Source organism: Scleropages formosus, chromosome 15, assembly GCF_900964775.1.
Source record: "Scleropages formosus chromosome 15, fSclFor1.1, whole genome shotgun sequence".
Taxonomy (NCBI): domain Eukaryota; kingdom Metazoa; phylum Chordata; class Actinopteri; order Osteoglossiformes; family Osteoglossidae; genus Scleropages; species Scleropages formosus.
In genome coordinates, this window is record NC_041820.1 from 14,960,187 (window position 1) to 15,031,891 (window position 71,705).

At 41.2% G+C, this 71,705-nt stretch overlaps 2 protein-coding genes across 5 annotated transcripts in view; both read left to right on the forward strand.

The window, feature by feature from the left end:
• ddhd1a (DDHD domain containing 1a) overlaps positions 1 to 8,351 on the forward strand; it is an 18,537-nt gene extending 10,186 nt beyond the window's left edge. The window contains exons 4-13 of the mRNA XM_029258738.1: positions 1 to 17; positions 1,426 to 1,535; positions 1,876 to 1,982; positions 2,285 to 2,544; positions 4,057 to 4,132; positions 4,451 to 4,600; positions 4,713 to 4,777; positions 5,061 to 5,233; positions 6,852 to 7,037; positions 7,425 to 8,351. The exon at positions 1 to 17 is cut by the window's left edge and continues 131 nt beyond it. Coding sequence (XP_029114571.1) covers positions 1 to 17; positions 1,426 to 1,535; positions 1,876 to 1,982; positions 2,285 to 2,544; positions 4,057 to 4,132; positions 4,451 to 4,600; positions 4,713 to 4,777; positions 5,061 to 5,233; positions 6,852 to 7,037; positions 7,425 to 7,609 — 1,329 coding nt within the window. The 3' untranslated portion in view covers positions 7,610 to 8,351. The remainder of the gene's footprint in view (positions 18 to 1,425; positions 1,536 to 1,875; positions 1,983 to 2,284; positions 2,545 to 4,056; positions 4,133 to 4,450; positions 4,601 to 4,712; positions 4,778 to 5,060; positions 5,234 to 6,851; positions 7,038 to 7,424) is intronic.
• Positions 8,352 to 13,562: 5,211 nt separating this feature from the next.
• On the forward strand, positions 13,563 to 47,542 carry fermt2 (FERM domain containing kindlin 2). Of its 4 annotated transcripts, XM_018727623.2 has the most exons (17): positions 13,563 to 14,158; positions 15,201 to 15,361; positions 27,519 to 27,752; positions 31,523 to 31,651; positions 33,112 to 33,144; positions 34,401 to 34,626; positions 34,759 to 34,861; positions 35,144 to 35,251; positions 36,280 to 36,414; positions 36,676 to 36,725; positions 37,337 to 37,461; positions 37,592 to 37,698; positions 39,635 to 39,856; positions 43,492 to 43,512; positions 44,340 to 44,464; positions 45,213 to 45,354; positions 45,565 to 47,542. In XM_018727623.2, the coding sequence occupies exons 2-17, from the start codon at positions 15,205 to 15,207 to the stop codon at positions 45,736 to 45,738; spliced, it is 2,091 nt and encodes a 696-aa protein (XP_018583139.1). In that variant the 5' UTR covers positions 13,563 to 14,158; positions 15,201 to 15,204; the 3' UTR covers positions 45,739 to 47,542. The 4 variants fall into 4 exon arrangements, with proteins under 4 accessions (XP_018583139.1, XP_018583141.1, XP_018583142.1 ...); XM_018727625.2 differs by lacking the exon at positions 43,492 to 43,512 and having other exon boundaries at positions 13,564 to 14,158; XM_018727626.2 differs by lacking the exon at positions 33,112 to 33,144 and having other exon boundaries at positions 13,564 to 14,158.
• Positions 47,543 to 71,705: the final 24,163 nt, after the last annotated feature.

The window sequence follows — 71,705 nt, forward strand, 5'->3', positions numbered from 1 at the left end:
ATTAAGAACACTGGCATGTGGGTGCTTTATTCCTTGATGTTTTTTGTTTAATAGTTCAATTTTAGCAAATCTCTGGTCTGAATCGTTTTTAGTTTTTGCGTACAACTATGAATTCATATGTCCATGTTATCTCATTATCTGGTTTTCTTTCTGATGATATGATATACATTGTTTACTACCAAGATAGAGTAGGGTAACTGCCGTTGAGTCAAATTTGAGTCTCGGTGACCATGGTAGTCATGGATTTTCATGCTAAGGGTCGCTACAGAAGTTACTGTCGCCGCCTTCTGAACGTGTATTTGGATTATGAACACTGCTATGTACTTCTTTCTTACTGCTCCTATTTGACTGGAAAGCACAGCTTTTTTTTTGGGGGGGGCATTTGTTTTAATTTGAATTTATACAAGTATGTCATGTGAGAAATTGTTCTTAAATTTCATGACCGCAAATAGCTTATGGAAAGTAATTTTGCGTTTGTATTTTCTTATTTTAGAGGAATTCTGTCCCTCTTTTAGTGTTTAATTTTCAGGTTCACATGAACAGCAGTTTGACATCCTTTGGTCTCTCTTCTCTAAAAGGAACTTCTTCCCATACCTATCAAGTCCAGCTGGAGCTGTTTTTGACCCTCAGCATTTTTTCAGCGTTATCATTGTTTTTAAGAATTTACGGTTTGCTTACATATTTCAAAATGAAACTTGCTGTGCTAGATTTGTCTGTTTTGGTGTAACAGGCAACACAAAAATCAATGTAGCGTAAAGTGGTCTTAAGAGTGCATCTGCTGTTACTGTAGACGTTTCAGTCATCAGGAGCAGAGTAAAACTGACCCCCTGGCTGAAGAGGACAGCAGTCTGCCTCTCTCTCTTTTCCCTGGATCTTAACATGTTAATAAGGTGACGTGAGCTTATGCAGCCTGGCAGAAAACCCCATGTTTCAGAGAGCAGAGATTAATGTCTCTTCTCCCTTTCTTTCCACCAGGAACAAGAATTAAATTCCCTCGCTCCGTTCCTTTGTTACCTCACCTTTCCCCTCCCTCTTTTTCTTTTCCCTCCCCCCCTCCTCCATGTTCATGAGTTTGAGCCTCTGCTTCCCAGTTAATTCTTTTTGTTTTGCGTACTGTGGTCAATATTTATCTGTAACTCTTCCCCTAAAGGACAGTGACTTCCTCCCCTCAGCCTCTCGTCATGTCAGCAACAGCTACTCTGTTTACTTTGCAAGCTGCTGTGTTGCACTAAAAAAAAAAAAGGCAAGGCCATTGGTCACAGAAACTGCTGCGTGAAAGTAATAAGGATTGTAATAAATAATAGCTTGCTCTTGAGGTGAACTTGATATGTGAATATTAGCAGTGTAGGTCAAGAAAGCAAAATTTTTAAATCTTTTGATCTTGGAGACATGGGTAAATACAAACTTCAATGGTTTTCTTTTCAGGATGAGAGATGCTGCACGAAAAATGGAAGAGAAGCATTTTTCAGACCATGTTGCAGAGCATGTGGAGTTCCTGCCTGTAGAGTGGAGGTCTAAGTTGTCACTAGATGGAGGTGCGCCTCCCAGCACTGGGTACTTGGGTATTACCCATGGTAGCACTGTGGAACTTGTTGGAGGAAAGATTTTTACACATTTGTGAGAATATGTAACTTATATGCTGAGAAAATACAATGTTATGCATGCTCAAAGTTTGGCATTATAATAAAAAATAATACTGATGTAATTCTGCAACTCTACTTTTTTTTCCTCTTCTGAGATCATAGCTGTCAGTAGGATTTTGATGTTTAAAAACATTGGTTACATTTGTATGAATTAGGAATTAGCAGGAGACAGTGTAAGGTCAGCCAAATGAATCTGGTAATGTTTGTGTGTTGTGTGAATCCCCCCCCCCAGACACAGTGGATTCCATCACTCCAGACAAGGTGCGTGGGTTGAGAGACATGCTCAACAGTAGTGCCATGGATATCATGTATTACACCAGCCCTCTGTACAGAGACGAGGTAAATGTAACAACAAGAAGTGATATGTAAACCATTAAATATGACACATTTTTGTTTTCCCTTTACAATATCAGTATGAATATCTGCTCCTTTTAGAATGTAAAACAAGTCAGCATGAACTGAAGGGTTTCACATTTAATGTTGGCTACCCAAATTACATTTATTCATTTAGCAGACACCTTTTCTACAAAGCAATGAAAAATTATACGACTTATGCATGAATAGGCTGTATAACCTGTAATTAGTAATACAGCTTGTGCATATGATTGAGAATGAGCTCAGGTGATGTTTCCTTTCTGAAGATCACCAGAGGCCTGACGCAGGAGCTGAATCGGCTGTACTCGCTCTTCTGTTCCCGGAACCCTGAATTTGAAGAGAAAGGGGGCAAGGTGTCCATCGTGTCCCACTCCCTTGGCTGTGTCATTACTTTCGACATCATGACAGGCTGGGATCCAGTGCGCTTCTGCCAGCAGGAGCAGGCTGATCTGGAGGAGGTGGACCTACAGTGGCTGAGCTATGAAGAGCAGCACCTCATGGAGCAGCTTCATCTTTCTCGAAAACGGTAAGAACACAAACTTAAATCCCGAGGCTTTTAAATACCAGTTGGGGCAGCGTTGCTGAGACTTATTTATTCATTATTCTGTAAGAATGTACACCTGTATAAAGGGGGAAATTTGTAAGAATCTGAGTAAAAGCACTGGCCAGGATAAATACAGGTTTCCTTCCCTTAATGCCTTTAATGCATTCCTTAAAAGCAGGGCATTAGGTAAAAAGTACAAAACGGAAAAAGCATAACACGTAAACCAGCAGACTGCAAATGACAATAGAAATCAGTCAGAATCATGGTGAGCTCTTTGGCTCCATTATTTACGTTCATTCAGTTAGTTGCTTTTCTCCAAAGCAACTTGTGGTATGAACCCAATTACATTTATTTAACCAGTTTTATACGGCTGGAAAATTATTAGAGCAAAAATGTCACTCGTTCAAATGTACTACTACAGGAGGTGGAATTTACATTTATTCACTTAAGACACTTTTCTCCAACGCAACTTACAATGGATATTATGTAGTGTTACCAGCCCACACACCTTATTCACCAAGGTGACTTACACTGGGTCACTCATCCATACATCAGCGGAACACATTCTGTCTGCCACTTGCACTTTATGGGGGAACTGGAACAGCATGTCTTTGGACTGTGGGAGGAAACCAGAGCACCTGGAGGAAACCCATGCAGACACGGGGAGGACATGCTAACTCCACACAGACTGAGCGGGGATTGAACCCAGGTCCTCTCGCACCACCCAGGCACTGTGAGACAGCAGCGCTACTCGCTTTGCCACTGTGCCGCCCGATTCGGATTTGAACCCTGGTCCTTTAACTGCTTATAGAAATAAACTATAAAGCGGTAATAATTAGCTCAATCACTGAAGGCATTGTAGTCTTTGGGGGACTAGGGCTGAGGACGGAGTTCAGGTGTATGTGAAACGGTTTTTCTTTTTTCCACCCCCCCCCCCCCCATGTTTTGTTAAGAAATGTGACTGGGGAAAGATGTCCAGTGCCACAATGTTATAAGGAAGAACTGGGAATTGTGTCTCTCTGACAGGGACTTATTGTCTCATTCTCGCTGTTGTGAGCCCTCCTACTGCCGTTCAAGGTTGAAACAAAACGGAGATCTCCCTGCCACTGTGCTGCCTCGGTTGTGCACATGAGCACACGTGCTGCAATGAACTGCTTTAATAACATTAATAACCTTCTACTAGTGTTGATAAAGCCTTCATCTTGCTGTCAGATGAAGATCATCTAGCGTTGAACTGTTTGTAGCTCTACAGAGCACCACTGACAGCATTGTCAGCCTGCTTTATAGAGTTAAGTGAGGCGGGGGTTTATAGCAGTTACAGTAATTCTCAACAAGAAGTTAAATTTGCAAAAATTCTTATTTTACAAGTCTGAAGCCATTAAATCACTCCATTTTGCTATTGTTTTCAATGTTACTTTGTGTATTGTGTGTGTGTGTGTGTGTTTTTTTTGGCTTTTTTTAGTTTTTTGTCTGATCTTTCTGGTATCTTTACAGGTTGAGAGACTTGGAGGATCAGATTCAGAGTCTGGAAGCCTCCAGAAATTTAGTATCTCCAGCCCTAAAATTTAAGGTACTGTAAAAACAACAAACTTCATTAATCTGTGGGGAGATGTAGGCATAGTCTATCTCTGGGGGCAGCAGGTAGCATAATGGTTAGATTTGGGCCCTTTAGACTCACATTTTGCAGCTTGAATCCCACCTCATGCTGGCAAGGGTACTTGCCCTGATTTGATGAAGAAAAAATTAACCCTGCTATATAAATGGGTAACTCAGTGTAAGTACCTTGACGTTGTAAGTTGCTTTGGAGAAAAGTGTCAGCTAAAGGAAGAAATATAAATATCGATGGCGGTCTGTAGGTGTAGTTCAGGGCTACATCTGTGTGTTCCAGGTTGAGAACTTTTTCTGCATGGGTTCGCCGCTTGCTGTGTTCCTGGCTTTGCGAGGGATCCGACCAGGGAACACAGGATATCAGGACCACATCTTGCCTAAATCCATCTGCCAGCGACTTTTTAACATTTTCCACCCCACTGATCCTGTGGTGAGCCAGCCAGAGCTTTAACGAGTTCATCAGTCATTTAATAAGTCACGGCTGAATAGCTGTGAAAAGACTGAACAATGGTGCCCGAGTCCTTTCTTTTGTGTACCTGCAGGCGTACAGACTAGAGCCGCTTATTCTGAAACACTACAGCAACATTGCACCTGTCCAAATACACTGGTAGGTGGTCACATTGTTCCTGGACCAATATTCAGTGTACTTATTGTATATCTTCTGAGAAAACCAGGAATTTTAATTATACAAGGCACAACTGTATGGCACAAATAATCGTGGAACAGATCACACTGTACAGCATATACTGGTATTTTTAGCTTTTATAAATTGTAGGTAGTAACAAAATGGTTAGATTCATGAAATATCCTTAAGGGAACATGGAGCTTTGAAAAGTGTCATGTTTACCTTCCGTCTTTTACAGTGTGTCAAGTAATTGTCATGATTTTAGGTGCAACACTGTCAACCCAACGCCTTACGATGAGATCCGGCCTACCTTTATTAATCCGGTGAAGGAGACTGCATCTGACACCGAGAGCATCCCTAGTCCAAGTACTTCCCCCGTTCTGGCCCGGAGGCACTACGGAGAGTCCATCACCAACCTGGGAAAGGCCAGCATTCTTGGTGAGTTTGGTAAGGAGGAAAAAAGGTGGAAACAAGAAAAAAGGAAGCAATTCATTGATGTTTTGCAGTCTGGCAGCAGGTGACATAATGGGAAAGAACCCAGATAAAGTAAGATGAAAATAACATTCTGTTTCTGACTGCATTGTAAGTGAAATTGGTAGGGGAATAAAGTGGGTATCCACAGTACCTAATATATTATATCTTGACCCTGATTGTACTTTTAAAAACCCAGTGAATGTTCACACCATTCTTCTTCGAGAGGAAAACTTTTATAATTGGTTAAATTTTACACAATTGCAAATGTATAATACACCATGTAGAAACTCCTACTTTAGCTGTGTTCTATGTGCTGTAAATCTAAAGTCTATGATGCTGGATGTGATGACATCAGAGGGGGGGGAAGAAAAACCTAGCCACATTGTTTGCTCTGTCTACGTAGGGTGAAATTGAAGTGCCACTGGCCTGCTGTTATCATTATGCATTTGCTTAGCTGCCAAGGCAAGGTAAATTTACATGGTGTACAGTACAGCTTCATTGTCCTCCCTCCAGGGTATAACAGCCATGTTCGCTTTAGGAAGTGAACTTGCTGTTTACAAGTTTCGCCCTTAATCACCTCAACACCACTGTCCTGCATTGTCAAGGAAAGTGAAAACCATTGCCTGATCCTCAACTTTAACCCGAAACATGGTCATGAAATTGTGTTCATCGCTGTTGCAATCTCTCCTTCACTGTAATGTGAACATAAGTATATAAACTGTGCTGATAGATCAGTAAATAAGGAGGATTGCATGTAAGGCTCTATTTTTTTGCTTAACATTTTCACTGTCTTTCAAGCATGTGTAATATACTTGTAACTGTAAACTTTGTTACTGACACACAGTTAATGCAATATACACACATCGCTTCCCAGTCTCGTTTTCCATTGGATGTCGGAATCCTTCCATCCGTATTTGCTTGTACGATGCATGGTCTCAGTTGTCTGGAAACTATCCTAATGTAGCGTAGGGGTCTGGTATTTTATGGACAGGATGCCAGTCAGCGGCAGGGCACGCTCACAAACTCATCATGTCTCGTTTGTGCACTGTGGGCAATTCAGAATCGCCAAGTCGCTTGAAAGACGTGTTTGGACTGTAGCAGGGAACACGCCACAAGATATGAGTCCATACAGACTGAGGTATATTTGAAGCCAGGTGTGAACCCACACCTGTGAGGCACCAGTGTACCTGCTGCACTATTGTGGTGCCCTGGACCTCAGTACTAGTGTGTTCAAAATACATGCAATGTTTACTAAATAAAAGACCAAGGCTGGGTTGAGTCATTTTTTACTATATGTTGTATGACTTTCTAAATCCATTTGTACAGTTTCTCTGTCTATAACTGAGATATTAGCTCCACATTAATGTAATTGCGAGAGGGGAACGTGTATGGAAAGAAAATGGCAATTTCTTGGCGAAACATCTTAAAATCCGCAGAATAATTGCACGCTGTCATACGGATTCAAATGGCGCACAGAGTAAATCGTTGTAAGTAACTTAGTATACAGCCCTCATACTGTGAGTTGCTTTGGAGAAAAATGTCCGCTAAATAATTATAATCTTGCTCTTTCTGCGTGGGACAGGTGCGGCCAGCATAGGGAAAGGCATTGGAGGGATTCTATTTTCTCGCTTCTCCCGCTCCAGCAGCCAGACGTCAGCAGCTGAGGGTGGAACCACAGAGGGTGAAGAGAAGAGGCTTATTGAAAGCCAGTCATCGTGCGCGCTCTCCACCATGTCTCAGTCCACCTCAACCATCATTGATACTACATGTCAGTACTTCCATATTATGTTCGTTCATATTTGGTCTTCGCATTTTACATTTCGGGCAGCAGGCAGCATGATGGCTGAAGCTGCTACCTTGCAACTGAAGGGCACATGTTCCAAGCTCCCTTTCTGCTGTAGTACCATTAAGCATGATGCTTGCCCGGAATTGCTCCAGTAAACAGTACTTGACTATAAGTGGGGAAAAGCTAAGTAAATAAACAATCCGTGTGTCTTCGTCTCTTTGGTTAAAGAATACGATTATGGTTAGTAGTGTTTTCCACTCTTCATGGCTGGAGTTCATGGTGTGTTATGTTGTGGGAGGGTTTGCCACTTCAGTATTGAGTTTCTTTTGCTTCGCTCAAGAACAGCACTTTCTTGCTTTTGTTTTTCAGTGGAGCTGGAGCATCGCATTGACTTTGAGCTACGCGAGGGCCTGGTGGAGAGTCGATATTGGTCGGCGGTGACTTCACACACTGCTTACTGGTCATCTCTTGATGTGGCGCTTTTCCTACTGACCTTCATGTATAAGCAGGAGAATTTAACTGAATGCACAGAAGACAATCCTGACCCTGTGTAACATCAATACATTTCACTGGGCACTCATGCCCACTGGACTGCTTTAGTTTATACGTTTTCAGTGTACCTTCTCGCACGTGCTTCGAAAACGCACCGTTTCTCACGTGCACAGATTCCGTTGTTTGTTACATACAGACCTATTGACTCATTTTCTGTCGTTGCATTTACACACAAAATTGTTTGGCATGTCTTGCACATTCCCTTCTCATAGATGTCGTAAAAGCAGGAAGCCCCACTGTTTAAAACAGACTCTCGAAGTGAGGCAGCTTGTGTGCAGCCCTGCTTATTAGCTGATCTTGGGCCAATTGTAATGTAGCTCCGCAGGGTCAGTACTCATTTTTGACCAGTTTGAGGACCTGAAGTGTTTTGCCCCTTATTTCTGCCCTCTCCAACAGTTGAGGTGTCACCCTTGTTAAAGATGCTTTTCCTCTGCAGCCCCTCTTACAGATAACTGCCTTGTCTCCGTTGCATCTCGTGTGTCAAACTGGCTGAAATTACAGCCTTTCCAACAGGTCCTAATGTGTTTTCACCACTACATGTCTTTAATTCAATATCTTTCATTTCTCTTGATAAGGCTTCACTTCTGAGAAAAGGCTAATGGCATGGAACAAGGGCTCTTCTGTAGTCTTGCATCCCAAAAGCTTTTCCGAGCAAATATTCAATGCAAAAAAAAATTACTTTAAGGGACTGCTTCATTGTTTATTTAAATTGTAATGTATTCCCTTGCACAAATGTGGAGGGGAAAAAAAGACATTTATTTATTTTTTAAATTTACATGAAAACTGTAAATGGTTTGTTTATTTTCTTATTTCACATACGGACAATATAATTTTCATAAAGCTTAATCATAAAACTACACTGTTGCATTCAGCATTTTTTTTAAAAATGAGCATTTGACCATAAAAATGAGTAAATCACTGTTTTCTTTCCATAATCATATGCAACACTGTTCAAAAGCTTGCTGTTGTAAAGAAATCATCACTTTAATTGCGGTATACCTGAATCTAACATACCAGTAAAAATATGTTAACCTTAAATTGTATATGAATTCTAGTGAATCTTTGTAAACTCAAAAACGATTGATAAATCTTTAAGTGTGTAATTATTTGGTACATATATTTATCAAATGGTGCTGCTGTTACATGTTAAGGTAAATGTGGTAAATTCTTTCACATCAGGCTAGGGATCCCAGAGCGACTGATTATATTGAACATGAATATGCAGGTCCGGGGGGGCAATTAATACTTTTTTTTTTTTTTTCTTTTTTCCCTCTCTCTCTCTCTCTCCCTCTCCCTCCACCTCTGATATGTCTGCTGGCAGAAAGGGAAGCAAAACTGCTGTTTACAATAATGTGAAACGCAGGCGTTCACTTCTGCTCAGACTACATGTATCAATAGGAGAATTTACATGAAGTGTCTGCCTTTTTAATGTTGCTTTCACTTAAACATGTATGGTTCAGCTACTTACTTTTACTGGAAATGACAAGGGATAAAATCAAGTTTCCCCCCCCTTCTTTTCCCTCCTTTCTTTTGGTCATTTGTCACCGTTAGTTTCCACGTGTCATATCCGTCAAATACACAATACAGTTCTTATACAATGACCTGATAGTACAAATGAACTTCCCAGTCCTTTACTCCCTTTTTATGGATGCAGTGAGGTTGTGTACAAATGATATGATTGTGTGATCCTGCTATGTTTACAACATCAATATTAATACAGTGGAACATTTATATGAAGTTCCTTTTACTGTCTTTACTCATTTACATTAATACCATTATGGCGTATGTAATTCCAGTGGGCGACCAAATTTCCTGTTCTTTTTAATCTGCTGTTTGTGGTTAATGACTGAAGGATGGAGGAATGATTTGACATTGAGGCACGGGCTGGTATCTTTCTCAAGACTTGCTGAGGTGTTAAAATTATCAGATAATTTTAAAACTCCGTCATAATTTATTGAAGATGGCTGTCACTGGAGATCAGTGTTCTTACACCTGTCCTGCATTTAATATTTCTATTCATTCTCCATCCACTAGATGCCACAATGTTCACAGATGTGCATGATGATGAAGATGATTGTTCTGATGCTTTTATGTTTGTTTTTTGAAGAAAGAAAAGGAACTAATCTTAAAAAAAAAAAAAAAACCACCAGTAGCCAAAGATCATCAATAAAAGTCATCCCAGCAGATGAATTTATTCAAAAATCCTGTTATGTTAATATGCTACCAGAACTATTTCTTCACTTACATTCCTAAACTTTGTTCTAAGAGTCAGGATTTTTGAATGATAATTGCATATAACTTTTTGAATTAATTTTAATATAAAATAAACTTGCTTATTTTGATATACTAACCAAGTGTTTGAAAACCATGACAAAAACTTTTTAATTGGTTCTCTCTATTAGTGATTTCAGCCAAGTGTTCACAGTTCAAAAAGTGTCCGTTTGTAATCCAGCATCTGTTATAGCTACTGTTTCCATAATAGGAGTAGAAATGTACATGTTTCTAGTTTTCATTCTCACTTCTAATTCAAGATGTGCTGTGACTGAGCAGCAGATGTTCATTAGCTGGATAAATAATGTTTTTTTTGTGGTGGGATGTGCTAAGGTGGAAAGATAAAGCATGTGAGCCTGATCTGCCAAGAGGTTGGGACTGATGCAAGAAATGCCAGCTTTTACTACTGTTTGATTTATCTTAAGTATAAATGAGAACAGAACTGAAACCAAATGATTTCTCAAATTGTTAATCAGTAGTCATTAACTACAAATGTGGTAAGTTATTTTTTTACAATAGAAAAATAAATGAATACAAAAATATCCTTGCTTTATGAGGTCTGATGTATATCCATAATTAAACTCATTCCAATGCTTCAGAAACAGGTGTTCCTCTAAACACTTAAATATTCACTTCTAATTTTCTGGACATGGCACTTGGTTCCGGTCCTTTGACTATGGGCAATTTCTACCTCAAACGTCCGATAGGAGCTCCCACTGGCATTTTACACGCATTGATGTGGAGGCCTGCCCTTAAGGTTGCTTCCAAAAACAAATTCCTGAATTATATTGCAGAAGTCGAAAGCTCTGCTGTTAAAAACTTTTTGAATTTTTAAAGAATAATTAAAAGTCAAGAATGCATCATTTACATCTGATTCTGTACATGCTGTAGAACTTGAATGAGTGTTGCTCTGACACTGACGAAGTGACGTGTTCTTCACTCCTCAAAAAATGACTTGGAGGTATTTATTTCATGGGGGGCATGGTGGCGTGGCAGGTTTGGTCTGTGCCTGCTCCCTGGGGTTCGAGTCCTGCTTGGGGTGCCTTGCGATGGACTGGCGTCCCGTCCTGGGTGTGACCCCCCCAGCCCTGCACCCTGTGCTGCCGGGTTAGGCTCCGGCTCGCCGCGATCCCGTTCAGGACAAGTGGTTTTGGACAGTGTGTGTGTATTTTTTTCCATATATGTCCCTTTAACGGTTTTAGTTTTTTTTTTTTTTTTTTCCCCCCCATAAGGTTCATGATATTGCAAGGACACTCTTATTGGGAGGAGGAATAAAAGCTTTTTAGGCAGAATGGTTGAAAACTGCAGTTGGATTAGGTAGGAGTAAATGGAAGGCACATGACTCCAACAGTGGGACCTTTGTCAGTCCCAGAAGGCTGTAGCGGGGGGGGTGGGTTTAATCTGTTAAATGCTGTGCCTGAACTTTGGACAATATGTCCCTCTCGCCTGGTGTTTCCTGGGTCAGCGAGCGACCAACCGAAAGTTAACCTCGACCGAAAGGCATGTCCTTGTTTAAACCTTGTTTTGAGCACCAGATGGCAGAACAACACTGGTCCAATTGTTGCTCTCACGAGCTTTGTGTGCTATAAATAACGGTCAGCCCCTCCCAATATACAGCTTTTCTGGAGTCTAGCAGATACCTTGTTTTGCCAGTTCCTTCTTGCCTGCTAGACAAGCTTTTCTCGTTTTAGGATTTCTCCCATTTTTATATGAAGCTAACGACATTCTTTAAAGCTCCTTAACCAAAATGGTGTTGGAGAAAAAATGTAACAAAAGGGATATGATTTTCACACTCTATCTGTTATGGGCCAAGATCAAAGCAATTAAGGATCACAGACAAGTTTATTTGGTGTTAGCTGTGATATAGATTATTTTTGTCCTGATAGCTGCCGAAGCATACGCATTTGCAGTTTTCTTGCAGTCAGCTTAAAAATCCATCCGTGTCACGAGAAAAGGTTTATACCATGTTGTTATACTTTGCAGTAAAATATCTGTGCTGGTATGATTTTATGACCTGAGTGGGATGATTACTATCAGAACTAATGCAAACTGATTCGATAGCCTTCGTCTTTTGAAATTTTACATCCCCGATACCTTGATACATATGGCCAAAATAATTGTAATTGACAATACCCGATACAGTCGCCGTCAGAGAATATTGCGTGATGTTGAACGTTGGTTTTTACACCCAAACAATGTTACCCAATGTTGCTTTAAGTAAATATTGTGAAAGCACCTGAAAAGTGACGTATGTAAAAAGTGTAAATATCCCATTGTGTATTGAAAGCAGAGCTGTAGTAGACTTGTGTACAGTATATTCTGTGTATACCTAACATTTTTTTCCCAGTACCATTTGAATAGCAGGAAAAAAATGTGAACCTTGTTTAAATCAACAGTCCATAGCAACTGCATGAGAAATGATGTAAATTACCAGTGGTCTTGACTCGGCACGTGCTCCTCCGAGCTACAGTTCTCCTCTGTGTTTCGCTCCCGAGTCCATTTCGCTCTTCTGAGCAGTTCTGACCATGTTTACACCCCAATTAAAACAGAGCCTATAAAAGGCAATGGTGCTGTTGCCAGACACCAACTCAGGTCAGCAGCACTGCGGTGAGAAGGGTTATAAATTGCTTTGATGCAGACCAAATGTGCTGCTGAATTCCTTTGCTGGAAGTCGTCTTGTTCTGGAGAGGAGGTGGTGGTGGCGGTGGTGAATCATGCTTCACGGCCTGCCTCAAAAAGGGTTTGTACCGTACTACTCCACGGAAGAGCAGATACCATGGAAAAAGGGTGTGGGATTGAAGGTCCACTAGTCCTAAGGTCCTAATGCGGACAGTGATATCATGCAGCATCAATCATTTGAGCATGAAGCAATCAGTGCACCCTGACTCTGAGAGAGGAATACACTCAGCTTTAGGGGATGTGATAGTGAAATAAACACGTGACTTGGTTTTAGTTAGTGAAGTCACACGGGTAGTCCCTAAACCACTCGAGATGATTAGTTCATTTTGTTTTTCCAATACACCAGCCACAGATTTTAACCGGCAAAAAAAAGACTATTATAATAATGATCAAAAAGGACGTCTGATGTCTAGTAACAGTTACAGTCAAGAAGAGTTTTAGGCATGCACGGGTATTAATAATAAACTATATTTTTTAATGAATGTGAAAGTTTGCTCTCGATTCAAATTTTTCCAGTGATTAAAAAAAAAAGTTGTACTCTTTCTTTTTTCAGGAAAATATTTCAGACAACACGACATGAACAATAGTTTGACAGAAACAACTCCATTGTTTAAAAAGAAAATAAAACCATTAGAAGCATGGTGGTTTAAAAAAAAGCCAATAGGAAAAGTGAAATTATTCCGAAGACCAAGACACCGCACTTGGACGCAGAAAAAAAAAGCTCAGTCTTAAATCATGACTCGATACAGAAAAATTAATTATTCTGGTTGATTTTTTTTTAAATTATGTAATTGTTTTTGGAAGATCCCCTCGGGAAGGGATTAGTGTGGGGAGATACTGATGTTTCGAAGGTCCAGATTAGCGGCGCCCGTTGAGCGTTCGATACACGAGCACTAAGTGAGCCTGAGGATAGAGACCCCGCACGGGGACCCTGGATCGAAGACCCCGGATGCGGCACCGCGCGCGCGCTGCGCTACTTCCATAAAAGGCACGAGAGCCCCTCAATACGTCCTGCAATCATCTACAGATCGGACCGCTCCGTTTTGTTCCTTACAGTTTTTGACAAAAAAAAAAAGAAAAAAAAAAACGCGTAAGTCTCAGACGCGAATATTAAATGTAGGGGTTAACCACTGACTCACTAATTAAAATTACGCAACGACGACGACGAAGTAGAGTTGACTTGAAAAACACAGAAAATACAAATTTGAAACCCCCACACGACGTGTCACGATTAAAGATCAGTTTTGATAATGGAGGTTAAAGTGGAAGACGTTGCGGGTATATGCTGTGCTGTACGTGTAAATTTGCGAGCGCTGGCCGTTGGAGTGGAAAAGTGGGGTTGGAGGAGTGAGTGACGTTATCTGGTAGGAAGAGAGAGAGAGAGAGGGAGGGAGAGAGAGACGCTGGACTCCATTAGGCTAGCCCCGCCAGCGCCGAGGAAGCACTCCGAGTCCGGGCTGCTCCGCTCCTCCCGCGCCCTTGTCTCTCCACCGCGCACAGCTGTTGCATGCGTTGAAGAGGGACTACTTTTTCCAGAACCAGCCAGGCTCAGGGAAGTACAAGTTGTGTTTTGCGGCGCTTGGATTGTCGCGTTCGTGAAGGTGAGTGGACGTTATGAGTGATTTCGGCGTCGGATCCCCGGGGGACCTTGAGGTGGTCTACGCACTGTGATCGCGGCCGTTGAACGGCGCTCCGCTCGGTTCCGCGCACTCTCCAGCGGCTTTAAAGCACTTTTTACACGTCCGCAGCTCAACGCGCAGTGGGGAATATACAGTTTTACTCCCGAGTGTAGTACTAGGACTGGGTTTTTTTTTTTTTTTTTTTTTGTCTTGTGGAGATCGCTGAAAGTAAGTTCTCGGGCAGATGTGTGCGACTGTGCTTACGTAACATAAGGCTCTTTATACTGGCGGAGGCGCGCTGCCCGTTACCCGCGGCAGCAGGTGACTGACTGACTGACTGAGTGGTTGGTTGGCTGCCTGGCTGCCTGCCTGCCTGCCTGCCTGACCGACCGAGGACGCGCGTCCTGTCCTCCCTCCGCGGCCGCTTTCCTCCCCGTCAGGCCTCCCCTTTTGTTCTTTTTTTTCGGACGCCGTAATTTTCCTCCACCGAGCTCTACTAAAAAGTACAGCTGAAAACGGCCGTGCCTTTCAGACGCGCCGCTAGTTGACGCAACTCGGACAGAGAGAGAAAGCCGCTCGCTGGGGGCAACTTTGCCCTTTTAAACATGATTTGCAGGGCGAGGCGAGGCGTGTTTGGCCCAATCTGGAACGTGTGACCTTTCCGTCCCACGGCGGAGGAGCTCCGTCCTTTCTGCTCTGTTAGCTGAGCTCGGTCTGCGCTCCCTCACCCTCTCCCAGCGCGTTCACGCGAAACAAAGCCGTCCCTTGTTTGCCCCAAGTAGCTCCTTCTTATGCCTTATTTTTCAATTCTCATGATTTTGTGAGGGCCTCAAATAAAGCTCCGGGGCTAGCAGTCGCAGCTCTTCCAGGTGTTTTTCATTCCGTCTCGGGGCGCAGCAGATTTGGTCAGTGCTGCTGCTGGGTGTCTTTTAAGGATCGCGCAGGAATTGGCACTTTTTCCTTGGTGTGTCTTGGTGGGGCACAGCGCTCAGTTACCCTCTTTTTCCATCATCGTGTCTTCCAGAAGGATGGCCCTGGACGGTATTCGGATGCCCGACGGCTGCTACGCCGACGGCACGTGGGAGCTGAAGATGCACGTGACCGACCTGCACAGGGACGTGTCGCTTCGGGTCACGGGGGAGATCCACATCGGAGGGGTCATGCTGAAGCTCGTGGAGAAACTTGGTGAGAAGAAGAAGGCGCTTGCATTGTGCTGCTGGTGAACTTTGAAATCTGATTTGGTGCAGAGACACGTGTGTGTGTGTTTTGGGTTATTTGCCCACCAGTTGACCAAGTAGAGGCTAGAGCTTCTTATTTGATGGTGTCTGTGTGTGTTCTTGCCTCTCGTACCCCTGAAAAAGTACTTACCCAAACTACTTCTGCATTTTCTAATTGTTACCCTTCCGTCAGCTCTGATAGAACCCTCAGCTTTGAATATCCCTAGAATATAGCTGGTAGCGTAGTGCGTAGAACTGCCTCCTGCTTTGGACCCAGTTGCGGGTTCGAATCTCGCCTCCGGCTGTAGTACCCTTGAGCAAGCAAGGTACTTGCCCTAAATTGCTCCGGTAAAATTACCCAGCTTATAAATGGGTAAATAGTGGTAGGTAGATTAATGTCGTAAGTCACTTTTTCTCAAAGCATCAGTTAAATGAATATTTCCATGGCTTGTTGTGCACTGGGTGTTTTTGTACAGTTTCTTTCTGCAGGTTTGGGAAACAGGAAATCCAATTTGCTTCTGTTTTTAGAATGGATAGTGATGGATGACTGCTTTTTTTTTTTTTTTTTTTTTTTTTTTTTTTTTTTTTTTCAACTGAACTTTTGGATATTTTACTGTTGGGTTGTTTTAGTGTTAAGATGAGACGTGATATAGCTGTATCCAATGTGAGCTTTACGAGATTATTTTTGTGCTCGAGTTTATATAAGGGTGCGGATATGATGATTGTTAAATTGAGGGATAAATTGGTACCTCTTCAATTTAATAGAAAAGCTACTCTGAATTGTGGAACAAAATTGCTGTATGACATTGTTTCGTTCCATCTATAAGATCAGAATGCATATCTGACATTTCCAAAATGAGTAACAAGTATTCTTATGCGGAATGTAACATTAGGCATTTGAAGTTTGCTGACCCCTTATCTTACTGTTCTGAATCATACACATTGGCTCCAATTTATGCAAATTCAGCATAGTGTTTATTAAGAAAATAGCTCTATACACAAGGCGGGTGCTTTGCAAATAAGATAAATTTCGTAGTACAATTATACTATTCCAGGATAACTTTGTGTATCCGGCTCTTCACTTTTACAGGACCATCATTTATCTTGAAATACTGGCATTTTCTCCTGTTTTTGATATCCTTCTGCTTGCTCACTTGCCTTCTATCATCTCTGAATAGCTTAGTGATGTCTGAGTGCCTGGTAGAGATTTTTTTTTTTTTTAAAGGCATCATGCTACATGTGTTTCGGGGGAAAAAATGGCACTGCTGCACATACATTAAAACAGTCATGTTTGCAACTTTTGAATGGAGATTCAGCATTTGAATGCCATTCTATTGAATTTGGCTCTCGCTGGGGCCACACGCATGGCCATTTTAGTTAATGGTTAATTTTTGAAGTTCATAAGTTTTAAAAAAAAAAAAAAAAAAAACCAAATATAAGCTCTTTTAATCGGTAGAACTTAAACTACAAACTATTAAGGTAAGCAAGGTCATGTGGCAGTTCCTTACTGGCTGGTTGTGAGTTCAAGGCAATATCAAGCACTCTGTGTTCCTCCAGCACTCACTTTCTGCACAGTTGTTTCCCTGTTTTTCTCAGAACCGTTTTAATATTCATATAATTCTCATCTTTGTTCTCTGTGGCGCTCTGTCCAACTTCGCAACCAGGGTCATAGGCAGTGTCGTGTGGGAGAGTATGAGCAGTCCCCCCAGTCACAAAACATACCCTTTATTCCAGGCTTCATAGCAGAGTGATGATAAAAGCGGGTTGGAATTGTTAGATGTTTTTCTGTAACTGCGCCGCTCCGAAAATGGCTTATCTGGAAATTGTAATCAGTCTAACTTTGTCAGTAAGGTGCGAATGTGCTTACTTCTTTTTACTGCCCACTTCTTATATCCCAGTTTCGCAAATTGCTTGTACATTGAGGGTTGAGATGGCCTCCCTCATACCCGATGCTTCTGGGAGAGGATGTTGACTATGTCCTAGGTGAAAGACCAATCAGTTTCAGGGCAGTCATGCACTCTTTCACTCATATGTCCTCACACCACATGTAATCTGTTCATTGCTTCACCTGAAACATGTCTTTAGATTGGGGGGGGGGGGGGGACTAAAGAACCTGAAAGAAACCCACACAAACACAGAGAACATGCAAATTCCACAGAACCTGAACCAGATTCAAACCCATGACCTGTAGTCCAAGTGCTGTGAAGCTTCAGTGCTACCCACTGTGCCAATGTGCTGCCCTTGACATTCTCCTTGTGTTTATTCTGACCATACTGATTGACCTCCCTTTTGTAAGGTAAAGATATTAGGTGTTGTACATGATGTTAAATTGTACAGTGACACCTGGCACAAGTGAAATAATAAAGCTGGAAACTGCCTATTTCAGTCTGCCAGCAGCTAAATTCAGTAGTTCTACAACCACAGGAATACCTTTTTTTCTTTTTTGTATTTTGGGACATTTTTCAGCAGTTACTGAAAGACCATTTGGAAAGACTTGTTCATTGGTTACAGTTGGCCATTTTGGGTCTGGAAGTTTGTCTGGGATTAGCTTAACTTGCTTGAGTTTTTTTTTTTTTTTTTTTTTTTTTTTTATTTTTTTAACAGGTGCAGCAACACTGGGGTATAGCAGCATTAGAGTATTTAAAACAAAATTCTCCAACATTCTCATGCCTAGCTGATAAAAATTAAACAAATAATGCACAATCTAAGTTTCAAATGCATTGACTTGTGTACAGATTCATTTAAGTGCCTTTGAACATTTCAGAGGAAATATACATATTTTAACAATAAATGGTAAAACAAACAAATGTAACCACGGTGACAGTCTCATTAAAACATGAGAGAAAGAATTAATCTGAAATGCTAAACCATAAACGCAAAAACTGAGCCCCTCCACCCTCTCTGAGAACCTGTTCGCCGGTACAATGTCTACGGGTGTGAGGGTGTACCCCGTTAACACCCTCACTAAGCATCTGTGCCTACACCCCCCACCCCTCTGAAGACTTTGATTGATTAAAATCTAAAGACTGAACATTACATCTATTCATTTAGCTGATGGCTTTCTCCAGAGCATCTTACAACATTAAACTGCTTGCAGTTATTCACCCATTTATACAGCTGGGGAATTTGATTGGAGCGATTTAGGGTAAGTACATTACTCAGGGGTACTCCAGCTGAACGTAGGAGTCAAACTGTGACCTTTGGGGCTAAAGGCAGCAGCTCTTACCAGTATGCTACCAGCTGTAAACTCCTAAAATCAGTGGGGGAAAAAAAATGCAATTTAAAACACGAGAAGAAACCCAAAATTGAAAGAGAAACTGTAATACATTCCCTGAGCTTTAAGTGTTCTGGCAAGCTCCTCAAATTGGTGTCTTTCATGTGATTTCAACTGAAGGGTCGGGATAGAGTTGCAGACAGGAGTCTTTAGAGTTCACTTTTGTTTGCTGTTGCTTTCTTAATGTCTTTGTTAGAGGAACACAGAAATTGGCCCAGAATGCTCCTTGGATGGGCATTTGGATTAGGAATGCAGCCAGTGAGTCAGTAGGCAAAATCACTCAATGGAAATTGGCAGGCAGGCAGTCCCACCTAGGAATGTAGTCTGTCCTGCACAAATCAACAGGAATATTCCCTTCAGTGTTCAGGCAGTCTCATAATCTTCAAATTATTGCAACTGATTTTATATTCCATTTCATCTAGCTTGACCTGGTAGAAATCCAGTTATTGCTTCAGGAGATTTCAAAATTATTCACACGGATCATTTAACTTGGTGAGTTTTGTCTCCACAGCTGCAACAGAGAAGGAGTGTCTCTCTTAATTGTGTTGACATTGTCCAGCTTTGCAAAATTAGCTTCCATGTGGCTCATTTGATCAGGCAGGTCTTTCATGGCACGTGGCTCGCTTCACTAGATAACCTTTGACCATTTCATGCTCTCATCTCCCTAATCCAGATCTCCCTCTGAATGCAAACTTGTACAGCTGGCATTGGAATGGACACCAACAGCCCCAATTCCTTCTTTATTGGAGGGTTGAAATAATAGCTCTGGATTGTGTGCCCTGTGTTGGTCTTCTCTCTGCAGGCTCCATTTTAGACCTTTTCGCTTTCTGAAAACATGTTGGGGGGGGGGGCTAATCCTTACCTTAGAATGAGATGCCATTCTATCAAATGTAATAACTTAAAACTGATATGGAGGAGTTGTGTGTCGTCGGAGTGGTGTCACAATTTAGGTGGCCATTTTGGAAAATGTGACATGGCAGCTTGCTTGAGGTTTTTTGGTTGAAAATAGTTTAAAGGTTCCGGTGCTTGAATATACTCTCTGTCCTGTTTGGGGGGGGGGGCTGTTGTGGAATGGGAAGGGAATTGTGTGGGTGGATCTCGCCAGGACTTGGAGCAACCAGCAGCGCCTGGCAAATGAGTCAGTGTAGGCTACATTTAAGACCTATAGTCCAGTAGCAGTCCACAAGGCTTATTCTTAGTATTTTGTAGCTAAGATAACTTGTGTAGTAATAGACTGTGGTTTTGGTTCTTTGCATTATAATTAATTTTAAGGAGCTCTTGTTGAAATGTTTCGCCAGTGGTCAGTTCAGCATTGCACAAGTATCAGTCAAGTTCCTGTCAGATTGGTACCAAGCTAGTAAAATGGCTTCTTCCTGTGCTTTCCATGATGCTGTGGTATCCCCTTTCATTAGGATATTAAAATACCTCTGCTCTTTGCAGAAGTTTTAATTAGCAGTATAAACTCCCTTAAGCTACGTTTTCGTCTCTTCCCCCCCGCGACAAATTATCCCTCATTGGAGACCTGGGGACTCCAGCGTTATGCATTTCTCTTCAACCATAGTTGATCAGCTGTATTTATAACAGTTAGGATCATAGCCTTTTACCTAACAGTAATGCACCTTTTTGAATAATAGTAATACTCATGTGGTCTGCTGATGCCATGTGTTTTTTGTTTTTTGGCCATCCCTTTTTTCCAATAAGCTTCCCCAGCCCTGCTGCTAGTGATGACTGTATGCTGACTTTCCCATCTGAACCTTTTAGTGGTGCAGTTTAATGGATTAAAATGTGAAATGCCAAGGAAGCACTTTATTGATTACGCTTCATTTCCTCTGTAACTACTGGAGAGCTTCAAGATTTCAGCTTAATGATCGAAAACTCCAATTGGTCTTCTCATCCCAGTAATTTATGTTCCTTTTTTCTCTTCCTGGAAGACCGTCTTTGGTATGAGGGCTCAGGCTTTAAAGAACACATACTTCCAAAGTATGTTTGTCTATTTAAAATGTATAGCATGCTATTAACATTTAATACAAAAAAATTTTGGTATTTAATTCATCTAGAAGTTGCTCACAGAATGTCACATGTTTATAAAAAAAATTACCATTCATTTGGGAATTTTTCTCCTGTATTGTTGTGAAACCACTGGAGACTATATTTGGACTATATTGTGTAGATGATAATCCTGGAAAGCTCAGTTTTATTTCCAGTGAAAAAGAAATGATAGACAAACCTGGAAATACATGTGAATTTTGCTGTCAGTCTTAGACTTGTAAACCTAAATGTGACGTGTATAGTTGTACCAATAAGGGCTGTTATAACTATTGCTCTCTACAGGTATCCCCTATTATATAGACATAATTCTCCTGAAAACAGTCTGTATTATAAAGAGTCTGTAAACTGGGAGGTCGTCTTACTTTTTTTTTTAAACTCGGGGGGGGGGGATGGTGTGTTCCTGGACTTCTACCGTTATGTCCAAGTATTTCCACAAACACCCCCCACCCACTTAAAAAGTCTCAGGAAAAAGTGATAAAAAGATTAGGATGATAAAATAATCAAGGAAATTTCTGCCAAAAAATATTTTTCTGAACTACTATACAGTAAATATACGTAAACATATGAAAGACATACAGTATTTACATTTACTCATTTAGTAGATGCTTTTCTCCAAAACAATGTACATGGGGTTGCTACAGTGAAGTGTATCACATCAACAGAGGCAGATATTTGGATGCAGACATGTGATTCTTGAGTACAGTCAATTGGTCACATACCACCACTATACATTTTAGCACTTTTTTTTTTTTCCTTTTTTTAACTCCTTGATTTAAATAAAGGCTCAGATGGTCATTTGGATAACACTGTCAAGTTCATATGTTTGTAACTTTCTTAAACTTGTACTACATTTTGTCCTGAGATGAATGTTGGGACAGAAACGGAAGACAACAAGTTTGAGAAGTTTTAAAAGTTGTGTATTGGTGTATGCTAGTCTTGGGATATGGCATCCATTAGTGAATACATGTTTTGTCTTAATTTAGAGCCGCACATTTTTATCATGGTGCTTTAACACCTGATGGAATAGACAGGGTATAAGGATATACATGGCAATATGAGTGTTTTGCATCTGAATTAAACTTACCTCACATCTGGTTTTACAGTTAATAAATGGAGAATGTAAAGCTTTTTTCTTGAAAAAAAAAAAAAAAAATTGCAGTTAAATGAATTTCTTGATGTCTGATTTTGATAATGAAAGGAGTGGCAAGTGATCCTGATGGCTAAGGTTAGTGTGTTTTATGCAGATCAGATCCTCTCGATTCAGCAGATCCCCTCTGTTAATATGGCTGCAAATTTAACGGGCCTGCTTGGGGGTCTTGGTATGCCATGTGACGCGGGATGCAGATAGAATTCCATAAAAGTCTTCTGTGGAGCAGGAAATGACTTCCAGGGATTGGCATGTACTCTGGATGCTGTCGTCATCCCAGCATTTTCTGTTGCTTGCTCCAAGTCGGTTTTTTTTTTTTTTTTAAGCTTAACCTTTTCCTTGATGGACTTCCATATTTTATAAAAGTAGCTTAGAAGTGTTGTTTCTAAGGTGCGGACTAAAGCTAGTCGTGGACTAAATTAACCTATTATTTGGTAGTTGTCTTTAGCCCTAGAAAGGATTTTGTTGTTTGGTGTCTGGAAAACCAGCACTGTAGTTGTACATGTCTAAATAGTGTGCGGTTGAAAGGTTTGATGTTTACGAAAAGGTTCTTTTAATATTTCCGTGTAGTTTGTGCTGAAATTTTTTAGAAGTTGAAATCTTGTTATGGAAGCGGGTGCTCATGGCCTGCAGGTCCTGTGCCAGCTGTGCTGTGGTGAAAGGAAGATGGTCTGCTGCAGACAATGGAGTGGGGGGAGATTAGCTAGGAAACACGTATGATTTAAGGCCGGATGTGAGGCTTCCTGGTTCCCCCCCCCTTCTCTGAAAGTTGGGATGTGACTTCATGTAACAAATCCCAGATTTTTTTTTCTTTTTTTTTTTTTTTTTTTAAAAATTTACTAAGGTGACAAGTTAGTAGATTTTATGTATTCAGGATTTTTTTTGTAAAAAGGTACTTCATTTTTATTTGTTTCTCCAGTTTGTGCAGCTGTCACTGCCTGAACATTCTAGTCCAATATAATCAGGTTATTAGAAAGCCAGTATATTGTAAGATTTATAGATAACTGTAATGATCATGATGGGATAGAAACAAAGTGAGTAAATTGAATGATGTAAATGCTTGACTTTAATACACATACTTACATGTTTGTGCGTAAGAAATGTTGTACTTTACGCTAAGCTGTGACCATACAGTATGCAATGGGCCCCTTGGTTCTAGTAAGCTTTAATCTTGCATTCAGGAAGTTGTTAGAGTAAGTAGGAGCCCTACCCAGGCCAGTCCTTTCCTGTTGCAGTGTTAAGATTCTGCTGGGATTTTATTTATTTTTTTTTCTCTTCTGTATTGCTGCCCATGATTACTAGCATAGATTCCACCCTTTAACATAATAATGACCATTTTTGATATATAATGGTGAAAACTAGGACATTACCAATGTGAAACCTGATACAATTGATAATCACACATTTTTCTGAACCGCTTCTCCCATATGGGGTCGTGGGGAACCGGAGCCTACTCGGCAACACAGGGCGTAAGGCCGGAGGGGGAGGGGACACACCCAGGACAGGACAGGACGCCAGTCCGTCGCAAGGCACCCCAAGCGGGAGTCGAACCCCAGACCCACTGGAGAGCAGGACCCGGTCCAACCCACTGCGCCACCGCGCCCCTATTGATAAAAAAAATCAACGAAATCAAACTTTCTCTTGAATGCTGTAGGCAAGTAGATGGATGTTTTTGCTGTTACTGACTGTGGGCTGGACATTAAGTAGATCAGCAATTACCCTTTTGCGTCAGTGATTGATCTTCAAGATACTTTTATTAAAGGTTTTTAAAATTTTACAACTGCCTTCAGTGTTTTGTACCCCCCTCACACTCAAAGGCATAAACTGAAGTGCTGAAACGTACTCGGTTTTAGATGCGTGTTATGTCTTCTGGGCTTTGTAATATTGCGTCTTTTGAAAGCTGTTTAGTTTCCATGATTGCACTTTAAATCAAAAAATGTATCTTTTTAATCTTCAGGAGTTCTGTTATATTCTGGATTTTGTAAACGATTTACAGCAATTCCCCCCCCCCCCCCAATGTACCGTTTGAGGTAATTTGAAATGTGTTGTAAAATTTGTGTAACTAAAGATTTTCTGTTGCTAAACTTTGCAAAAGTGTGCATCAGTGTATTATGTTTACATAACTGTGTAGAAATAGTTAATACCACATGAATAAAATTCCTTGCTTTAAAGTACACCCACTGGTCAAAAAATTTTTGATTTGTTACTTATAAACACCACTAGGCAAACTCCTGTTGTGAGGGGATTGTTACCATTGTTTGTGTCGGAATATACTAGGTTCACAGACTAAAATGTTACCTAGAATAAAATCTTGTATGTATGACTATCATAGTGTCTTTCATAATACTTATAAGAAAAATCTCTGCCCCTTTTTTTTTTTTTTTAGTGTTTATTCATATGGTATCAGGGGCAGCTTATCCAATGCAGATTCACTGAGATCTACAGGCTAGATCTCCAAAAGCCCCCTCCCCATATTTTAAACATGTTTAAATGTTAGTTGAAGGAGGCTTCCTTTGTTAGGAGAAACCCTTTACTAACAATGGAGGGAGGCAGTATCATTTTGACATTGTGTTGATGAGATAATTGACTTGTGCGTTAACCTGTTCCAGGACAGCTTGAGGTAAGTGCGGTGTTTGTGAAGTACAGTATTGTTAAAAGATACTGTAGGGAGTTTGAGATGCAAACGCAAAGTCCCTTACCTTTTTTTTTTTTTTTTTTGAAGATGGCGTTTTAATGTTTTTATCAAGCTGTCCTTGTATACCAGTTTGCATGATAATGTGCAAACTTCACTGCCCATTGAGTAACTTCTGAAAACTACTGATCGAAATAAAACAATATGAACTGACTTTCTTATTGCTTTCCTAATTTTTTGTGATTTCTTCCATCATTGAAGTTTTGCACTAGTATACAAGGTACCTTGGAAGCTACTCAGCAACTGTTTGACTAGGAATGAATTGTTTAACTCTTTTTCACCTGCAAAAATGCTATCAAACTGAACAATAACTCTATGTATATAAAGTATGTCTGTTTTCATGAGCCTGTAGCAGTTTTTGTTGTACTGGATACTGTTATGTTGGCAGAGTTTAGACTTCAATATAGAGTATAGTTTTCCATTGTGATTTAAATCATTGTATTGGATTTCATACACCTATTAGCATCAGGTCAAATGTATCATCCTAAGGAGTTTTGTACTGGTCCGGTAATGAGACTTTCGCAAGGTTTACCGACTGAATCATTGGTACTGGACACTGTTGCACTGGCCATTGAGAACCTGAGAGAACAGTACTACTTAATGTTTTCTGTGACATCTATAGAATATCCTGTAGAATGTTCTTTGTAAATCCCACAGAACAGAAATAAACAGCTATAGCTTCTACTGTGGGGTAAATAGACCCCTGTAATAGGGTGTATGCTTTATATACCCTCTCTGTCCACTCTTCTCAAGGACATTGGGTCTGCACTCAGTGTGCCCAATTACTTAGCCACAGACTAATTTATATTCAGCATTACATCACCCCTTAACAGGCTGTATTTTTAGCTGTGAGAAGCCATTTGACCCTCAAAGATTGAATTACTGGCCTCTATTGAAGGCATTTGATGTATGGTTTCTGGACCAGCCTCTTCCAGGACAACGGTGTGATGTCAGTGCAGTGCGTAGGGATGGAAGTCTGTCATGCTCCATCAGGGCAGGCGCGCTGTGGCTGCGGCAGGCGAACGGGCTTCTCCGACATGGTGACAAAATGAAACTATGAGCTCTGCGGTCCGTGAATGATGGGCATGTTAAATGGTTCCGTTCCCTCCAAAACCCAACTGCACATTACAGCTAAAGTAAACCCTGCAAATGAAAATAACCCATTTACTGTGTCCAGGTCACATCAGAAACAATTATTGCCTAATATGTAGTGTACAGTATTAAAATGACCCTGTGTTTTGTCTTGTTGCTTCCATTGTGCGGACTGTCATGAATTCAGAGAGAGCCTCAGGTTGTTTTCTCGTTTTGAGTTATTTTGTAAAGAATGTGTGAAAATGAAATGACGTTTACATTACGTTATATTTTTTCATTGAGCAGGCACTTTTCTCCAAAAACTTTGTTCTGAACACACAAGATGGTTCTGGAGTGGTGGAGAGTCCATGGCTGTAGATTCCTCAGGCTGTCTTTGCGAGATGTTGTGTGCCTAGTTATTGGATTTCCTCAACTGCGTACGTAGTAAATTTGCATTATAAAGGAAATGTCCCAACAGTTTTCCTGCTACTCGCCCTTATGTTCCTCAGGTTATACTGACATTTTGTAGAATGTAGTTGTCGATGGTCTTGTGATGTTTTAGATGAGTAACAGGTTAGTTGTGCCTTGTTCTAAACATACATAATGCAATTAAAATATGGTAAATACTCGGTTTTGTTCAGTCCACCGTCTTATTTGAAAATATAAATGCCATTTTTCTCTTGTACTTCACTAAGTGCACTTTTATTTTGTGAACTCTGGGTCAGTGCTCCCTGAGCGTTCAGTTTGACCGTTTCAGTCTTAACGGTTAACCAGTTACAGAAATTGTCCCCAGTGAGAGTCAAGTCTGGCATGCTTGAATGAGTCCTCGGAGTCCTGACCTAATACAGCTGGGAAGTGTTATGGAACAATATTTTATGTTTTTAGGCAGCACGAATCTGTGTTTGGGGAAACAGTATTTAAGAGAATTGTGGATACAACACAGCTGAGGTATGCTGTAAGAAAACGCCGCATTCGAAGACCAGCAGTTCTGTGCATTAATTTTATTTTTGAATGGTCGTCCTTTAACGTCGCATCTGTTAACACATAAATCTTTCTTTTTTTTTTTTTTTTAGCAGCACTGCATTTGAAAAGGCACTCAACTCAAATGCGCTTTAAGATATCTTTGTAGACGCGAGAGAACGTCAGCGTCCAGTAGAAAAAAATGAGTCGTGCGGCGAAGTTATTTGTGTGTGCCGAAGCTGGTCAGAGAGGAAACGGGACACTGCGGTGGGGACTGCCATTTGGCTGGATGCGTGCCTGAGCAGTGACCTCACTTCCGCAAGAGACATCCCCTACTTGTGTATTCCTGTCCTCTCTCTCTGCTTATAATAAGCTAAAATTTTTTTTTTTTTTCTTCTTCCCCCCAGAATAGGTTCTGGTCCATCACAATCCTGCCCTGGAGTAGTATTTACTGCCAGTGGATAGATTACATGGATGTAAAATTTTATTTTATATTTAATGCGATTGTAATGTTATATAAGGAAACAAGGCCACATCTTGTTGAATAACTCCACCCACCTTTGTTTGTGTTTATCTTCCCTAGAAGAGAATGCATTTGCTGACAGTTGTTGTTCCAGTGTTTTATTAAAAAAAAAAAAAAAAAAAAAACTGGTGTATGTGAACTGGCTGCTGATCAGTCCTACTGCATGGCCTTAATAAAGCACAACTGCCTCAGTAAGCTCACTCCCCAGGGAACGATGTTTGGTGCTTCGCACGTCAGTTTACATTCAGCTGGCTTAATTGCTGAAAACGCAGCCCCTGAAAGTTAAAGAAATAATGATGGACCAATTTTTGCCCATTATTTATTAAAGGGTTTAAGGTTTAATATTTGGGTTACATAATTTTTTAGAATTATGTTTCACGGCTGTGTAACTGCTGTGTTCCCTGTACAGATGTGAAGAAGGATTGGTCTGATCACGCTCTGTGGTGGGAGAAGAAGAAGACATGGCTTCTGAAGACTCACTGGACACTTGACAAATATGGGATACAGGCAGACGCGAGGTTGCTGTTCACCCCCCAGCACAAGCTTCTTCGCCTGCAGTTGCCCAATATGAAGCACATGAAAGTCAAGGTCAATTTCTCAGACCGAGTTTTCAAAGCCGTGTCTGACATCTGCAAAACCTTCAGTAAGTACTCCTACCTTAAAATCTTTGACCTCAACTATATTTTTTCCATATTTGAAATATTTGGACTTCAGTCCTTTCCTCAACACCCTGTTTGTGACTTGGAAACTTAAACACTGACCGGAAGTGTTCATCGCAGATTAAGCCTTTATTGTCTTTGTAATGGTATGTCGGAGTCTTTGATATTGCTTTTTGTGTTGGTCTTATGGCTTCAAAGCTCTAGGAATGGAGACTTATTCAATGAAATATTGAACATACAGGCTACTAACAAATTAATTTGTTTGCTTAAACTGTACATTTTAATTCTAAATATAATTAGAATGACTCTAAAATAGCTACCTAGGAGGTACCATTGCTGCTCTGTGTGTGTGTGTGTGTGTGTGTGTGTGTGTGTGTGTGTGCGCGCGCGCGCTGGTCTCAGTCCTTTTTTAAAACTACTGCTTCCATGTTATGATGGAAATATACCACAGTCACTATTGCAGAATGCCTTATTTATATTTATTCATTTAGCTGACACTTTTCTCCAAAGTGGCTTGCAATGTTCAGCTACTTACAATTATTTACCCATTTATACAGCTGGGTAATTTTACTGGAGCAATTTCGAGTAACTACCTTTCTCAAGGGTACTACAGCGGGAGATCGAACCTGTGATCTCTGGATCCAAAGGCAGCAGCTCTAACCACTACACTAACAGCTGTATTTAATCCTGAAACGGAAAGTAAGAGTATGTCCTGTATATGCTCTTTATTGAAACGTACATTTTGACGAGTTACGCTCAGTACCTGTTAGTATGTACTTGCGGCTCTTTGTTAGTTTTGACTGCCACCAGAGCCTTTTTCCTTTGGGCGTTTGCTTCTCAAACCTCTGTATTTGGGTGTTTTTAAAATAGGAGAGAGTACAGTTCAAATTATTTTCCATTCTCTCAACCTTTTTTTTTCTCTTCTGCACAGAGTATTTTTAACGTGATGAATAAAAATGTCCGTATACCTTCATGTTCAAGACACAAAATTGTGTCTTGGTCTTAGTCACAGTGACTGAGGGGAGGTCATGAGGTGTTAGTTCAAGAGATGTCTTGGCATTCTTAGTGTAATTTCATTTTTGCATAATTAGAAAGGGCAAAGACTACATATTAACTTGACAATCACACTCATACAGTTGAAGTGGTGACCTTTATCTCCACTAAAAATAAAATATTTTGAAAATATTGGTGACTACCAAAGAATTTCCTGCAGTCCCCCTCCTTTGTGATTTTGGAAATAGAATTGGGAGACAGTTTTCCTTTCTTGTCCATTTGGCTTCAGCTCCAGACAGGATTCTGAATCCTCTTGGCAGCTGAATTGTTCTTTTTCCCCTTTTCATTGCCTGGAAAGACTTGATCCCCCCCCACCCCTTCCCTAGGAGATGCCATTTCTCCAGCCATATTGAATTATTTGGTCATGCAGTAGCTGCTTCCTGTTATAGAGGAGGTCTTGAAATTTCTCCTCCTGCAGTGACACACTGTTCTGTTCTCGATGCATTGAAATAAGGGGGGCCGGTAGTTTGTCTGGCACATCTGAAATCCATTCAAAATTAACTTTTTGCACTCACCTTAAATGGACCACACAGTTTTGAAATTTTTGCTAATATTTATGTGCAGCAGTTATGTTGCAGTTATCCTTTGTATTTGGGTCAATATTTGGTTTTGCTCATACTATGGCTTGATATTCATAAAATATTAAAATAATTGGTTTCTTGTAGAGGACAGTAATAGGATGAAATGAATGATTATTATATAAACAGTCACATTTAAATAGTTTACTTCCCTTCTTGATAAGCAATTTAAAACCTTTGTAGTTTCTCTGTGTCAAACAAAACTAGAATGTTTAAGAATAATCACAGTTGGATAGTTGCAATTTTGGCTCTTAAACTGAAACATTGCATAGGTAGGCAGATAACTGGAGAGTTTGTGGTTTGGTTTGGAAGAGTAAACATGTTTAGGTTGCTTCAAGTTGCTTGTGTGTGACTTGCAAGTTTTAGTTTTGTTTTTAACAATTTTTTTTTTTTTTTTGTCCCCTCCAATCTCCCTTATTCAAGGTTGAATAGAGTTTTGACAATTGACCTTCTGCTTAAAATAATTTTTGTTTACGCTGCTACCACATGTCTGCTACCCCTGATGTGTATGAATTCTGTATATACATGGATTGTCTGGCACAGTACAGGTGCATCCTAGAAGAAGTGAACAATGACTGATCTGTAATTCCATTTTAATATAAAATTAATTTTGCTGGCTTCAGCGTTGTTTACAGTTTGTGTCTGGTTTCTGTGTATATGAGCAATAGAAGGGCCAACTCAGCAAGTATGTGAGATGAATTGGTCACCTTTTTTGGAAGTTAAACAGCTTTACTTATACTGTTTAAGCACTTATACTTCTTATGTATACTAGAGTTATCTGAGACTTTTTCAGAACCAAACCCTGATAAATTTTTGTGTTAATAAGTGAAATGAGGTTAAAACTGCCCCCCTCCCCCCAAAGAGATGAGTTCAGAGAAAGTAAACTTGAAGGGATTTTTTTTTCCCCCCCTTTCAGTGCCGCTTAATGAATTCATGAGCACACAAATAAGACAGATCTTACCTGGGAAAGCATTATCTTGATGTCTAAATGCTTTTTATGTAAAGTGATGGTCAATGCTGATGTTACAGTTTCCCAGGAAACCTAGCTTTCAATACTTTCTTAGTTAAGCTGCATCTACCAGAACTGCCAGTGCCATTTTCCCATTAGCCTCTCTAATGGCAGTAGCAGACTACATCAGGACTGTTCCTGCCTTTTATCTGTCCTGCATTCTGTGTCTCCGTTTAATGTGATTGATTGAACAGTGCTTTGTCTCTCGTCCTCACACCACTTAGATGTCACCAGATGGGGGAAGGACTGCTTGCTGTTTGGAGACCTTAGACACCAAGAGTACATAACATGTTGGCTGTTAATTTTCTCCAGCGTGTTCATGCAGTGAACTAAAGTGAACTCATGGTTTTGGAAGGGTGAGGCAGGAGCACTGGAACAGTTTCATGCTGTGGAGGCGTCTCATTGGGCTCCTCCCAGGCTGTTTGCTCCCTTTTCCAGCCCCTCATGGCCCTCCTCGTAGGTCTGCTGCGTGCCCCTGCTGTGCACAGCAAGGCTTTGCAAGGGGCTTGGCTTGTATTGCTCTATATGGGAAGAGTGGTTGTGCTCCAGTGCAATGAACAGAGGGAGTGGGAGGGCTACCATCTGGTAGTCCTTAAAACCCCTGGAATGCTTTTGCTTTAGTAACACAAACTAAACAAGCAGCTTTTGCCAAGCCAAGAAGTCCAGCCTCTTTTCCTTACTCATTTTCTCTGACTTGTGCACTTTTCTGTCATGGAAAAAATGAAGGAGTTGGAGTTGTCTTGAATGATATTGATGAAAAAGGAGACTAAATGGTGTGGGTGTTGACAGTACATGTAATAAGAATTTTAAACTATTCTTCTTATTAGTCAAGAGAAAAGACTGAGAATTTTTGATTTAGATTTTCTTCCAGAGCATACAGCTGCTTGGTTCCACCCCTTTTCATGCTTTCTGATTGTTGTTGGTGAGCAGTATTCTGAGGTCTCCCTTCTGACAATGAGCTCTGTAAAACGCATCCTTTATATTTCACCAAATCACTAGATGTGACACCACACAATACCACACTTTAAACATGGACAAAGAAAAAGTCCATGCTGTATTGGCCACTTCTCCGGGTTTAGGATTTTAATTTTAACATGGTGACTCATCGTTCCAGATATCCGCCACCCTGAGGAGCTCTCTCTCCTACGTAAGCCACGGGACTCCAAGAAAAAGAAGAAAAAGCTTGAGGAAACTGAAGAAGAGGCTCTAGAGTTGGAAGGACCGCTGCTTACTCCTGGATCAGGTACTGTTGTGCAAAGTGACCTGGATCCCCTCTCTGCAGCCCGTAACTTGTGCCCTGGGCACTCTTTCAGACAAATACAAGGCTGATTTGCCATGAAATTTTTTGTTCTCCAAGAATATAGTTGAGTAGTCAGATAAAGTTCATATATGAAATGTAAAAATGTGTTTTGCACTTGTGCAATATTTCAGTGCATTGCGTACTGTTTGGCTGAGGGGAGTGAATGATCTGGATTCCTCACATATCTGGTCAATGCTGCCATTTTAAGCTGAACCAGATGGAGATCCGCCTTACTCGTCTACAATGAAGTAAACAGACCGGAGAAGCATACCAGCTTCATATCACAGCTGCCGTCGTTGCAAATTCATCATGAATGGGGCTTATTGTCCCTCACCAGCCCTACCCCTCCTTCTCAGACTAGGCGTCCCACAGGCAAGGGCGTCCTGTGGATCTGACTGCTACTTGGGGGGGTGACTAGGGCCAAAGGTACTGTTCAAGTGATTGGTCCAGCTTGTTTGTTCGTTCCTTTTTTCACTTATTGGTGATTTTTCATGAGGGGATTATAGTTAGGGTGTTTGAGATGGCGTGAAAAGCAAGTTGTACTGTGGGGGGGGGGGACTGTTACAATAGCAAATTCTGTTGTTTCCAAAGGCTTTATCATTAAATAAACTTCAGCTTTTTGTGCTCATACTCTTAAAACTGTCCAAGGGGACAAAACTTTTTTTTTTTTTTGGGGGAATTATGCTTTTAAAAAGTTCCAATTAGTTGTTTTAGTAAATGTATGCAATTAATTCTTATGATTAAGAATCTAAATTTTGTCATCTTGGGTCATGGAAGATGAGTGGAGTTAATGTTGAGAGCCAATGATGGAAAGTTTGCTTGTGATGGGATGCTAGGAATGCTGGTGCAAAGAACGAGGTTCTTCTTTGACGTTCCTGTCTTACCCTGTCCTGGGAGCAATCTTCTCTTAATGAACCAAAGTTCTGCAGTAATCTGGATATGAGAAAGTTATTTTGGGGAAATCCATTTCACTTGGTAAAAATGAATGCCCACAGCATTGCATACTAGACTCATTCATCAAAGTTTAGGTATCTTAGAGTTGGGAGTCTCATGTAGGCCAGTGCAGATGTAACTGGAAGGACTGCTGTAGTTTTTTCTCATTCTGTTTTTGTGATATTAAGAGACTGCCAGTTCAGGTGTAGAGAGTCTTAAAGTTTTGGCTACACTATGTGTGACTATTTTATGGGACAAACCATAGCATTTCAGTATCGTGTTGTCAAGGTTTTTTGTGCGCTCCATACCGGTGGAAGCATGGCGTTTTTACCCACCAGCCCATTACTACGGTGGGAGTTTACTTGACACTTTCTCCTACCCATCTATCCTTCAGACTTTTGTCTTTGGATTTCTTTAATCTGTCCCCTTGTTTTTCCTTTTCCCTGCTTTCCTTTTCTTCATTGCTCTAGGCTCTGAGGTTATTTACATCGGACCTGTCAAAGGTAAGGTATCCTGTTGAGCTGCATTTCCCACAACTTTTCAGCTTTTCTAACTGGAAATGAAGAGTGGATAACCTTTTATATGGTTTGTATTTAAGCTTGCTCCGTTTGAAAGCTATATTCACAATCAATGCATTTGTGTTGCTGACATCTGCTCACTTTAACTGCAGGGACTGTAAGGTCCAATTCCAGATGACACAACGCCAACAGGATTATGGCCTTATTCTCAGTCTGCCCTTTTGTAACTGTTTCTTATTTCTTTGCCCTGAGTAATGCACATGTTCTCCTTGAGTGTAGGAGTAGATCTGTTTAACATGCATAATCTGACTGTTAAGGTTATGTAGGGGAGAAATTAGTGTGTTCAGTCTAATATGGGATGTTTCGTGCAGCACAGTAGTCTGGTGTCAGTAAGTTTTCTGTCCGCTGTGTTTGGACAAGCATTGGAGAGAAATATTTTCAAGGTAATTTAAAAAAAAAAAATATATATATATATATATATATATATATATATATATGAAAATAGGATAGTGTAAACAGGAGGCCTTTTTAACTGGGACTGCAGCTTATCAGTTTTGCTAGATATTTGGGATTCCTCTGACAACATTTGGGAGTGGGGACCTTTAGTTGACCTCCCTCTGTGTTTAGAAGAGCACAAGAGACCTCCTCCCTAAGCCCTAAGGGTTTGGATTCTACTTTGCCCATTCTTCTCATGACCTTTCCTTGGACCACTTCCTTTCCCTCCAGACCCACTGCTTTAACATCACTGCAGTATAGATTTGCCTGGCTTTTGTGTACGGTATTGATAAACACTGCTTCTTAGACCTGAGGTGGTTGTGATGTTGTTTAGGCTGTCACAGATGCCTTTTTCCTTTTGTATCATTAGTGTGTAATAGCCTTATATGAATGCCAAGCAGACAAATTTTGCAAGTACTGCTTTTTAAAGTAACACAAATTTCTGATTACATAAGAAAAGATTGGGAGCAATCAGTAAAACCATTTTTCCTTCAAATTAAGTGCAAGCAGCAAAAAATGCTAGCTTTTGAAAATGCTCTGTGCCACTGTGCATACACTGCCACTGCTGAGTATTTGCTGTGTGCGCTCTGGAAATTGAGTGTAAATTGAGCAGTTTGCATCTCCATGTTGGCACATTCAGAACTGGCAGCTGTTGATCACAGGCTGAAAGCAATTTGTGTGAATATCAGATTTTGCTATTTTTTTGTCAATGTTTTTCGTTGAAATACTTTTTTTTCTTTTTTAAGGGAGCATCTACTCAAGTCCTGGACTCTATAGCAAGACCATGACACCTACCTATGACTCTCGAGATGGAAGTCCACTGTCTCCTACTTCAGCTTGGTTTGGGGACAGTCCTCTATCTGAGGGCAATCCAAGCATCCTGGCAGTCAGTCAACCAATATCTTCACCTGATATCTTAGTTAAGCTGTACAAACCTCAGAGTTTTCTGGACAAAGCCAAGATTAATCAGGGGTGAGTTTTAGGGATTTTCAGAATTAGTATAGGTGATGTTATAGTGTATACTGAATTTTCTAAAAGTTTGTAAATCTGAATTTTTCTTGTCTTTGAAGAATTGGAACGGTTGTCTGTTCCTTGTGTCTTAAGGTGGCTGGACTCATCAAGATCTCTGATGGAACAAGATGTCAAAGAGAATGATGTGCTTCTCCTACGATTCAAGTACCACAGTTTCTTTGATCTCAATCCCAAGGTAAATTTGTCATTTTAGTTTTTTTCTAGCACTACAGGGCATTGTTTTGCCCATTAATGTGATATGCATGTTTTCCATGCTCACTAGCTGTAGTTTAAAATCTCATACTCAACTACTTCTGTGATTTGAATTTTATGTTGTTTTTATGTTGTCATGCTTTTCTAAAGGTATTTTCCCCATGATTTGTAATACATTAAGCACAGCCAAAGAGCTGTGTTCCTGAGTTCTATGATTTCTGTGGGAGATATTCGTTATGTTTATGGGACTTTCAACTTTGTACAGTATGATGCCATTCGAGTGAATCAGCTCTACGAACAAGCTAAGTGGGCCATTCTGCTGGAGGAAATTGAGTGCACTGAAGAGGAGATGATGATGTTTGCTGCCCTGCAGGTAAGAAGGTGTACTGCCTTACACAGGATTTTAGGGAAATGTGGTGGTTTTAAGGTCTGTTTATCCCTCTACTATGTGTTTGAAAGGTTGGTCTGTAAAAGGTGGGTTTTCTACATATTGTGTATTTAGTTGGTAAAAATGCATAGATATCTTTAACTTAAAGCTCAGTGCTCAAACTTTGAATTGATATATCTGGATTCAGTGTTTACTGGTTGGACCTTTTTCACCAAGACCCCTGGAGTCCAGTTCTGAATGCCAGGTAACAGAGGTGACAAAGGGGGTGTGAAGTAGGTTTTGATGTGATGTGAGCCCCCTTGGCTTTTGGCAGATGTCTATTTCAGACCCTCATAAAGCTGAGTGACGAGACCCAGGGGCGCCTGCTGCCCTCTTGGTAAATATAGCATCCTGGGGAATTGGGTTAGGCTAGACCACCCAGTTATCTGTCAACAGCAGCACTCATTTATGAGTCATTTTGTAAGACTTTGTAAATCAGGTGTTTGTCAATACCGGTTCGACCAGAGTGCTTTCTTTACTACCAAGCCTCTACTTTAACTTTTTTTTTTTTTCTCCCCCCCCCCCGACTGGTTTCAGATGGATGTTGAGTAAACATTTTGTGAATGACCCTGTGTCCAACTATAGCACTGATGTTGCAGAGCAGTAAATGTGTCCATCCAGTTGTCCGGCTTATTGTGAAAGGGGTCTTAAGAATTGTGCTCTCTTAAAGATAGTTGGTGAATGGGGGGGGGCGGGTGTGTGTGTTGCTTTCTGACTACATATTTGCCGAAATACATCCCTCTTCTCTATGCAGGTGTTGATTTATTCTTTAAGCTCTTGCATTGTCTCATTAATTTGTCAACAGGTTTGTATTTTATGTTTTAGTCATATGCTTTAGTGGTGGTCAGAATCATGAGGATAGTGTAAGTTGCAAGTTTGAGCTTTTTGGGAAATATTAACTTCAATGTTTTTCTACTTTCTATGAAAAATATCTGTATGAAAATGTACCTTTTTTTATTTCTCCCCACAAACAGTACCACATCAACAAGCTGTCCATCATGTCATCAGACAATCACATGAACAACAGTGAGAAGGAAGTGGATGAAGTAGATGCGGCCTTGTCTGACTTGGAAATCACACTGGAGGGAGGAAAGACATCCAATACACTGGTACTAATGTCTAAAATGTTTTATAGTACATTGATCCTTGTAAGTGTTTGCTATACTTGGTTTAATGCATGCTTTGAATGATGCAATACACTTAATCTAAATCCTAGTCAAAAATAAGCAAATTTTCACTGTAGAAAAATTCTCCATCTTTTCCAGAGTTGAATGCATTTGACTAACATTTATCTATGAACAGGATATTTGTCTTGTGCAATACTTTTCATTTTCTTTGCTTAGATGATTGTAATACTTATTTCCTTTTAGGGGGACATCACATCCATACCTGAACTTGCAGATTATATAAAAGTGTTCAAGTAAGTTGAAATGAGTTTGTTCAAGCCAGCTCTTTTTATCCAAAATGACTTGGATCTATATTAAAACCACCTTCTTTCTAACTGAAGAGAACAATTGGGTCCCCTCCAGGGACTTGTACTGCCAAGGATACATAAGTTCTATTACCTTAATTACATCAACAACTTGCTGAATTTTCTGCCTGTATTTCAATGACCAAATAGAATTTCTCTGATAATTGGAGTGTAAACTGCTGGTCTAAATAGGAGCTAAATTTAGATGTTGTATTTCACCCTGGATTGAAGGGAAATGTAGTTCCAGTTTCTTTATTATTGTGAGGCTGGCAAGGTAGGTTTTTTTTTTTTTTATAAAGATTCTCGTAAAATAGTAGTTGTCCTCGGAAGCTATTTTAGGGGCATTCCTTTAATAGAAGCAGTTTTAAATTTATTTATTTTTTTCTTAAAACTAAATGTGTCCATTTTTTTGCTTTTATTTCACTGGGTGTGTGCTGATGTCCTGACTCGGGTTCTAGTACCCTCAATTGGCAGGAAAGACAACAGTTCCCACTTTTAGCACTTTTGCTTACATTGCAACAAGTGTCAGCATTTGACTTATGTTTACACTTCATTTTCAGACCAAAGAAACTGACACTTAAGGGCTATAAGCAATACTGGTGCACGTTCAAGGATATCACAATCTCCTGCTACAAGAGCCGGGAAGAAGCTCATGGAACCCCAGCTCACCAGATGAACCTGCGAGGCAAGAGCATTCCTGACACTTTTGTTTACTTATTTCTGTTTGCTGTAAAGACAATGGGCTGAATAGTCTTATTTATCTATTTTGTTTGGAAAGAGCGGTTCTTCTAACTTCCTCCAGTTTCCTTTTGTAGGATGCGAGGTGACACCAGATGTGAACATTTCGGGTCAGAAATTCAACATCAAGTTGCTAATCCCTGTGGCGGATGGCATGAATGAGATCTGGTTGCGATGTGACACTGTAAGTACAGATCTTATGCAGCAGCTCTAAGACTTTTTTTCCCTGATACTATATTTGTTTCCTTTTATATGAGTACAATTCTTGCTAGAGAACCAACTTTCTCTTGCATAGTTACACAGTTCTACTAAAAAGTAGAACTCACTCCATTTTTGTTAACCGCTTTTGTCATGGTCAGGGTCAAGGGTGGTCTGGAGCCTATTGCAAAATCATTGTGCGCAAAGCTGAGGAGCTGCATGCTGGACAGGAGGACAGTCCATTGCAGTGTGTTTCTTCCTTCTAAAAGTATATGAAATTGACGCAAAACTGAGTTGCTAAATTTAATTCTGGAATAACAAATTAATGTACAGGCAGTCCCCAGGTTACAAGCAAGTTTCATTCCTTAGTCTGTCTTTAAGTCGAATTTGTATGCAAGTCAGAAAAGTTTGGTACAGTTTGTATCTAACGTCAGTCAAATGTTTGTCTTAGTGTATATAGTGTACCTTTCCATGCATAAAAAAAACATTAAAGAAACATATGCGAAAACATCTAACAATACAGTAAAAATATTGATAAATGTAACTACAGTATTTATAGGCATAGAAAGAGATGATGAATGTCACTACAGTATTTATAATGGAGAGAGAAAAATTAAACCCAAATACAGTAACACACGCGACACTTAACAGTATTGTGGTTCAACTGAAAAGAACAAAGTCTTTGTCCTACATTGGGTCCATGAGCTGATGGAACTTCTGTAGATGCACAATGTTTTGATGCGTGTCACAAACTAGCGCTCGTTTGTTATTACGGACTGTTGTATGTAACTCGAATTTTTAATATAATAGGTTTTACTGGGGTTGGTTCGTAACTACAGGCGGTACGTAACTCGGACGTTCATAACCCGGGGATTGCCTGTATACCTTTTTGTATGGCCACAGAAAAGACTGCTCAGTGGTTAAGGGGGAATTTGGTGGTATTGGAACGATCTGTCAGCTTAAATTCAGGCATGGAGTTTAAAGAAATCTGGAGATTCCTCATAGGTGTATATAGTTGGGAAAACACTGAAATATTACTGTAAGAATATTTGTGTGGGTTAAGGAGAAATGAGGAATTTGTGGGTAACACTGGTTTGTTTACTGAAGCCCATATACTCAATTTAACCTAATGCCTGAATTTCTTACCCTGTAGACAATATCTGCAAAACAATTCCAGTATTAAGACCAAGGAACTGCAAGTCTTCCGTTTTTATCTTTTTTTTTTTTTTTTTTTTTTTTTTTTTTTTGTGGTTCTTTGAAGATTGAGTTTTTCTGTTATTGCTAAAGGCCAAAATACCTTATCACCACATCACTGTCATATGGGGGGGAAAAAGGTGTGTCCTGCTGGAAAAAGTCTTTTAATTTTCTGAATATTTTTTAGCAAAAATAATTAATTGAATTTCTAAATAAGGTTTAAAATGAAAGTCTGTACAATTTCAAATTGAAGGCTGACAATGGCAGAAATTGATGTATTGGGTTATCTCTAAGATATATGTAGAGTTCTAGGTTTGGCAGATGCTGTTGAGTGACTCATCTGGAAGTATTTAAGGGTTTTTTTTTTTTTTTTGTGGTATTGGAGTCTGCATAGTGTTCTGCAGAGATGTACTGAAGTTTCTGAACAAGGTGAACCAACTGAAATGGGCAGAATCTTGTACATTTGTCTTCAAGATAAAAATAATAAATGAGTAAAGGATGTGTGGGGAATGAAATGGAATCATGGAAGGATTGTAAATTAGTGTTTTTAACGCCTCCACGTTTTCTGTTGTGTAATTCTGTAAATAACTGATAAATGGAGTATGAATGTGGAATGAAAGTAAATGCATCTAATATGTCTTTTGGAATAATGCAGTATATGTACTTTTTTTTTTTTTTGTGTGTGTGTGTGTGTGTGTGTGTGTGTGTGTGTGTGTGTGTGTGTGTAGGAGAAGCAGTATGCCCACTGGATGGCCGCTTGCCGCCTAGCCTCCAAAGGGAAAACTATGGCAGACAGTTCTTACAACCTAGAGGTGCAGAACATCCTGTCTTTCCTCAAGATGCAGCACATGAACCCTGATCCCCAGTTCATTGCTGAACCTATCAACACTGATGTGAATCCAGAGTGCCTGGTATCTCCAAGATATCTCAAAAAGTACAAAAACAAACAGGTAAGAATAAAGGATAGGAGTATGGTGTTTAAGGTGCGGAGAATCTTTAAATTTTGTAGTTTCAAGGTGAAAGGATTCATTATGTAAAATGTGGTTTATCAATTTAACTGCATACGTGTACCGTCCTAACCTAGAACCTGTAGTTGCACAGTAACTGATCTGTGCATGTATGCTAAAAACAGCAGCCTACAAAGACTGAAATGGAAAGTGAAAATCAAGCCACACTGAATGTCATGGTCTTTTAATAATAATAACAGTGCTCTCGATTCAAATGTTACATTTGGGAATATTACAGGTTGCAGCATTTAAGACTGACTTAGAATAGGCGTGTTGTCATAAAGCTGGCACATCTTTGACATATAATGCTTCAGCTAAAATATGCCTTTTTGTTACCTTTACTGTTCTATGCATGACCCCCTCAACCCCCCAACTTGTTACTTGCTCACTTTTCTTTGTGAGGTTTACATCATTCTTTAGCCTGTGATCCAAATACCTTGGCTCTTCAAACTATGTACCCGTTTGGGACCGGAATGTTGTCCTGCGTTGTAAAACCACTTTTACTCCTAGGTCAAAATGAACAAAACCATAATGCTGACATCTTTATTTAATCCTTGGTCAGATTTTCAAGAAAGCTGGGATATAAATATAATAAACTATTTTTCATTTCAATATTACTAACTTCTAACTACATTAAAATTATATAAGATTTAAAAAATTGTCTTAAAATACATGTTACCTGCTGATTGTTGACCAATTCACATTTTCACTGCTACAAACAAATGTTTGCTCAAAAATTTGTAATGAGTAGACTGCGTGTATTTGCTAAGGTTTCTTCTGAGCTGATTTAACCAAGAACCAGAACTGTTCATATTTTATGTATAATATACTGTAGTAATTTATTCAAACCATTGCTATGTTGTCTCTGAAGGTGCTCCTTTTTGTGTTGCGCATTTTTGCAGCATTTAAGGGTAACACTGAAAGATTGAGGCCAGCATCTTCCACTAGCAGATGTTTTTGAGCCATTCTCTCCAAATAGTAGCTAAAATTGTTTGAACCTAGTAATTTATTTTTTTTTTATGCTTTTCTATCTTTAGAATGTTTTCATGTGAGTGCACCATGTTACTGTTGGGGGGGGAATTAAATCTTGGTTTATCCAGCTTCCAGGTAAATATGCTGCCAAACAATCAGATTGGTTTTTATGGTCTTTGCAGAAAGTCTTTTAATGCAAATTTGCCATTTTCTGCAGAAACATGGTATGGAATATCTAAAAGAACTCTTCACAAGAAGGCATCTTAAAGCAAATACTATATGTTTCATTCATAACATATACTATTGTTATAATTTTCTGGACAGTCTGAGCCAATTTTATGTTGTCCGCAGTAATTGGCTTAGAGTTTTGAACTTCAGTTTTCTTAGTTTCCACAAAGCTGCATTGTATTTGAGACAGTGGTAAATGATAAAACATGCAGAAGTTCAAGTGTTGGTCAGAGGAAACTGGTCTAGGGTATAGTGTCAGTAGGGCTTAGATTGTTTTGTGTGAATTTTAATAGTTTGTCTCCTACTTGAAGATTATATTGGGACCAAGAGTTGATTACTCAGTTTTTAAATCAGTATAACACAGAGTGTATGAGGGCTTTGTCATCAGTTCTGTATTCAGGTACTCATGTAATGTGCTCCATGAAAATGATGGTATTGGACTAGGTGACTACTTCAAAAATCAACCGTCTGCCTGCCTGTCGGTAAAATGCGCTTTTGTTTACTCTGAGCCATACGCCACTTTGGAGAAAAGTGTCGTCTGGATGGATGGATGGATGAATTAATGAATTAATGTAAATGTTAGTAGCCTGGACAGTTTACAGTGGGGTGGGAGGCAACAGCAGGGCTTTTCAAACGGAAACACTGTGGTGTCATGGACTGATGCGGGTTTCTGGGCATTCTGAGTCTCTTGCCAGGAGTATTTTGGCTTGCCAGGAGCCATTATAAGTAGGTAACCGCAGTAAAGGATCATGCTCAACACTAGACCAGCATGTTTTTTTTGCTCACCTGCAGCTCCTTTTTTTTTTTTTTTTTATATAAAACTCTCCATATCACTTGAAATTCACCAGTATCCAATACAAGTGTGTTAATAAAAAATACAATTATGAGAAATTTAAAAAAAAAAAATACACATCAAGTTCAGAGGTATTGGGTGTTGCATGGAGATGGAAGATAATGAAGAGGCAGGACTTTACTGATGGGCTCAACTGGGAGATGTAGAAGCTGTAGCACTGTTGACAGACTTTTCACCAGCTGTTTCGCAACTTTTTTTTTTTTTTTTTTGAAAAATGCGGATTTGCTTATTCTTTGATCGCTGTCCATCGGTGCGTTGTCTGAAGCTTTGACGTGTGATTTAGAATCGGTACTCTAGCTCTCTTTAGAAAAATAAATAGAAAATGCTTAATACTAAATACTTTTTGCCATTGCAAACTTTTTTTGCTTCAGATTTGTAAGTCAGGGACCCACTGTACATGCATATGCAGTAATTAGTTCCTCAGTGTTGGTAGCTAAGTTAAGCAAAGTTTGAGCTTTCACCATTGGCAGCAGAGATGACATGAAGTTTGATTCTGTTTCTTCTTGCAGGAAGGCAAGGACCATCAGGTCATTCAGTTTATTTTTGTAGAGCGTGCTTTTCACACAGTGACACAGAGCGCTTGAACAAAGGCACAAGGCAAAGACAGTTGACTACAGACTAGTGTAATACATTATCAATGCATTTATCTAAGTTGGGGTGTAGGAGAAGGGGTCATGGCTATAGGGCTGTGAGAAACATCAGGAAATGAGTTCCACTTGGGCATGTGGCCCAAGAAATTAGCCTGGGAAAATGCAGCAGCTTTTCCCAGCTGTGGGAGAAGCAGATAGAGGAAGTTAGGGTTAGTAAAACCCCAATCTTAGCTCCCTTGGTGGAACTGTGCTACTCAAAGCCTGAAGGAAGCCCTTCAGGAATTTTGTGTGTAACTAAACTAGTTCATGGCAAATGCAGGCTTCTCAAACATTAAACAGTGCAGTATTTGAAATGTAGACTTGCAAATGCTAGTTACAGTAAAAAATATTTAGGTGTGCAGCACCGCCGAGTGGAAAGAAACATAACTACATAGAGCCAGCAATGTGTAGTCAACTAATACTAGATTAAAGGCTGATTTAAAAATCAACCTTTAATCTAGTATTAGTTGACAAACTAAGCCCAAAATATAATCTTAAGCAATGACTGAATCTTTAGAAGTGTATGCCAATAGTCTGCTGTGCTGTAGCCCATGTGTTTGACTATGTTTCCATTAAATACTCCAGATGAAAATGTGTACATCCTGTTTGGAAATGAAAAATTCAGTCCGAGGACACAGTTATCAGTCAACAAATATGACAGTCATTCCCATTTAGCATATGAAAGATCATTGGAGCAAAAACCATTTTTCTGTGACTTGCTGCTTTTCTGGAATGCACTACATTTGCTTTGTCTTTAGTGTTCTAGTTTTTAGCCTTCTTTTCGTTTTGTTTTGAAATGATTTTCCCTGCTTAATTGCCTTGTTCTCACAGCCTTTTCCATTTCTTTTTACCCTTTCCCTTTTTCCGTTTTCTCTGCTCTCCTTGCCCCTCTTCAGCCAGGCTATGTAAGGGACTTGGTAAGTCAAGAAGCTTGTCTGTTGGGTGTGGCACTAGCTTCTATTTTTAAATTTCGTCAAATTCAGCGTAACTGTTTAATAGAGAATTCAGTGAAACAAAAGGAAGGGAAAAGTACTTGATGTGCACAGGCAGGGATGCGTGGGGATCTTTGTACATTAACTAATCTTGTTAATAAAAACATTATTGTGATCTCCTTCACAATGCAACAGAAACCGCTTCCCTTCTACTTTAGGTAGACAAAATCATATCTGTTCCAAGATCTGCCAACATGTGAACAAAACAATGCCTTCTCTTTATTACTTGAATGTGTTGTGACTTGTTCTGTTTTGTAAAATTAAAATGATTATTATTTAGTCGGTGCTCCAATGTCAGAGCAGTATCATGTATGCTCAGTAGGTTTCAGGTTATACTACAAACTGGCTAATTGAAATGCTTGCCTGTTTTGTGCTTTGCTTAAGGTGTTCCTATCTATTATTTTGCAAACAGTTTAACCAAGTAACTGAGTTGCTAGGATGAACTAAGTTTGCAAAATCTTGTTTTTTTTTCTGCTTTGTTTCACTTAATGATGTTGTGTAAGGCAATCCTTAATATTGTAAATCACTGTGGCATGAATGCTGTCCTTTCAGATTATTTAAAATATGGCACCAATGAGCTGTTGCACAGGAGTGTGTACACTTTCTGCACTGTTTTATCTCTAGGATGCCATGTGTGGATTGTTTATGCAGCACTCTTTGCAACACACATGTAATCTGAGATCTGGGGAAGACCTTGAATACTGAAGTGACACTTTTGACTTGCCTGTCTAATTTTTTGTTTAATAAAACAGATCACAGCCCGGATCCTGGAGGCACACCAGAATGTAGCCCAGATGAGTCTGATTGAGGCCAAGATGCGCTTTATTCAAGCGTGGCAGTCCCTGCCAGAGTTTGGAATCACACACTTTTTGGCCAGGTAAGCCCCATCTCTGGAGTGTTCTTTGATTATTTTTTTTTTTTTTTTTTCCCTTTTTCTCTCCTCCCCTCTCTTCTCCTCCCCCCCCTTAACATTGTGGCTTCCTGCCTGCTATCTCTTCACTTTAAGGCTTAAATAGCTCTGGCACCATTAAGATGGATGTGTACAGCAAATGCTGAGCTTTTTTCTCATGTAGCTACATACATGTGGGTGGCATGGTGGCACAGCAAGTAGTGCTGCTGTCTCTCAGCACCTGGGTGGTGCAAGAGGACATGGGTTCGATCCCTGCTCACTCTGTGGAGTTTGCATGTTCTACCCATGCCTTTGTGGGTTTCCTGTGGGTGCTCTGGTTTCCTCCCACAGTCCAAAGACATGCTGTTCAGGTTCATCCATATTGTGAGTGATAGTGTGTGTTCCACTGATGTATGGATGAGTGACCCAGTGTAAGTAGTGAATCTAGCAGAGTAAGTCACCGCGGTGAATAAGGTGTGTGGACTGGTAACACTACATAGTTCATTGGAAGTCGCTTTCGAGAAAAGCTTCTGCTAAATGAAGTAATGTAAAATAGAAAAAACATTTACTATTTGGTGATATAATGGAACTTCTTATTTGAAATGGGATCAAAATATACACTTTCCCATGGCAGTTTAAAGATTTTTTTTTTATTATTATGATAACTTTCAGAATTTAGGATTTTTAATAACTTGGTAATGCAGACCTCTGAAATGATCTTTCTTGTTGCACACAGATTTCACGGTGGGAAGAAGGATGAGCTAATTGGTATCACATACAACAGACTAATTCGTATGGATGCCAGCACTGGAGATGCCATTAAGACCTGGAGGTTCAGCAACATGAAGCAGTGGAATGTTAACTGGGAAATAAAAATGGTACCCTAGTGCTTGTATTGAGTAAATTTTAAGTACACTTTCATGTGAAAATTTTACCACTGAAGATTTTCACTGGAGTTGGCAGATATACAAATGTATTTACACATGTAGTGGTTTTCTCAGCTATTTGTTAATGGATTGTAATATTAAGTACAGTCTGTGATTGTAGTCAGTATTGTAAATCCTAACATGTACTCACCTGATCTGCAGGTCACGGTGGAATTTGCAGATGAGCCGAGCCTGTCGTTCGTCTGCGCAGAGGTAGACTGCAAGGTGGTGCATGAGTTCATCGGGGGTTACATCTTCCTTTCCACACGTGCCAAGGACCAGAATGAAAGTTTGGATGAGGAAATGTTCTACAAGCTGACCAGCGGCTGGGTCTGATATTCTCTGTTTGGTGCAGGAGGGTTACTATTGGTTTAGGTGTATGCTTTTTTTTTTTTTCCTTTAAAAAAAAAAAAACCTCTGTGTTCATGTTGTTGAGCACATAACACTAATCTGCCTATGCAGTTCAGACTCAAGAACAGTGGGGAAGCCATATTTCCCTTTGTAAGTTTACTTCAGCCAGGAACCAGTCATCCAGAAGGCCCTGCTCAGTGCTTTCCCAGTTATGGGTTTTGAATTTTGGAAGGACCTTAATGCATGTTTTGTCTTTCTATCAGTAAGTGGATCAGTCAGTTCCCATGTTCTTCAAGAGTCTGTTTCTTCCCCAAAAACCCTTGATCTTATTTTATATCAGCTTTAATAACCCTGTACTCTTTGTGCTTACGTCCAGCCAGAAACACATTTAATAAGATGTTGATTTATTTATTTGTCTAACTTTTAAATACCTTTGCCACCTTTCTGCCCCGTGCTAATTTGTTTGGATGTTTTCTGACTGTTTCCAAGTGATTCACAATCGTAAAATGATCTCACTTCCTCCGGTGAATTTATGGTTCTCTGGTGAGCATATGTAACACCCTTCCCAAATTGTGCATGAACATATCTAGGTTGACATGCACCTTAAATGTCAACTAAGAATAATAGTATTATTGGTGAGGCAGGTCAAAATTATGAAGATTAGTTTCAGCCTTTGGATGAAGGATTGTTTTTCTCCAGTTAATATGAAGTAATTTTGTAGCACTTCGATAATGTAATGAAGTTTAATTTGCAAGTAAGCTGTTTCAGAACACTTTAATGGAGAATGAAGTATTGGTACAGGAAGACCTCCGTTTATGAAGTTAAATGCTAAAATGCTAATTTTTAAAAAAATTTGTTTTCTTAACCTCAGGCAATCTCATGGCCTTATACCTTAGTTTAACCAGTTTTCTGTCTCCCAGGGTTTGATGAGTTGGAAGTGGAACTTTGGTTCCCACACTTGATGTGAGCAGATAAGTTTGTGTTAGCTAGGGTTAGAAGCCCTGATATCGATACCCATCTCCATCTCGCCTGTGACTTAACTGTATCTTCGTTTTTCCCTCTGCTGCATTTCCAGTGCTACACCGTGAACCTAAACTACTACTTTATGTAGTGTTGAGTCAAGATGAGTTTCCCTTCGTTTGGCTGCCTTGCTTCTTGTATTATCGTTCACCATATAGTATTATTCAATAAAATGTTATTTTTACACACTGATAATAGGTCACCAGGTTTTAAGAATATGCAAAGTCTGTTTCTTTTTTCCTTAGTATGAAGGAATGCAAATGAAGTTTTTGTAACTAATGTAAAAAACACAGGTTTTATAGAATTGTACAGTTATGTCAATGTTGCCTTTTTCCAAACATACCCAACCTGCATCAAAAAAGCCATCTTTAAACTGTAGTATTAATAATTCTGCCTGGAAATGCTAAAAAATTTATACTGTACAACATATACTTATTAGTCTCAAACTCCAGGTGAAGGAAAGCAAAATTTTGCTAAATCCTCTTAAGCATTGTTATAAAAATAAGGGCTTTTAAATTAAGGTTTTTGCTTTATTCTTTAAATTTTTTTTTTCCACTTAAATATATGCATGTTTCACAGCAACAATCCAGTTTTGTTACACTTTTTGAGTATCATAATGAAGAATTCTTTGGCAAAACTTCACTTTCTCAAGCTGTGGTTTGTTTTTGTATATATGAATCAAAAAAAAAAAAATGAAGGCAGTCCTCTTTAAAGTCTGGAGTTTGAGACAAATTGCCATTAATAAAGCTTAAAGTTTCTCACCCTCCAATAACATGTTTTGTTTGCCTCCAGATGTCCGAAATAGCAGTGCATGGCCTGCTGTTTTTAGACTGTAAAAAATGCATTTTATTTTAAAAATAAATTTTTATTTATGCATAGCTGTGATTGAGTGACTTTTCAGTTTTCATATATATGAATGAAATTTTGAGGTTAAGTATTTTTGTAAAGTAGTACTTAGTATAATGTAACATATGTTCTTGACGAGACTGTGACTAATGGTGTGTGGACCAGGACCAGTGGTGAGGTAATGCTCCACACCCCTGCTAGAAGGGCAAAACTGAATCACATCGTCGTTTTGGATTCTTTGAGGTTTTGTCTTCTATGTGCATGACTCCTATCACATCAGCTACTGGATGTTCATGGCTGAGATGTTTTTGGGGTTAAAAAAAAAAAATTGAGGTCACATTTCATAAAGGATGATCCATAAATTAATCTTGTAGTCGTACAGTCCCAAGTGAAAGTCATAATGAGGTGGTCATGGAAGTCATCCTCTCCTCCATGTGTATTTTCAGGGACCAATGTGGAAATTTGTTAGATCTTTTAAAATGAACTTGAAAGCTCCAAGCAGAAAGCACTTCTCTGAATATTAGTTGCCTCATACTATAACCTTCTATACATATATTTGTTCACGCTTATCTGAGAGTTGCTGCTTCAGTCGTTTGAATCCACAGTATTTCAAGCATGAAATCAAAGAGCATCATACAACTCTTCCAAGTATTACCTACACATGTAAACAGCACCTGCATCTGTAAGCAGCAGCTTTAAAATGGATAAGTGCTCAAACGGGTGTAACCGTTGCTCTTGTGCTGGGTCAGCCCCAAGTGGATTATCTGACATTACGGGAAGCTGCAGCATTTTGACAAACTGCTCAACTGTCAGGAACCTGAATAGCGAATCTTCGTGTAGTACAAATAAAATTGCTGTAATAGATTTTAACATTTTTTTGTTGTAGTTTCTGAAAATGTCAGTACATTTTTTTTTTTTTTTTTTAAATTAGGTGAGGATCCATCTGATACAATCTCTGCAACTCTTATTAGTATTTAGCTGATGCCTTTGTCTAAAGAAACTTCCAGTGCCGAATATACTGCACTGAACTACTTAATTTACCCATTCAGATTGCTTAGCAGTTTAGCTCACATGCACAAGTTCACCTTAAATGTCTCGAGTGTTGGAGGAAAACCATGTGAACCCAGGGAGAACATGCTAACTCCTTGTGGACAGCCAGGCTCAGACCCACAGCTCTATAGCTGTGAGGCACCAACATTACCTGTTGTGCCTCTTTGACTTTAATTTCTTGTATGTTGTATACGTTTGCAGGTTTTCATTTACAGACCGAAGACACATGGACCAAGGAAATGGTAAACCGCGTCTGTAACCCCTTACCATGAAAACCAGTCACGATGACAAATTTTTGATTTGACAACTCTTACCTATCCATACCAATTAAGTTCAAGTTTGTCATAGGTACAAGTATCATGACATTCTTCCTGAATGCTTCTCCACAGACTATGGACAAAGATAGAGACAATAGAAATACTGCACAAACAAAACAATGACAGTAGTGCAATAGCAAAAAATAATGGTAATAGTACTAATAAAACCAGTTGACAGCCAGAGAACTCAGAATGGGAGAATGAGAATCCTTAAAGGGGCAGTGTAATTTACCAATGTGCTTGGGTGGAGCAGTCCAACTCTAGTTACTAAAGGTGGCACATTGGTTAGTGTTGTATACTCTTACAGTAGTGGGGTAAAAGCTGTTCCTGTACCTAGCGGTGCGGGTTCGAATAGACCTGAGCCGCTTTGCAGACGGCAGAGAAGAGAAAAGTGCCCGTGCGGGGTGACTATGATCTTCCATGATGCACATCGTCTAGGTGTCCTGGACTGCTGGTAGCTGTGTGCCGATGATTCCCTGAGCTGTTTTGACCACCCTCAGTAGGGCTTTCTTGTCCTGTATGGAGCAGCTGCCACCCCAGGATGTAATACACCCTGTGAGGACGGACTCCACAGCACACCTGTAGAAAGTGGTGAGGACTGTAGTGGACATCATGGCTTCCTTCAGACGCCTGAGGAAGTGGAGACGTTGATGGTCCTTTTTGATGGTTGATGGTGTGTGCTCAGTCCATGTGAGTTTGGCAGTGAGGGTGACCCCTAGGAATTTGAAACTGTTGACCCTCTACAATGTCGCCTCCTATGTAGATGGGTGCATGAGCTGTATCCTGTTTCCTGAAGTCAGTCACCAGCTCCTTAGTTTTACTGACATTGAGAGACAGGTTGTTGTCCTGGCACCACTCTGCCAGGAGCCTCACATTCTCTTTGTAGACCATCTCATCGTTGTTGGTGATCAGACCCACAATAGTGGTATCGTCAGCAAACTTTTATGATGGTGCTGGAGCTGTGACCGGCCACACAGTCATGTGTGAACAAGGAATATAGCACCGGGCTCAGGACGCTTCCCTGTGGAGTGCCAGTGTTGAGGGTCAGTGTAAGTGTAAGTACAGCTGGGCTTTACTTGCATGGGACAAACTGGACAGAAGAGTGAAAGCAAAGCAGCCCACAAGTGCTCTACATCTTTGGGAATTGCTGCAGAACAGCTGGAAGGTTGACGGTTAAGTGGTTCGAGTGCTTCTGATGGACAAGAAGGTTGGCTCAGTGCAGCTGCAGGTTGCATAAAAACTCAAGTGTTTGTGGATATGCATCAAATTACTGTTCTGAGTATTAAGCCTTCTTAGAGAAGGTTGGGAATGAGCTAGTCCTGCTGGGGGAATGATTGAAAAGAATGGCTTCCTGCATCTGAACTGAAATGGTGAATTATATATTATTGGACTTCAGTGCCAGCCGCATACAGTCCGTAACAAACACCATGTTTGAACACAAAGAGGCTCATAAGTACTAGAGGACTTTAGGCAAAAAGTCTTTCGCTTTTGTGGTTGAGTCCTCCAACTTGAACCTTATATTGTGCGTACTTGGGTGAAAAGAGAGGTAGAGCTTTCAGCTGATGGCCACTTGGTGAGTTGCATCAATGTCCAGGGAACCAGCCAGGCAGACCAGTGAGACCCAAACATTTTGTGTGGGTTTTCTGGGAACTCCAGGTGGACAGCATAGTGTAAGATCAATTCAGCTTCCGCTTCCAAGAAAACTTTGCCCTTTTACTGTGTGAGGTCAATGACATGGATGCCAGTCGTGATCATTACTAAAAGCTGTGATCTAAGGGCTGTTGGTACCTTCCACAGTGACAAAACTAGGACTTGCTGGTGGACGCCTGTGCTTGGGGAAGCTCTTAAGCTGAAGGGGCAGCTCTTCTCGGAAATGCTCTCAGGAGAACCTCCTAATTTGGCTGAGGTACCAGCAGGCCAAGAGGGCTACAGCAAAGTTCCACCTGAGTCAGACATTGTCGATCACTCAAAGGAACACTTTGAAAACCTCCATAACCTGGTGGATATGCCCTCCTATTTGGAGGGCAGTGGTTGACATCGCTAATGGATTAAAACCCATCACTGTTCCTGAAGTTAACCACAGCAATGTGAGGCCCCCATAGTGGTAAGGCTGTAGGAATGGATGGTATTTGGCTAGAGTTGTTAAAAGCACTGGGCAATGTGGTGGCAGTGTGGCTCATGTTCTTTCTTGGCATGAATGAGGGGGTAGGGGACATCTGGGCTGGCAAACTGAGGTGGAGGTCCTTGTATTTAAGGATGTAGACCAGAGAGTGTGTTCCAACTACAGGGATCACACTCCTCAGCCTCCTTGGTAGGGGTTATGTCACGGCTCTGGAAAGGAGTCTGCCTGGCAGCTGAAATTCAGATTCGGGATGAACAATGTGGATTTCGTCCTTCACCTGAAGCTTATTAGGATTTGGCTGATGCAACAAGACAATGAACTGAAACACAGGAGTAAATTAACAACACATTGGGCTTAAACAGAAGAAAATGTGAGCTCTGGGTTGGCCAAGTCAAAGTCCAGACCTCATCCCAGTTGAGATACTGAGAGATTTCCACACCTGAAATCTCAGAAATATAATGAAGTGAAACAGTTTTCAGTGCTCTAAAAATTCTGCCTAAACTGTTGCACAAGTCTTAATCAGCAATGTTTGGTGGAGGTTATTGCTCCTAAAGGAAGTTCTGTAGAAGTTTAAATGATGTATTAAGTATTGACAAGAAGCAATTGTTTGTGTTGAAATACTTTAAGCCGATTTTATTTCTCATTGTGATTTAGCTGAAGATGAAGACCACATCTTTCAAGTAATTAATGAAGAATCCAGGTAATACTTTTGTGCAACTGACTGGTTATGTGCTATGACCGAAAGATCGCAGATTCAAGCAGCTGAATGAAATGAAATGTCAAATTTTTATCATTCTGCTTTCATTTATCATTTTGCTTTTCCTTCTAGTATTTTTTTTTCCTTTCTGTAAAGAGGGATTTTAAAGTGCCTTCCACAAACAGCAACAGAAAAGCCTTGGTCTTAGTCCAGCATAAATAGAACACCTTACCGTTTAAATATGCTTCTGTGTATAAGGAAAGATGTCCATAAACAGCAATTCTCTTTGCTTTCCACTGTGGATGTATAAATTGCTGTTGGTACTAGGAACACTGCAATGTGTAGTGTGTTGCTTCTATTTACAGTAAGTAAAAACAATCCCAAACCATGATTAAATGTTAAGGTAAAAAAGCGGACTGCCAAAGTCTTTGCATCCCAAATATTTACACTGGAAACATTCCCAGCAGAAGGGTTAGTGAAAGATAAGCACTTGAAATATAACAAAAGTCCACAATGAAGAATGCAAATATGATTCCAATGTATGCTCAGAAAACAGACAAATCAAGCTTTAGAGAAGAAAATGCTCCACACGTTATAGGAGTTGTGGAAGCATGGGCAATCTCCAACTCTATGAAACTGTCATGTGCGGTGTCCTTTTTCCTAATGTGGGATATTTGGCAACTCATTATTGTTCATGAATTCTTGCCTTCGGGGCAGAAACAAGAATTGCAAACAGAAATTGTTTCTTCACATGCGAAAAGTTAAACGTACGCTTGCCACAAAAAAAAATAAAAAATCCAAAATAATTATGCCCAGCAAACAACAATAAATTTATGAATTTCTATTCTTTTAAAAGAGAAGTTTGGCCCCAGGGGGGTGTGGCGGCGGCACAGCGGGTTTGGCTGGGAAATGCTCTCTGGTGGGTCTGGGGTTTGAGTCCTGCTTGGGGTGAAAGGGGTCATTAGTGAAGCTACATATCTCCATTTGGCCTCTGAGATACACATTAGATTCTCCTGAATTTAAGGTGGCACGGGGATAATTTACTCATGGAGAAAAACTCAGAATTTCAGTTTTCTAATCAAGGTAGTAAAATGTTTGAAATGACAATAGAAATGAGTTGCCCATCACCGCTGCAGTGTTTCCAGCTTTCTGAAAATTAGGGGTTTTGTCAATACAAACAACTTCTTATCAAGCAGATAATAATAACAATCATCATCATCATGCGATAGATTTCTGAAAATAAATAATGTGCAAGTTAGCTATTTCCCAAATTTTTTTCTCTTAAAAAAAAGGGGGGGAGGGGCTATTATAGTACTATGGACACAATACAGTACATAGCTGTATAATTTCATAATCAACAGTCAATAGTGTGAGAACCACTAGAGGGAGCCTGTGGTTTTATTTTGCCAAAGCTGTGATTTAATTTTCCTTTCTTTCTTTTTAATTGTCCCGCTCTGAGAATGTGTTTGATTGGTAATCAGGAATGACTTGGTGTTGTAGTGGGTAGGAGATTCAAATTATTATTATTATTATTATTATTATTATTATTATTATTATTATAGTCCATTAGTTTTTAAGTTACTTTATAAATATTAAATGTAAAAACCTTTTTAAAGAAGACATTAAAGCGCTATAGAGCTTCTGAAAGAAAACAAAGAAATTGGTTTGGGGTTCATTATTTCACCATTAAAAATGAACGTAAACTTCTGTATAATAATGTTAATATTTGTTGGAGGCTGATGTTTGTATTGGAGAAGGGCCAGAGGGGCTGGCAGCTCGCTAAATAGTTCATGATATGGTATAAGGGATAAATACAATTACGGCAGGCCTACGCTCCTGTTCTCTTTGGAGGTGTTATACTGACATCTATCAGCTGAATGGGTAAAAACCGGTGGTGTTCCCTCCACGACGGACAAATTTTTTTGAAATAGTGAATAATCTTTGATACTGTTAAAGATAAATGAACAAACTGGAAAATGTGTGTAACTTCTGGGATTTGTGAGTCAGCAGCTTGTAAGATGAGCAGGCAGCTTACTTTATGTGGCATGTGGTTCTCCATGAAGGGTTGGTGTAGGACTGATGAGGGACCTTTTCTTGTCCCAAAGGAAAACACTTTAATTAAATACAGCACCGTGTGACTCAGTGTGATTTCACATTCGCGGCGGTGCTGCTCTTGCGCTTTTCGCTCATTGTTTCTGAGTTGCGGCTTTCAGCCTGCGTGTGCGTGATGACTGCGTGTTCTTCCGCTGTCGTCACGAGTTTCCTCTGCAATCCATCCAGTTTTTTCCGTTTCCGTGCTGTTCAAATTAACTGGTATCTCTGAGTTTGCCTTTTTCTGTAAATTTCTGTATAAGTGTTTTTTACACACACACACACACACACACACACACACACACACACACACAGAGTCTGAAACCACCCATCCTAAGTGGGGTTGCAGCAAACCGGAGCCTAACCCAGCAACACAGGGCACGAGGCTGGAGGGGAGGGGGCACACCCGGTACGGGATGCCAGTCCGTCACAAGGCACCCCCAAGCAGGACTCGAACCCCAGGCCCTCGTCAAACCTGCTGCGCCTCCACGTCCCCTTATTAGCGTTACATCTAATTTTAAACGTGATTTTGCATGCACAGTGTGTTTGTTTAGAAGTGCTCATGCCATCATACACATGAAGTGTGAAATAAAGCAGCAATTAATTGCTGACTAATTATAACAATAATCAAAAGGGGGGTTGATTTAGCACCGTGGACAAAATATGTAGTTACACAGTAGTTTCATAATCAACACGCGTGACACGTGTGGCCTCGGCTCACAACCTGCAGACTCCCCCAATCACGCATCAGCCGGCTACTCCCCCCCCCCCCCCCCACCTGCCCGTATATAAACATGAACCAATTCCACAACGAAAATTCTTCCCAGCTGCCTTGTTTCTGCCAGCTTCAAAGCCTCTTTTCTCCGGAGGGTTCCGTCTCTGAGTTTGTCAGCAGCAGCACATGTTAGCAAATGAAGGAAACCTCTTTGTCAGGAATTTTCTTTTTTTTTTTTTAAAATTTAAAATTGTCCTCGGCTTGACTGCTTTCACTCTGTTTTATCCCACTCACTTTGTTGCTCCTAACGCTAACCCTCTGTAAGATTGAAATGAGTCTTATATAGGTGTTTCTTTTTTAGTATTTTTCATTTTTTATGCTTATCTAACCCCAGACACGCACTTTATGTGCCTTGAAGCCGAGGGTTTTCCACGGCTTTTCCGGCTTTTTTTAAGCCTTTGACCCTAAGTCGCGTGTCAAGGACCCTGGTGCTGGAAGCTGGAGTGCAGTGGTACAGCAGCGGAGTTCCTGGCATTCTGGCAACAGACTCCCTCTCTGGTGAAGCTCGCTCACTCACTCAAGGTGGTGCAGCTGGAGCAACGCACTGGCAGGCATATGGAGGCAGGTGTGCGTTATGAGCACCGCCGCCCTGGATCGGGTTCAGCCTAGAGCAAGGTCAGCTCGAGAAGAGCTCGGAGCCACGGCCCCAGGGGCCTCGGAACTGCTGCATCAGTCGCACTGCGGACTGTGGGAAGAGAAAGCGCGGTTCAGGTGGAGGCTGAACTCTTTGGCAGAGCTGTAGTGGGATTATGGGACGTGTCCAGGCTCCAGTAGTCATCGCAGATAGGCAGTCTGACAGTTGTCCATCTCTGTGATGTTCTTTATAATACTTTGCTGGATGACAGGATGACCCAAGTGGGAATGTCACAAATATGACAAACATAAAACCTGTTCAAAACAACTGAAATGTAGAACTTATCCTGTGGCTCGACTGATCAGATTACAAAATTGTGGCCTTGGCTTCACGTTTCCGCAGCTAAAACCAGTGTGCTCACCGGCTGCTCAGATTTGTGCATTCTTGATCTGAAATATATAACATAATCATACAAGGGAAGTCTCAGCAGGACTTGTACTGAAGCTGGTTCTGGTGCCACTAATTTTCTGCAGAAGCTCACTTACTGTTAATTTGCAGCATTATAGAAATCGAGCGACTGGGAGTGGGATCTGTCTGTAGCGTTATGTATTATTAAGATCTTTCCTAAAATGCGTTGCTCTTCAAAATTTTGTAATGCTTATATTAATTAGAGTTGTCTAATATCCCTGTTCCTTTTTGCAAACAATGAATTGAAAGTTTTGCTCCAGTATCGCGAATGTAGGTAGCTGCTTTGCGATAAAATGATGCGTAAGACGTTCCTCGCTGTCTCCGTCTCCTTAATATTCTGCTACAATGACTTGGCAGATGTTATGTGGGACGCAGTGTGGAACAGCTGTTAGTCTATATCTGGCTCTGGATCTTCCTTTGCCTTTGAATTCCTGCTGAGAGCAATGTCAGCCACGCTGGAGTAAGCATTTATTACCCACCTCGCATCCCTCGCCGTATGGCGCTGCAGGATGGGGCGCGCCGCTGGTTTGATGGGGGGCGGGGGGGGGACTGGCCTGAAGAGAGAATCCAGAAAAACACGTTTTCAGCAAATAAACACTGTGGCTTTTATTCGCTATGCATGCTTGCAATTAAAGATGCGACTTGAGCGAAGACTCTGTCACCAACTGAAAAAAATCCCTTTTTGGCGAAGCAGGAGGGTCCTGTACATCTGAGTGGCCACCGGGACGATGGGGTTTTTACCGTGTGGTCCTCAAGTCGGTTGCACCAGCCCAGCAGCAAGCTGGTTTTCTTTCTTTCGTTTCCTCATTTTATGTAAAAAGTGAATGAGATGCAATTGTGTTGCATTTCCTGACGGGGGGGGAAAGTGATGCAATAACAATATGTTAACTTTAGCTTTAAGTAACATTCAGTTAATTAACTTCAGAACACACACACACTGTCAGAACCACTTGTCCCATACGGGGTCGCAGGGAACCAGAGCCTAACCCGGCAACACAGGGCGTAAGGCGGGAGGGGGAGGGGAGGGGAGGGGACACACCCAGGACGGGACACCAGTCCATCGCAAGGCACTCCAAGCGGGACTCGAACCCCAGACCCGCCGGAGAGCAGGACCCGGTCAAACCTGCTGCACCACCGTGCCCCCCAGCTTCAGAACAGACGGGCAAAATAAATTAAGGTGTCGCATTCGGATATTGCAGTTGTTCTGTTAGGGGAAGACGTAGATCGCACTATGTTTCACTGCAAATAACGCGTCGGCGTTTTAAACAGCCGACCATCTCGCTACAGTCGGCCTGCGTCCGTTTCCTAGCGTTCAAATTGCACTTCCGCAGGCCACCGCTGAGGGACAGCGATGTTCAACGATGACAGCGTTAAACGAGTCTGAATTTTGGAAGGGACCTGGCCGTGTCAGCTAATCGCTTTCCTGCCAATACCTGAGACACGCAGGAGCATCGAGTCTGCTGAGCTATCATTTTCCGCAGTGCCTCTCCCGAGCTTAACTCGGAGGCAACTTTTCATTGTTTCCGTTCAGACTTAATGAAACCAGATGAAACACAGCAATTATCCTGGGTTTAAAATTCTGGGCCCAGTTTTACGCTGTGGCTCAGGGCAACAGTGGGACCTCTGCGGTACTCTCCCCCGGGTCGCTCGATGTCGCTGCTCTCTGCTTCGTCTCTTCCTGCAGATGAGGGAGGGCAAATAAAGCCCCCTGGCTCATTAAGATGATAAAAAATGCCAGAATGCACCGGCACGTTCCGCAGCCTTCCACTTGTACGTGACCAAGCTGCGCTAGTAGTGACACTTCCATCCACACATTATGAGTAAACACTCGTGCAGAGCACGATCGCAGTGGTCTGCTGCCGCATCCCGAAAGAGACCTCCTGGACATGACATCACAATCTAATACTTTTGTTTTATGATTTTTCAGTAAATAAATGGTGGGGGGCGTAGTGGCGCAGCGGGCTTGGCCGGGTCCTGCTCTCCGGTGGGTTTAGGGTTCGAGTCCCGCTTGGGGTGCCTTGCAATGGACTGGCGTCCCATCCTGAGTGTGCCAGGTTAGGCTCCGGTTCACCGCAACCCTTTTTGGGAGAAGCAGTTTCAGACGATGTGTGTGTAAATAAATAAATCAATGCATTAGAAATAACAGTAAAACAAGGCGTTTTGAAGTTACTCTCCTTTTCAAACAAAACTTCCAAATTTTTTCTCTTTTGTCCTTTTAGGCTTGTTCATATAACTACTTTCCACAGTAATGTATCCTGTACACGTGATTGTGTATTGGTGATTTCAAATCTGAAGCTTTAATTACTAGTCTAGCAAGCATTACTGATCATGGAATGCAGTTCTTCGACGAATAAAACATTGCATTATTAGTGTTTGAAGGCCCATGTGATGATGATAGGTGTTCATAAACATGACCGCAATATAAGGTAAAGGTCATTAGTTTATATTTTAAAACACTAATTTGTTGTTTAGTCTTTATTAGTGTGGCCAAGATGAAGGTACACTGAAACCTTTATGTATATGACATAGAATTATTGTATATGTCAGTGTGTACAAATGAGGGCTCGGTGGCACAGCGGGTTCATCTAGCCAGACGCTTTTCTCCGAAGCGACGTACATCTCATAGAAAATACGACGTGTGATTAAATTACATTAGCAGAAAGAGATCCTTAGATGTGGATGTGTGATTCTTAAGTGCAGCAAGTTTCTTTCTTTCCACCGTATGAACCGATGTTCATCACACGAGTAGCTGCATAAAGGTTTATCCAACTAATCGACAATTCCTAATAATTTTTTATTTTTTTTTTTTTTTTAAGCTGATGCTTCACAGCTCCTGAAATGCATGGCGACTGTGGGGTTTTCGTGTTCCTCCCTGTGTTTGCACCCCTGGCGCGCACAGAAGTAGGCACTGCTAAGCAATTTCCGTTACTCCCTTGCCATGGAAAGTGGGCGAGCTCGTCGCTACGAGCCGGGCTCAACTCGATGGCTCTTGCATGTTACGCGTACGCTTTTAACCGGTAGTTCTGCTGTCTCCGCAGTGTGAATAACCCGTCTGTATTTGTGTTCTCCAGGTGCAGCAAGTTTCCTGCCAAATTCACCATGTTCGCATGTAGTAGGTCCCGTGGGAGCATGGTACATATTTAAATGAGCAATTGCTTACTCTCCGTCCTGTCAATACACACACTGCTTACAGAATGCGAAACGGAAGCGTGAAACAGCGATCCGGTAGCTCTGTTTAACGCCTGTTTTAATATAAATTCAATTCAATTTGTTTTTATAGAGCTCTTGAAAAACCAAATGAGATCCGTTTTATCCTTTCCTGTTATTATTACTTTGATTCTGAAACGAAGCACAGTTTTTAAGGTGTTTTAAGGAATTCACCGAATTTGCCCCTTTTTATTCTTATAGGACAGCTCACACTATTCATGGTGGGCTGTACAGGCATTAAGAGGGACAAAGTTAGAAATTAAGGGGCCATAGTGGTAAACTAACATTGTCTCTGTTATATTACTCTTGTTTATTGTAGTTTTTTTTAACAAGGAAATAAAAAAATCTCTCTTGAAATTTTCGTAGAATTTTTTGCATGAAACTGAAGGAATATAATTAAACCAAAATTAGAGTAGAGACACTATACGGTATAAACACCCTAGATATGTTTTTCACTGTAGTGTAAAAAAAAGTTTTAATGAGTTTAAACAACACCGCCACCTAACTTTACCTCTTTCGACACCAATCCCCAAGCCCCTACAGCATTGCAAAATTCTCTTGGGTTGAGAGGCTGCAATTAATTCTGCAAACAATGAAAGATGGCTTTCATAAGATTAATTACTTCCTACTGGAGAGGGAGAGAGAGAGAGGGAAAAAAAAAACAAACAACCCAAACAACCCAAAGTGAAATTTCTTTTTTACCTGAATAGTCAGAGATCTAGCCTACATGCCAACATATCTCTGCACGTGTATTTTAATGGCAAAATTTGGACTGCTACTAAAAATATGCATCGCATTAGGCCTACATACAGTATAATTTATTTGTTAACAATGTAAATTATTCTGCGATGGGCTGGCGTCCCGTCCAGAACGTGCTCCCCCTCACCAGTACACCCAATGCTTCCAAGAGAGGCTCCGGTGAACTGTGACCCTGCTCAGGACAAATGGTTATCGAAATTGGATGGATGAATGAATGAATGAATGGAATATAAAACGAACTCTAAGCTTTACCAGTTTGAAGGTGCATAGCCTGTGTGTTATGAATATACATTTTTATATTGCTTACACAGCACAGTAGCTCCCAAAAAGTGTGAGATGAACTTGATGGTTTAACTATGACATGGTAAACTAATTTAATCTGTGATTGTCCAGATAGCAGACAGTTGATTCTGACAGCTGTGAAGCTCATCTCCGTATCTGGTTTCTACTGTTAACTAACAGCAAAGCGACAGAGACAGGCATCAGTGTCCAGTGACACATAAACTTGTTTTAATCACTCCTTATTGGTGTTCTTCGACTTTCGGGAGTCCCGGCTCCAGGGACTTTATTTGCCCACCCCCCCATCCCCAAGCGCAATAACGGCGTTACTGACGCAGCGAAGCCTTCGGTAATTTGTTTATGTGGCCGATTAAGAAAGTAATTCAATTCATGGCCAATCTAGTGTGTGGTGTCTCTTACCAATCTAATAAAGAAGGTGTGTGGCTTGGCGCCCTGTTCCTCGTTGACGCTTATCACGCACTGTAAGAGGAAAGGTGGGGAGAGTCGAAGGGTGTAACGGACACCAGCGCGGGGACAGAAGGCCTGGCTTTAATTGAATTGCAGGCTGGGGAGCCGATGTGTTTGTGAGGCACTAATTGACTCATTGATTTTCATGAAGGGCTTCAGAAATATCCCTTGCAGAGCAACCAATCAATCAAGAAACTAAACTGTTCCCTGTGGCCATCCTCGCTCTGCTCAGCCCTGACTCAGGTTGCTTCTCCCAAAATTAATAGCGTTTATCACACAACCCGAAGTTTAACTTCATCTCATAATACAATAGTACAAATGATCCAAGGAGCTGCAGTCCCAGGTGGCATTCACTCCGTGAAATGTGCGTGCGATGTACATATTTATATGGTATATACAGCACATGAGTGGTAATGAGCCTAGAGCCTATTAAGGGCTGGAGGACGTCAGTCCGCAGTACATCAGCTGGGTATCGAAGCAGCGCCTGATTCCTCTTTCTGTAGCGCTGCATCATTTCCCTTTCGTTCTCGGACCGCAATGAATCCACTCCTCAGTGGTCTTGTTTCTCTTACATCTGCACATACTGTCACCTTAACTCTTGCTGGATGCCTGCATGGGCTGACATCTGTCAGATGGGCTACTCTGGGTTACCATCATCTTTTTTCTTCTTGTTTTTTCTAATGCTTGGAGGGCAATCCTTCAAGAAAAGGAACAATCATATCAATAAAAACCTAATAATATGAGGTCGGATTAAGTATCCACCTCTTGTGCCAAATAACGTTCTTATATTGCGTGCAATGTCTTGGCTCGAATTTTGCTTCTTGCAGATTTCACCGAAGACACAGTGGAAATGGCATTAACAACAAATTCAGTTTTGAGAATTTACTCTTAATTCTCCAGAGGAGTTCACTGATTTATGAACTTTGTGAGGACAGAAGGTCTTAATGAGCCTCTTATGTGGCCATGTGGTAAATAATAAGGTGGGGAGCAAACTCACATGCACTGTATGCATCAATGTGTCACTAGAGAACATGTGAATATGTATTAGTATTTAAAAGCAGTATTTCCCGCTGGTAATGGTCTGTACAAGCATGTCCCTTGTCCTTGGGATGACGTGGAGAAATAACGAGACGTTTAAGCAGCTTATGTTGAGGGTGCAATTCCATCACCAGCTGGCCCTGAAAGATGATGGATTGTTGCTTTTCCCACATTTTCATGTAAAATTCTTTGCCCCCTTAAACTTTCTTCACTTTCTGCTGCTGAAAAAATGCCATTCAGAATGCATTAACTGTTCTGCATAACTGTATAGTGCAATATTTTACAAGAGTAATAAAAGAAAAATGGAAAAAAAACACCAAGCCATGAGGAGTCAATAAAATTACTTATATTTAGTACCTCTGTTTGTGTCACTAAGCATATAAATCTCTGCCATGTTCAAGGTGACGGTGCTCATTGTGCATTGGATGGCTGCGGTCCCCTCAGAAACGGAGGCCGTTATGGAGCCATTACATTCACTCATTCCGCAGGCACGTCACTCCAAAGCAACGCAAAGTGACAACTATGTAGTGTTTAGCTGACACCCTTATCCAGGGTAACTCGCAGTGCTGCATACACTGTTCTACAGTCATTTAGCCATCTACACACCAGAGCAATTTAACCAATGTCAGAGTCAGCAGTTCACTTGAAACACATGTCTTTGGGCGGTGAGTGGAAGGCAGAGCACCCAGACAACACGCGCAAACACGGGGCAAACGTGAGAGCTCCACACGGACTGAGAAGGAGTCAAACGCGTGTCCACTTGCACCATCCAGGCACTGTAAGACACCAGTGCTGTGTCATTTATCGAAACACCTGAATTCAGTTAAGACGTATTCATGGGAATTCATAGATAACATATATTTATATATTCATAGGACATAATTATCCTAGAGGTTCGCATACTTTTATTCCCCACATGCTTTTCCCCTGTTTGGTTGTTCACAGGTAAAGAGTATGGGATGCGGTGGCACGGCGGGTTTGGCCTATGCCTGCTCTCTGGTGGGTCTGGGGTTTGAGTCCTGCTTGGGGTGCCCTGGGATGGACCAGCGTCCCGCCCTGGGTGCGACCCTCCCCCTACAGCCTTGTGTCCTGTGTTGCAGGCTTAAGCTCTGGCTTGCTGAGATCCCACTTGGAACAAGCGGTTTCAGTCAGTGTATGTGAGTTGTTCACAGGTAAAGATGTGAAAGTATAAGGTGTTGTTTGGTGAGACTAAGTCATCGTGTGTTATCCTGAGTTTGACAGTGATCAGAGAAAAATCCAGAGTTCCAAGGGGTTCACAAACTTTTTCTCACCACCGTGTCTATACAGCCAAGCAACGTAACACACACACACACACACACACACACACACACACACACACTGAGACACACACCAAGCCCTTTAGGTTCACCAATTCAAGCACCTGAAACACCTGTCTTTGGATGTGGGAGGAAAGGAGCACTTGGAGGAAACCCCACGCAAACATGAGGAGAACATCTGAACAACGCACAGGGTGAACTAGACTGAAAGCCATGTTCAGGTGCTGTGACGGAACAGTGCTATTTGGTGCCACCCAGGACCATAGTGACATGTTCCTCATGCTAAAGTATGCAGTTGAGCAGAAAGTACAGGCTGTAAAGTGGGCTAGAGGCAACGCTGAATGTCTACGCAAAGTCAACATTTACGCAACCAAACTTTTCTTCACGGTACTTCGTGAATGTGACAGTCCTGACCTTTACTACAGATACCAAGAAAGAAGGAAGAGAACTAAAAAAAAGGTAAAGGCGAGGGTATGGACGCTGGTACACGGAGACTGGAGATGTTCCACTTCAGCAACGTTTAGAGTTACATTTCAGCGTGTAAGAGAATCCACCACAAGCCGGGGTACGAAAATAAAGAGGACTTTTCAAGGGGAAAAGGGAAGGCAGACGCAGCGGGCGCGTGCCGATGAGCCAGGACCCTGCTGATGCGAGGTAGAGAGGTTAGGGGAGGAGAAGGTGTTATGTGGCCATTAGTGATGCGCACTGAAGATGAAGCCAGCAGAACGGGATGCCCACTGGTAAGCCGTGTACGGGAGGGCATCCTCATTTGCAAGGTATTTTTAGAAAACGCTTCTCCGTAAGCAGCACCATTTGAGCAGGAGAAATATGTGATTCCTGCCAAAATGTGCCATGTATGTTGGTCTGGGTTCACTAGAGAGTCACCTCATATGTGTTTCTTCATTAATTTTTACCTGACACATTTCTCTTAAGCGACACACAATGTTAAACTACAATAATTTCCCCATTTACACCACTGGGTAATTTAGGAGAAGTATCTTGCTCAAGGGTACTACAGCCAGAGGTGGGATTCAAAGTTGTGAGCTTTGGCTCCAAAGGCAGCAGCTGTAACCACTGCCCTACCCCTACCGCTTATTCTTGTCCCCAAATAAACAAATTAAAAGTTACTGGTTGTTGCTATTGCTGTATATCTAGTAAAATGCTGTTTTGCTTTTCAAGGACAATTGTTTGTAGTAGGGTGTGTGGTGGTGCATTGGGTTTGACCCAGGTCTGCTCTTTGGTGGGTCTGGGGTTCGAGTCCTGCTAGGGGTGCCTTGTGATGGACTGGTGTCCCATCCTGGGTGTGTTCCCTCCTCCTCCAGCCTTACAACCTGTGTTGCTGGGTTAGGCTCTGGTTTGCTGCTACCCCGTTTGGGACAAGCGGCTTCAGAGTCTGTGTGTTCTTTCTAGTGTAGTAGTGCTATAGTGGCAAAGGACCATGTTATTTCACCAATATGGGATCCACCGTTCCAACAGAAAGGGTAAAAATAAGTGATTGTACTACAGATGCTGTGTGATTTTATTGGGTTCAGCTTCTCAACAATGAAGCACCCTGGGGGTGCCTGGGTGATTGTTTCATAAACACCCATCTGAATGATGTGTATCACACACACCAACTGAACCGCTTGTCCCATACGGGGTCACGGGGAACCGGAACCTACCCGGCAACACAGGGCGTGAGGCCAGAGGGGGAGGGGACACACCCAGGACGGGACGCCAGTCCGTCGCAAGACACCCCAAGCGGGACTCGAACCCCAGAGCCACTGGAGAGCAGGACCTGGCCCAACCCACTGCGCCACTGTGCCCCCCCATGGGTGTATCAGCTACAGATAAAATATTCATATTGTAAAATACAATAAATTAATCAACTGTGTTAAAATACAGGAGAAAAAAACAGGAAAAGAGATTTCAAATACTACCTGTTCATTTTTCAAATGATTGGTTATTCGGTGGGCTATTATTTACTTGGCTGCTCCCTTCATTTGACTTTATGTTTTTAATGTCAGGAAATCATAATGCTGCTGCAATTTAAAGTTCAATAGTTCATTAATACTGCAAAATCAAATGAAGACGCTACTGGTGCCCTGTGTCGGGTATCCTGGAACAGGCTCCACATTACACCGATTCTAAGTGGTTAAGCAGCTAATAAAAACAGATGGATGTGTAATTGTGTCAAGTATCAAGAGTATAAATTACTCTCCTACATCTAAATTAGTCACATAAAAATATTGCGTATTTACCAAATAACTGTGCAAAGAAAACAAAACGTTGCTTATTCACCAAAGAACCGTGGAAAACTGTGTGACATATTTAAAGAGGACACACTATTTGCAATGTAATCCTTCAGTCTGTTTTTTTTCTCTCTTTAGAGATCAATACTAAATTCAAATGACCTCTCAAGTAGGTCAGAAATTGTGGATTCGTCAGCAGGTTTGCAGGCAGCTCTTTTCGGAGCGTGTCACGTCTAATTTTTTTAAACGTTTTTTCTGAGTGCAGACAAAAGCACAATAGTGTTTGTTCAGAGAAGACAAAACACAATACAATCCTCACATAAGAGGATTGAATTCTTCCACAAAACCACGTCGTTGGTTGAACTGCCATTGCGCGGGGGGTCGGTTTACCATCGTTTCTTATGAGAAAAAATAGCTTCTTGGTTGAAAAATGTGACACCTGAAGTTTATCCGATGCTTTTCTCTAAAGCAACTTACAGCTATTTACCCAGCTGCGTAATATTACAGGAGCAGTTTAGGGTAAATATCTTGCTCAAGGGTACTACAGCTGGAGGTGAGACTTGAACCTGCAACCTTTGCATCCAAAGGGATGTACCTCTGACCACTATACTTCTACCGTTATTAAAAAACCAAAAGTAGTTTTATACATTTCTGTATGATAAATATGTATGTGTGTGTTTTAATTAATGGTCCCTTTTAATTATTATTATTACTTTTTTACTTGGTTGTTATTGTACGCTGTCATGGTCCTTTCACTTTTAATTCTGGTGACAGTTGCTACTGTGCTTGTAAGTATACGACTTGATGTTTGTACTTTCTTTCTGTACTTTAGAGACAATGGCTGCAGTTTGTCTGTAGTGACTACAGAACAACAGCCAGTCGGGTTCCTCGCGTACCTGACAGTACAGACTGGCCCAGCTGCACGTTGCACTTGTTTTTAAATTAGGGAATGTCACCAGAGTCATCATATTTACATTTATTTATTTAGCAGATGGGGGGGTGCAGTGGCGTAGCAGGTTTGGCCAGTGCCTGCTCTCTGGTGGGTCTGGGGTTTGAGTCCTGCTTGGGGTACCTTGTGATGGAGTGGTGTCCCATCCTGGGTGTGTCCCCTCCCCCTCCAGCCTTGTGCCCTGTGTTGCCGGGTTAGACTCTGCCTCACCACATCCCTGCTTGGGACCAGCAGTTCCAGACAATGTGTGTGTGCATTTAACAGACACTTTTGCTCCAAAGCAACTTCCAATGACCTCTTTGTAGTGTTACCAGCCCACACACCTTATTCACCGTGGTGACTTACACTGCTAGATACACTACTTACACTGGGTCACTCATCCATACATCAGTGGAACACACACTCTCTGTTACTCACACACCCTATAAATGATTTTAGGGTCACCAATCCACCTGAACGGCATGTGTTTGGACACACAGGTAGAGTGAACATCCAAACTTCACAAGGACCTAGAAGGGTTGAACCCACATCCTCTTACACCACCCAGGCTCTGTGAGGTGGCAGCGCTACCTGCTCTGCCACCGTTCCCTTTGTTCTCCTGGGCGGGGCAATAACAGGTGATGTACGAGTGCGTAAACGTTCAATGTTTCTCAGTCTCTTCGTCCAAGGAAGCGTGGAAAAGGCGACTGAGGCTGCATCGTCCCGACCGTGGCTTTCAGCCAGCTTTCAGCAGGGTGACAGAGGAAACGGTGTGCGGCACAACAAATGAGAAGAGGCTGGTAAACTTCCCAAAAGCAGAGTGTGTTCCTGGTGGGTGGTGAAGAGCACCTGTTCACTGAGGACCCTCTTAGCTGTGCGTCAAGAACGGATGGGTCACTTTTAATTTGGGAGTGCGTGTTGCTGCTCCCACCGCGTCTGCCCTGAGCGCTAGACTTTCTTCAGCCGGGACTCAACAATGTATACGCACACAATGTCTACAACCACACCCAGGACGGGACGCCAGTCCTCCACGGGGCACCCCAAGCAGGACTCGAACCCCAGACCTACCACAGAGCAGGCTCTAGCCAAACCTGCTGTGCCACCTAAAATATATATCACGCACAATGGCTGAAGCAGCTCGTCCCAAGCGGGGTCACGCGAACCGCAGCCTAACCCGGCAACGCAGGGCGCAAGGCTGGAGAGGGGAGAGGACACGGCCAGGACGGGACGCCGGTCCATCGCAAAGCAACCCAAGCGGGACTCGAACCACAGACCCCGCAGGGTTCCCTCTGCCCACCTTTCTGTTCCCCTTGTGTGTAGAAAATTGCAAAGAAAAGGCTCAAAGCTGTGTTCCAGGCCCGTTGAGTATTCTCTCATCTAAAGCACTTTTCCTGGACATTTGTGCATTGGCTGCGTAAAGTACGTTCAGTTTTTTGCCTCTCTTACCCTGCATAAGCTCTTTTCCCTACACATCTTCCCGTGCACCACTCCCACAAGCTTCCAGCAGCAGAGGTGCTGCTCACGAGGCTAAATGTCACGTATCTGTGCAACGTATTGGCGTCTGACCGGACTTCTGCTCTGAGCTGGTCTGATGTCAGTGCCGGCAGTGGCAGCGTGTGTGTTCTTCCAAGACTTTTTTTTTTATTTGTTTTCTCATACCAAAATGCAAGAACTCATCTCAGATTAACTTGGAAAGTGCCTCGATTTCATGGCGTGGGCCACAGTTTTGCGGGGAAGGTTGTGCAGACTGGCAGAGGAGGACAAACACACGCAGAAAAATTGGTTTTATAGCTGTTTGTGATGGAGTGATATGGCTGCCCACTCCTTCAGAAACAAACTGAATTTAGAGCAGAAGAATAATGCTGGCACATCTTACTCTACAATAAAGACTGTGATACTATAAATGGAATGCTAATGGTAAATATACAGTAATTTATAGCGCACATAGGAGTCATATTGGGAGGGTGGAAGATGAATTCCGCATTGCGCCTGATCTGATCTGCCCCTCTGGTCTGGTGTTCCTTTAGTTCAGTCCTTTAGAAAGAGTATGAGACACACTGATTATGGGCAACTGCTCTTGTAACTAAGGGGATATTTCATGATATGCATAGAACATGTGCAATGGTCAGCCTGAAAGGAACTAAAGGAACTAAAGGAACTGATCGCTGGTCAGAAGTCATCCTAGATCTTCCGCTAAGGCTGCTTAGATGCAAAAGAAAGAATAAATTCCCATGATGTACGATCTCTTCCACTTTATGCCGCGAGCAACTAAAGAAACCTGCATGAGCACGCGAGCATTTCCGAATCGTTCTGACCCTGAACCCAGCAGCTGCTCAAATAACACCTCCGCTGGAGCGGACACCTCGCCGTCTTTCCGCAGTCCCCGCCAGCAGTGTAATCCAGGTGAAGATGGCGAAGAAAAGAGGGTTTCTGGAAAATGTAGTCCTTTTATGCCGTCACTGGTTATATTGCAAATGTTTATGTTATTTTGTGAAACCGTTTTTTGCAACACTGAAGCGGAACTGTCTGAGCAAGAGCTTAGTGTTAATTCGCTTTCGCGGCCGGGGCCTGGTTCCTGCCGACCGCGTTAAAGAGGTTTGCTAGCGTACTCTATTAAGGCATTGTCTGAGTTTATACCTTGTGTTCTGTGTTGTTCTTCCTGCCTCTTCTGTTTTCATTTTAATCTTTTGTTAGGACTTCTGTACTGCTCCGTATGTGTATCGACTCCAGACTCCTTTGTAAATGATAATAACACTTTCTTCATCTGCCCAGCCTTCTTGTCTTACACCTCCCCTGGTTGGACCAGTCACACACTCCTTGCACGGAACAATTCGGTTTTCAGGCAAGGTTTCTGGGTACATCATGGGTGCTAAAGTGGTCTTTTTCTAAGTGATTTGTAAACAATTTTGGATTTTTAGCTCAACTGCCACAAATTCACCCTCTCGTTGACATGGTTTTCAAATCCATCGCTCACAGCTGCAATGGAGGGATATTAAAAAAAAATCTCATAGAGTACCCGTAAAGCTGCACAATTATTGTCTGTAGTGCAGTCACAATAGTATATGAGTGGGTACTTGTATATAGTCAGAAGTTACATTGCATTTCGTTGTCCAGCGGCCAGCGGAACAGCTCATTTTCTGTAGGAAACCCTTGATGACGTCCCTCCTAATCAGTTTTAATACTTGCTCTGTATCAAATGCCAGCACCTTAAGATTCCAAGAAAGCTTGTGAATGGAGCAGCTATGAAGCAAGAAGAAATTTCCAAAAGTCAAAAAAAAAAAGAGGACACATAATTTATTCTCTAAATGTTCCCATACGGCTGCTTGGTGCGAGTGGTAATCATGCTTGTGTTTTCCTTTGCACCCTATTTTATTGCTTGTTTTCTCTGCTTTTAGTGCAATAGAACTATCCACGGTATGAATTCGGAAGCTAAGGGCTTTTATCAGCAGAGCAAGCAGAAAATGAGGCAGAATCACCAGTTTAATTGTGTTTTCTAAGGGAACATCCTATTAGCAAGCATCTGTTCCCTGCAGCATTTTTTTTCTACCTGTACTGTCATATCAGTAGATTGGAATAAGGAGAGAAAAGGTTTCTTCTGTCTATTGGCAAAATTTTGAAAGCTTGAACGAATTCTGCATGCTTCTATCCCCTACCATTCTCTCTAAGGTCATGATTATCACTTGTACCTATTTGGAGAGGTTATCGCTATAGTAAAAGTACAAGAGGCATCTGGTCAGAAGACAGGAAGATGAGTCCGCAGATAAATATGAAGCTCCCGCAGTTTTTACCCGACTGAGAGATGGGCTCGTGCTGGCGCAGCGTATTTAACGTCCCCAGAGGAAAATGCTAGTGGCTCTTCAAAATTAACCACCTTTTGAAGCCCTTCGCGACTGCTCCAGTGCGAATGTGTGTCGCGATCACTTCCCACTTGAGGAAAGCAACATCTCCACCAGTCCCAGGGAAAGCACTAGAATATGAAAGTACACAAACACGCTTTCAGCAGAGGATTTTTTTTTTTTACAGTGCAATTCTCCTATGAAAGTGTATGGAATTAACCTGCACTTTTTTTTTCATAAAAAGTACTGTTCGGTACAGTTAGAGGTATTGCTGGGCAAACCGTGTTATTGCCGTATATTTATGTTCAAGAGCCTGATCTGTCGAACAGCCGCCTGCCTGTCTGCCAGCACCGGATTGTGCAAACGTGTCCGCAGCAGCCAGGACCGACTAACTGATGGGAAAAGGCTATCACATTGCTCTACTTTCACTCTAGTGACAGGTCGCGGTGACCATGCCCTGTAAGCGGCTCGGTGGGAGGAAGAATTTTGTCAGCTTTAATGATCTGTAATTTAACCTTAATCTCTCAGTGCCCTCTGGATAGCTCTGGGAGACACAAAAACAAAAGGATAAAGCCATAAAAAAATAAACACATTTTATCTTAATGCTCCTTTGTCACCGAGCCTAAGCCTCCATCATCCCTAATTCTCAAAAGAAACGGAATCCGTGCGTAATCCCCCGTTTTTAATTCGGGACAGAACGGAGTACAGTTTCCGTGGATACATTTTAATTTTGCAAAATTTGACATTTTCTTTCGACAGACCTGTCTGGCTGTTTCCAGCAGACCCTCCTTAGATCCTCCGAACCCTGAAGCAGCATAAAATAAAACTGCTAACTGTGCATTCATGTAAAAACTATTGATTTTTTACCCCTTCATTTTTTCACAGATCAATACATGGGGGGAACCCTGTACAGAAATGGAGAATAGAAAACAGAGTAATAAGGCTCCTGATGTCCTGCTTTGTACTTTTTAAACAGGTTTATGGAAAATATAGAAATTGGAACTAAAGTATAAGATCTAAAATAGAGTGTGTTTCTAGCTACCATTACAGTAGATACATGGTAAAATTAAATTTCGCAATGTTTCAGTTGATATTTTTCATTCTGAAAATGTCAATTAAAAAAAGTTCACAATTAGTACAGTAAGAATGATTAAACTGTGTATTAACATCTGTATAAGTTGCACTTTTTTCTGAGTGACATGATGCACAGCACAAAATAACAGTCCAAAAGGCATTTGTGAGGAAATTGTTTCCGCAGGGTGACTTCCCAATGCACGTGTGCACAAAATATTTCCGCAATCTAACATCGCGAGCCTCTTTTCAGGATTCATTTAATCTAATTGTTTTATGTATCATTCAAGGATTTTCTGTTTATCAAATCAAACTTAGATCATGTCTGTCAGGTATTAAATGAGTATTTTGCTGTGATGGAAACCCGTGTCAGTATCCAATCTCCAGTCACGACGAGGATTAGATCTGAGCGCCAGGTCGGAGAATAGCGATCGAAAGTACTGGGAGGCCTTAACAAGACAGCGTCCTGACAGCACCTGTGGTGTCAGGAAGGCCGGTGACTGTATTTGTCCCAGAGTCCTCCGTCCTTGACACGTGCGCTTGTCTAATCGCACGTCATTGCAACACATGCTGACTAATATTGCATAATCGATAAAGATGTCTTTAAAGGTTTGATAGAGCAGCGGTGTTAGAAAATTAGGATTTTCCACATTCGGGGTGAACAAAGTGCATTTTGCAACAGACAAAGCAGACGGAGACATAAATACATTCAGACAAATATTGAATTTTCATTGTATAATCATGTTGGAATATCTATTGTATCAATTCTTCCCATGAACTAATGAGAAATAAAGAAACGGTCATTGTAATAATGGTGGCTGGCAGGTAGTGCTGGAGCCTCACGGACCAGTCTGTGCAGAGTTTGCATTTTTTCCCC

What these genes read in the sequence shown, in the direction of transcription:
- fermt2 (XM_018727623.2), top strand. Translation starts at nt 15,205, where the DNA reads ATGGCCCTGGACGGTATTCGGATGCCCGACGGCTGCTACGCCGACGGC. An exon ending in TTACATCGGACCTGTCAAAG is followed by an intron (nt 33,145 to 34,400) that starts GTAAGGTATCCT and finishes TTCTTTTTTAAG; the next exon opens with GGAGCATCTACTCAAGTCCT. An exon ending in AAAAGTACAAAAACAAACAG is followed by an intron (nt 39,857 to 43,491) that starts GTAAGAATAAAG and finishes GCCCCTCTTCAG; the next exon opens with CCAGGCTATGTAAGGGACTT.